Raw genomic sequence first — 72089 nt, 5'->3', positions numbered from 1 at the left:
CCGGGAATCCGGGGTGTAGCAGGCTCGCAGGACTCCGGAAGTCACCGCGTGACATTTCCCCGAAGGGACAGACACAGGAACGAAGTGAATCACATGCCGGCCAGTCTAAGAGTTCCGGAGCAGTAGTGCTGGGCTAGCAGGACTCCGGTAAACCGAGCTATAGCGGACTACCATGGATCGGTGGAAGCACTAGACTACATTTCTCCATAAGAGAGGCTACCAAGGATAGACAACTAGGTTGTCGGATCCCATACATAGCAATACATGTTACATGTACGCATAACATGCAAGTATGTGTTGTACAGCATGGCATCACAACATAACGCAAACTCATATAGATAAAGGCCCAAAAGAGCCACATAGCATTAATACAAAACAGAGGTCTCATGACCCATCATTCAGAGCATACAAGAAACGGAAGCATTACATGTCTGAGTACAGACAACTACAAAAGAAAAAGGTTGAGAAGCCTGACTATCTACAAGACCCTCCCAAGGGTACAAGATCATAGCTGAGGTAACAAGCTACTCGTCGAAGTCCAAGCGGTACTACTAGTGAGACAGATGTCTCACCTGCAAAAACATAAATAAAGAAAACGTGAGTACAAAGGTACTCAGCAAGACTTACGTCAGATCCTATCATACATGCATTTGTATCAAGAAGGTAATGTGGGGTTTAGTTGCAGCAAGCCAGCTTTGACTCAGTGGCTATCCTGTTCTACGACTACGAGAAACTTCTTGAGGTGAGATGGCGCACACGAGTCCACTAATCACCACACAATACACCACTATGGATTCATCCCCGTCTCCCTACGAGAAGGCCATCCATAGCACTCACACTTGTCTTGAGCATTTTAGGGTATCCACTTTAAGTTGTCTATGTACCACGTAAGCATCCAAGAAGTCCATAACCAAGGAAACGGCTATTCGAATAGATCATGATAACCCTGTAGGGGTGTACTTCTTCACACAAGCTCTCGCCAATTACTGCCATGTACACGTCATGTATCTCGGCAACCTTCAAGCAAAAGCCTGGCGAGGGAGTCGGCCACGACCTAACTAACCACACAAGACTCTAGTCCAGGTTTATCGCCTATTCGGGTTCCATCCGCAAGGAGATCCGGCCGGGGTTTCACTCACGGCCCCAAACGATGTGTGCAGGGTTCCCAAGCCCACCTCGCCGGATGGATCTACGCTTGGTACACCGTGCCACTTGTGCCTAGTCTGTCCCAAGCCCACCTGGCCGGGTGCCACTTGGTAGACTACTAACACTACCTACAAACACCAGAAACTATTTGCAACTCCTGGACAGAGATCAAGTTGGCTAATAAGTCGAGAGAGCTTGGAGCGCCCGAAGCCCAATGTGTGGTAGTAACTAGTCATTGGACAACTTACACAGAACTCAGTTCTTAAGGATGGTCCCAATGAGACAACCCACCATGTACTCCTACATGGCCTCTCACCGCTACCTTTACCAAATCGTGTTCACACGCTTAACTCTCAGCACCAGAACATATCGTACCACTCCAATTCATTCCCGATTAATCAGACCTGACACAACTCTAAGCAATAGAAAGCATGGCATGGTAGGAACACAACATGGCTCATTCAACTCCTACACATGCTAGTGGGTTTCAACTATTTACTGTGGCAATGACAGGTCATGCAGAGGAATGGGTTCAACTACCGCAGCATAAAGTAGCAGTTGAATCGTTGTTGTCCTAATGCAATAAAAGAGAGTAGGAGTGAGAGGGTAGGATTCTATCGGAATGAACAAGGGGGTTGCTTGCCTGGTAGATCAACAGGGGGCACTGCTCCTCAGACAGGTACTCTGGAGCACTCTCCGGAGCAGGACCTATCGAGAAGGAACGGTGTCGACAAATCAAAACACAATCATATGCAACAATATGATGCATGAACATGGCATGTAGATGTGATGTTGTTTGAGATAATGCAGCTAGCAATCATTTGGATGAAGTCCATTTGAACCAAGAATTCAAATGCAACTCCAAGTTAAGTCTTTATGAATGCCATTAATATGTTTTCACCTATACAGGTAGTATAAGTTGGTTTATCATGCATGAAAATGGTACTGATGGATAGATTGCATTTTTCTGATAATTTTTCATATATAAATTATTTCAATCTGAGCTACGGTTGAATTTCTATGAATTTTTGAAGTTTAGCTAATTTTCTGGATTTTCCTGATTTATTCTTAAACCAGAAAATGATATATTGCATCAGCATGACAGAGGCATGATGTCAGCGAGTCAACTGCGGCTGACCAGGTCAAACCTGACGTGTGGGGTCCACACGTCAGTGACTTAGTTAGTTAACAGGGTTTAATTAGTTGTTAAACTAATCCTAAACTAAAATTAGCAGGGCCGGGCCCCACATGTCATTGACCCATACGGGTCAAATCTGGTCAACTAGGGGGTCAAACCCAGTCAACCCGTCAGCGTTTAGCCGCCGGTGAGGCAGAACGCGGCGGAGGGACTCGGGATCGTCGTTTCGGCGACCATTTAGGCGGCGGAGACCACCTACGCGAAGCCCAGGCTCACGCGCATCTAGTGGAGGCGACGGGAGGATGCGGGGTGGCCGGAGTGGAGCTCGGGGTGGCGGCCGAAGCACAGCTCCAGGCGGGATGTGGCTGCGGGGCACGGCAGGGGCTACGGAGGGCAGTTTTGTTCTTTTGGGAGGCTCCTGAGCGCGATGGCATGCGCGGGCGCGAGCTGCGGTGGCTCTGGCCAGGACGGTGAGGATCCACAGCGACGCGACCGCTCGGGTCTGGTGGTTGGCATGGCTACGGCGCGTGAGTGAAAAAATGGAGAGGGGGAAACGACGGCGGGGTTCACAGCGGATCCGGTAGAGGCTTCCGCGAGCTCGGGGGAGGTCCAACGCGGGCGGAACAGCAACGGCTATCTCCGGCGGCCGGCGATGAAGATGACGGCGATGGAGGCGCTCCAGGGCCTCTCGAGGCGCGTGGCTCTACGAAGAGGTTGGAGGAGACGTGGCGGAGCTTGTGGATTCGACGGAGGGGCGAGGGGACGGCGGGGAGCGCGTCGGCGGTGAGCTGCGGCGACGGTAGAGCTTTGGCTGTCGCGGGAGAGAGCCAGAGAGAGGAGGGGAAGGAACGAGAGAGAGTGAGAGAGGTGCGGGGCGGCATGTGGCATCGCACGGGGCATCCAGGCGATGAGGGGGAGGCCAGGCAGGCAGGTGGCGGGGCGGCACGGCGGTGCGCGCGCGTCGGCCACACGCCCAGCCGACTGGTGCGAGGACAAAGACGACTGGCACTGTGCCAGTGGGCCGGCTGGGCTGCACAGTGCCAGGCTGCAGGTAGGCACAGGTAAGCGTTTTTCCTTTTTTGTTTTCTTTTCTATTTTCTGACATTTGTTTTGACTTAGTAATAATACTAAATCATTTTATTTTCTTCTGACAATTTTTGCAGGGACCTAAGGGGTTATTCCAAAGCCCCTCAGCAAAAATCAGAATTTTTGGACATATATAAAATATATAACATATATATATATATCCAATGCAAATAAGTATTGCATTAATTCCAACAGGCCAAAATAAATATCTATGAGCTCCTAATAATATTGGTTTGAATTTTACCTCTGACCAATATTTTCAGAGAGCAACATGAACATTTTCTTGGACCTTTTTGGAGCAATTTTTATATGGGTCATTTCCAGAAATGATTTCTGAGGCTTTCACGAATCCCTATTTCAAATTTAAATGAAATTTAAACATGATGCACACATGACTAGCTAGTCTAGGTCATACCATAACTAGGGATGTGGCAACTCGCGGAAAGAAAGTGGGGTACTCCAGTCGAAGACGATCTTCACGCTCCCAAGTAGCTTCTCTCTCAGAATGATGAGACCACTGAACCTTGAGAAACTTGATGTTATGACGTCGAGTGACACGCTCTGCTTGATCCAGAATGCAGATGGGGTACTCTTGATAAGTGAGGTTATCTTGGAGATCAAGCGTTTCGTGGTCCACTCCGCGGATGGGATCCGAGAAGCAACGCCTGAGTTGAGAGATGTGGAAGACATCATGTACTCGGGAAAGATGTGGGGGTAGTTCCAACTGGTAGGCAACCTCGCCTCATTTAGCGAGAATGCTAAAAGGACCAATGTAACGAGGAGCCAACTTGCCCTTGATACCGAAACAATGGGTACCCTTCAAAGGAGTAACCCGAAGGTAAGCCTTGTCGCCAAATTCATAAGCCACTTCCTTATGACGACGGTCATACTGGCTCTTTTGACGAGATTGGGCTATTTTCAAATTCTCATGAATGACGCGAACTTGTTCTTTTGCCTCCTAGATCATATGCGGTCCAAAGAATTGTCTTTCACCAGTTTCCGACCAGTTCAAAGGTGTTCGACATCTTCGTCCATACAGAATCTCAAAAGGAGCTTTCTTGAGGCTGGATTGGTAGCTATTGTTATAAGCAAACTCGGCGAAAGAAAGACACTTCTCCCAATCCATACCGAATGAGATAACGCAAGCTCTAAGCATGTCTTCAAGAATTTGGTTGACCCTTTCCACCTGACCACTTGATTGAGGGTGGAAAGCGGTACTGAAGGAAAGATGGGTGCCCATGGCAGTTTGGAAACTCTCCCAGAAATGAGAAGTGAAAAGACTACCACGGTCTTAATTGATCTCTAGTGGAACACCATGAAGTGACACTATTCGAGAAATATATAAGTCAGCGAGCTGACTAGCAGTGATACTCTCTCGAACAGGTAGGAAGTGAGCCACTTTGGAAAGACGATCAATGACTACGAAGATAGCATTATCCCCTCTCTTGGTCCTGGGAAAGCCGGTGATGAAGTACATACCAACTTTATCCCATTTCCACTCAGGAATAGCTAAAGGCTGAAGGGTGCCAGTAGGCCTTTGATGCTCTGCCTTAACGCGACGACAAACGTCACAGTTAGCAATGAACTGAGCGATTTCTCTCTTCATCCTAGTCCCCCAGAACCTCTGGCGTAGGTCCTGATACATCTTAGTACTACCGGGATGAATCGTGAGAGGAGATTCATGAGCCTCCTTAAGAATCAGTTGTCGTAGATGTTGGTTCTTGGGAACCACCAAGCGGTTCTCAAAGAAAACAACATCTCGATCATCCATAGAGAAACATCCAGCAACTCCCTTCTTAATGTTTCTCTTGATGCGGGAAATTCTCGTATCCTGCTTCTGAGCAGAGATGATCTGATCCGCAAGGGTAGGTTTCTCCACCAAGGTAGAAAGGAATCCGTGGGGAGCAATGTGAAGGTTAAGCTTACAGAATTCCTCATGAAGAAGTGGTTGGCCCTGCTGCAACATAAGATTGTTGCAATAGGACTTACGACTTAGCGCATCAGCCATGACATTGCCTTTGCCTGGGGTGTAGGTAATCCCTAAGTCGTAATCTGAGATCAACTCCAACCAACATCTTTGCCTAAGGTTCAAATCTAGTTGGGTGAAAATATACTTGAGACTCTGGTGATCGGTGTAAATCTCGCAACGTTTACCAAGAAGGTAATGTCGCCATGTCTTAAGTGCATAGACTACGGCTGCAAGGTCTAGATCATGTGTAGGATAATTATCCTCATGTGGATGCAACTGTCGAGATGCATAGGCAATCACATGACGATCCTGCATAAGGATGCAACCTAGTCCCAGTCGTGAGACATCACAATAGATAATAAAGTCCTTAGTGAAATCCTGTGGCACAAGTATGGGAGCAGAAGTCAGGAGTCTTTTCAGTTCCTGGAAACTGTACTCACACTGTGGGGACCACTCAAACTTTTTATCTTTCTTGAGAAGTTCCATGAGAGGTTTGGCCACTTTGGATAAGTTCTCAACGAAGCGGCGACAATAACTGGCTAGACCAAGGAAACTCCTAACTTGTTTAACTGTTTCAGGTGGAGTCCAATCAAGAATGGCCTGAACTCTCTCGGGATTGACAGCAATGCCCTTACCAGAGATCACGTGGCCTAGGTTGGTCACTTTTGGCAACCAAAATTAGCACTTGGAGAACTTGGCATAAAGGCGATGCTCTCTGAGTTTCTCTAACACAAGTCTAAGATGTTCGGCATGTTCTTCCTCGTTCTTCGAGTAAATAAGGATATCATCGAGGTAAACCACGACGAACTTATCTAAGTACTCCATGAAGATCGAGTTCATCAAGCGGGAGAATGTAGCTGGAGCATTGGATAGACCAAAGGACATGACGGTGTACTCGTACTGGCCATAATGAGTGACAAAAGCCATCTTAGGAATGTCCCCATTTCTGATCTTGATTTGGTGGTAGCCTAACCTCAAATCCATCTTTGAAAAGACTGAGGATCCAGCGAGCTGATCATACAAATCGTTGATCCTGGGGAGCAGATACTTGTTCTTTATCGTGACCAAATTAACGGGATGATAATCTACAACCATCCGGTCCGTACCATCCTTATTCTTGACGAAGAGAACGGGGCAAGCCCAAGGATAAGAACTAGTACGGATGAAACCCTTTTGCAAGGATTCATCGAGTTGTTTCTTAAGCTTAGCTAGTTCTAAGGGTGCCATCTTGTAAGGTCTCCTAGAGATTGGGGCGGTTCCTGGGATAAGATCTATGACAAACTCTACATCTCTGTCAGGTGGAATACCTGGCAGTTCCTCTGGAAAGACATCCGGAAAGTCACGGACTATCGGGATATCTTCAAGGTCTGGAAGAGGGCTGGCATTAAGAGAATAGAGTTGACGCTTTGCAACTCTGGTGGAGACAGTGACTATCTTGCCAGATGGGTGTGTAAGCTGAACAGACCTTGTGTAACAATCAATCTTGGCATAATGAGCTTTCATCCAGTCCATACCCAAGATGATGTTAATATATGTAGACTTGAGGGCTATAAGTGATGCAAGGAATACAAGTCTGTCAACAATGATTTCATTACCATGGCTTACACTAGAAGTTTTCCATATGGATCCAGGAGTTTGAATGACTAGTGGAGAGGGCATATCACAAAATGACATGTCGTGCAAGCGGGCATAACTTTTGGAAATGAAGGAGTGAGATGCTCCAGTATCGAATAGAACCAAAGCTGGATGACAGTTGACAAGGAGTGTACCAAGAACGACATCTGGATCATCATGAGCGTCTTTAGCTAAGACGTGATGCACACATCCATGTTCAGTGCGAGCTGACTTGGCACTGATCATCTTGGGTGATGGCTTACTACCACGGCCAACAGACTTCTCGGGATGGGGTGGAGCAACACGGGTCTGAGTGCAAATACGGGCAATGTGGCCTGGCTCTTCGCACTTGTAACAAATCTTGGAGGTAGGACATGGACCCACATTGGCAAGCGGTCCACCAATAGGCCTGGGTGGAGCATATGGCTAAACTGGGTGAGGTGCCACATAAGATGGTGTCGGTGTGTAGCCGGGTGGAAGAGCAGAGTTCGGAACCCAAATCCGGCGCTTCTGAGAACTAGAACTGGAGGAACAACCCAAATCACGGGTGTGCTTACGAGACTCCTAGTAAGTGAGCTGAGTTGTCTCCGTGTTAATGGCCTTGTTCACAAGAGCCTGGAATGTATTGCAATGGTGCAAGTGGAGATCACGTCGCAACTTGGGGTTGAAACCCTTCCAGAACCTAGCCTGCTTCTTGGCGTCCGTGGACACTTCTTCTGTAGCATAGCGGGCGAGGTTCTCAAACTCTCTACTGTAAGCATCAACAGCCATCTTACCCTGGGTGAAACTACAAAACTCTTCTCTCTTGCGGTTAATGAGAGCCTGAGGAATGTGATGCTCGCGAAAAGCCTCAGTGAAATCTCTCCAGGTGAGTATCTGGCCAGCTGGAAGCATAGCCTCATAGTTCTGCCACCAAATACTAGCAGGACCTTCCAGGTGATATGCAGCATAGGTGACCTTGTCACCTTCAGCTAAGTCCGCAAAACGCAGCTTGATAGTGATACTACGGAGCCAGTCATCGGCATCGAGTGGATCAACGGAATGATGGAAGATAGGTGGTTTCAGACCAATGAAATCATGGATGGTCGCTGACTCTTTGTACTTGAGTGCAGTGTTCTCCTCGATACGTGCTAACAAGCGGTTAGACTCATGCTTGTTCCTCTCCATCTCTAGCATGAACTCTGCCAACGAAGACTGGTCGGGAGGATCCTCATCCCTACCATCTACATGGTTCCGGCTACGAGCAACAGAACTTCGGTTAACTGACGACATCCTTAAGAACCAACCAAGGAAACAAGGATGGATTCAGCATCCTCATAGGGATGTAGAATATAGTACAAGGAAAGTACTATCTCTTGAACTCCTAGGACAATTCCGGCAGCATAACGGCAGTAAAATGCTCAAAATGAGACATTCTGCAAAAGACGGGGTAGCACCATACTCAACATCATCACTCAAGGTTCTGAGATATTACTAAACAGGCTACACCGGAGGTACTTGAACTGGAATATGACTCTGATCAACCAATCCTAAGAGACTACGGAGTAGTAACACATGAACCTGATAGACGGAAGAGAAAGCCTAGTTCCTTAACCCCATAGGAAAGATAGGATGACTCAGATCAGAAGACATGAGGTATAAGGAGTAAAAAGAGCCTTACGTTCCCTTCCACAATCAATTCCCCTACATAACTAAAGAATTTCTAGACTCAACTTCGACCAGGTTGGCTTGGTAATCCTACAGGCAGTCAGGCTCTGATACCAACAATGTCGGGACCCCGATTCTAAGTCACACCGATCTAGCATGTAACACCTCATATCACTTTGCGGCCTCATGCACGGTATTCCCACAGGTGTCGCCTTACCATGGCCCGGGACCATTTGCGCCTTTTGGCTCACGTATATGATAGTGTCGCTAGCATCCATATGACCGAGAACCCAGGCCGACATGACTAGTCGTGAACCCAAAGTGGCACTAACTTACGGGGACAGGCATACATGAAACAACATCGAGCATGTCGGTCAGCAGCGTGTGAATCCGGGCTGTAGCAACTGGGCTAATAGGACTCCAGGAATCCGGGCTGTAGCAGGCTAGCAGGACTCCAGAAGTCACCACGTGACATTTCCTCGAAGGGACAGACACAGGAACGAAGTGAATCACAAGCCGGCCAGTCTAAGTGTTCCGGAGCAGTAGTGTTGGGCTAGCAGGACTCTGGTAAACTGGGCTGTAGCGGACTACCATGGCTCGGTGGAAGCACTAGACTACATTTCCCCATAAGAGAGGCTACCAAGGATAGACAACTAGGTTGTCGGATCCCACACATAGTGTAACGCCCTCGATGCGGCTATATCTCCCACATGTCGAAGCACGACTTAGAGGCATAACCGCATTGAAAGCAATGTCGCAAGTGAGGTAATCTTCACACAACACATGTAGTACATAAGGGAAAGAGATACATAGTTGGCTTACAATCGCCACTTCACACAGTACATGAATAAAGCATTACATCATCCAGATACACACAAGGTCCGACTACGGAACCAAAATAAAAGAAGACTACCCCAAATGCTACACAGATCCCCGATTGTCCCAACTGGGCTCCACTACTGATCAACTGGAAACGGAACAACATGATGAACATGATCTTCAATGAGCTCCTCCTTAAGCTCGGTTGCGTCACCTGAACGGTATCATCGAGCACCTGCAAACTGGTTTGGGAAGTATCTGTGAGTCACGGGGACTCAGCAATCTCACACCCTCGCGATCAAGACTATTTAAGCTTATGGGTAGGGTAAAAGTATGAGGTGGAGCTGCAGCAAGCAACTAGCATATATGATGGCTAACATACGCAAATGAGAGCGAGAAGAGAAGGCAAAAGCACGGTCGAACAACTATGATCAAGAAGTGATGCTAGAACAACCTACGTCAAGCATAACTCCAACACTGTGTTCACTTCCCGGACTCCGCCGAGAAGAGACCATCACGGTTACACAGGCGGTTGATGCATTTTACTTAAATTAAGTGTCGAGTTTTCTACAACCGGACATTAACAAATTCCCATCTGCCCATAACCGCGGGCATGGCTTTCGAAAGTTCAAAACCCTGCAGGGGTGTCCCAACTTAGCCCATCACAATCTCTCACGGTCAACGAAGGATATTCCTTCTCCCAGGAAGACCCGATCAGGCTCGGAATCCCGGTTACAAGACATTTCAACAATGGTAAAACAAGACCAGCAAAGCCGCCCGAATGTGCCGACAAATCCCGATAGGAGCTGCACATATCTCGTTCTCAAGGCACACTCAGATGAGACTAGCTACAAGTAAAACCAACCCTCAAGTTTCCCCGAGGTGGCCCTGCAGGCAGCTCAGTTTGGACCAACACTCAGAGGAGCACTGGCCCGGGGGGTTAAATAAAGATGACCCTTGGGCAGGCCTACCCAAGGGAAAGAAAAGGCTAGGTGGCAAATGGTAAAACCAATGTTGGGCCTAAGGATGGCAATTTTATCCATGGACATGGATATCCATGGATATCCGACCCGAATGGATAGGGTTCGGATATGCTTTTGTGCCCATGGGCGGCACCCAAACCCGACCCGGTTGTTCGTGGGTAGGGCATGGATATAATCTTGTACCCATGGATATACCCAAACCCGACCCGATAGTGTGACTTAATGGGAAAAAAATTCCATCCCTGCCCCATGTTCACATGTCCCACAACAATTTTACACTTTTTTATCTAAACCATGCATAAGAAATCACACAATCCCCATCATAACTTTTATAAGTTGACAGTTAATCCCCTCTGTAACATACTCCAACATCCCTTCCCTTATTTTTATCTCCTTAAATGACTCGTCATTCTCATCAGTTAGAAAAATACTAAATGATCTTAGGTTGTTACTGGATGTTGATTTACCATAAGTGAAGCCTAGCCTGCCACGAGGTGAAGAATGGAAGAGTTTATGTTAATATTGTGTTATGTTTTATTTACATGTCCTGAGAGGACCCAATGGATATCCATTGGATTTGCACATGGACACATATTTTCACCCATGGATTTTTTCATGGGCGGGCAAAGACTGTCTTCATGGATATGGATATGGATTTGATATTGTTCAACCTGATCCAAACCCAACCCATTGCCATCCTTAGTTGGGCCTTGCTGGAGGAGTTTTATTCAAGGCGAACTGTCAAGGGGTTCCCATTATAACCCAACCGTGTAAGGAACACAAAATCTAGGAACATAACACCGATATGATGGAAACTAGGGCGGCAAGAGTGGAACAAAACACCAGGCATAAGGCCGAGCCTTCCACCCTTTACCAAGTATATAGATGCATTAATTAAATAAGAGATATTGTGATATCCCAACAAAAATATCCATGTTCCAACAAGGAACAAACTCCAATCTTCACCTGCAACTAACAACGCTATAAGAGGGGCTGAGCAAAGCGGTAACATAGCCAAACAACGGTTTGCTATGACAAGGTGGGTTAGAGGCTTGGCTTAACAATAAGGGAGGCATGATAAGAAAGTGGTAGGTATCGCAGCATAGGCATAGCAAAAGAGCGAGCAACTAGCAAGCAAAGATAGAAGTGATTTCGAGGGTATGGTCATCTTGCCTGCAAAGTTCTCCAAGAAGACGAAGGCTTGAACCTCATAAACGTACTCAACGGGTTCCTCGAACACGAACTCGTCTCCTGGCTCTACCCAAAGCAAAACACAATCAAAGGGAAAGCACAATCAACAACGTGCAATCCACAAACAACATGATGCGAAACATGGCATGATATGCGGGATGCGGTATGCGGTGCATATGCATGATTTGGAAAGGAATTATTGAACCTGGCATCATCTTGGAAATCCAAGAGTTCCACTGGAAATGTGAGTTGATTTCGGTCGAAATCGATATAAAGATCACCGGAATTGGATGCATGGTTTGCAAATGGCAAGCAAAACAAATATGGCACCGATCTGCGATTAACAGCACGTGGCCATCTAAATGCATCACGATAAATAAGCTACTGCACTCAAACATTGCAACAAAATACATGGCATGGATCCACTCAAGATGCTTGACAAAAGATGAACACTGAGCTACGGCTAATTCACTCAATAGCAGGCTCAAACAAGCATAGCCAAAGAGCAAAAGATATCAGGTTACAAACTTAGTGAAATTAGCAACATGTCAGGAATTAAAATCAGGAAGCAATGTTTAGAGCATGATAACTACATGCTACAGGAACATATCATGGCAAGGCAAGGCATGGCATGAAGCTACTCAAAGCATACAACAAAAGTCCCTTACTGACCATAAGCCAAAAGGGATCAGAAAATACAATTGCAACCACGTGAACATAGCAATTATCGTTAACAGATTCAGACTTAGTGAAAAACTGGAGCATGCAAAACAGATATCAAGTAGGCATGTTTACGAGCTCGATGCACTCTCCACAAGGCATTGCATGATAATCTAAGCATACACCCAACAAGTAGACATGGCATAGAAGCTAGACGTGGCAAGAACAACAACATAGCATGAACGGATCAACTACAGCAAGCTCGGCAAAATTTCTAAACATGTTAACAATCTGCCAGGAACATTTTATAGCAAAAGTAGAGCTCGATTGACTCAAGCTAGGGTGCTCCATAATTGCAAACAAATACATGGATGGATAGAGCACAACATTACCTACAAAACATCCTTACTGATCATGCTCAAAAGAGGGATGGATCTCTCGGTAGCAACATGAACACATGGCATAAAACAATAACAGGACAAGGACTTAGAATATTTTTAAGTCCCTGAAATCAGCAACATTAAGTAAGCTACTTTGCATGCTTGTGCTAGTCACCACATAGATCACAAAAATACATGGCATACACCCAAGTAAAGATGGCATGGCATACTTCAAAACACATGTAGAGCTCAAGATCATATCATGCACACATTAATCATGGCAAAGATGAAAAATGAGCAAATGCTGAAACAGATCTGAAACTATCATCACATAGCCCTCTTCCAATAGCATTTCAGGCATCAAGATGAGCTCAAATGAAAATGATACAATGAGATGAAATGAAGTAGTCGTCGAGACGAACATTTCGATATGCTACACGCACGAATCGGAGCAACGGTGATGAAGTTATGATGTGATGAATATGCTCAAAAAATACTGAAATCTAGGGGACTTAGCAGAATATCACATGAGCGTGGGTTCACTAAAAGACGCTCAGGGCAAGGTTTAGGCGGGCGCTCACCTAGCGGGCCTGGCCCAGGAAGCGGAGGAGGTAGGCTGGCCTTGGATCTGGGCCTGGCGGAGATGTCGGCCCACGAGGCACGATGGGTCGGGGCGCTAGGCGTCGTCGTCCTCGCGCACCAGGAAAAGAGCGCGGCGGCAGCTGAACTCCGGCTAGGTGGCTCGCTGGCGAGCAGGGCGGGTAGATCCGGGCGTGGCACCCCCGGATCCGGCGACAGCGAGAGGCGGCAGCTCGGGCCTCGGTTGGCGCATGCGGCTTGGCAGAGGCCGATCCGGTTAACGGCGCCGGTCGAGGTGGGACTTGGCGTCGAGGCAAAGGAGGTCCGGCAGGGTGATGCTCCAGCGAAGGTTGCAGGAGGCGGCGGAGGCCGGCAACGGAGGAGCGGCATGCAGCGGGGAAGACAGGCGGCGCGGAAGCCGAGACGAAGTCCGGCGAGGCCATGGCGGCGTCCTGCGATGCGCCGGCGAGGTGGCGGGAAGATCCGGCGATGCTCCGGTGATGCTCCGGCACGGGCGGAACCGGCAGACGAGCGGCGCGGCGGCTCGGGCAGATCGGGCCCAATGCAGCCCGCGGCGGGCTCGCGATGGGCTCCGGCGGGCCTGTGCGCGGTGGACGGCGCGGGGAGGGCAGATGACGGCCCCTGATTGGACTAAAGCGGTGGCGACGGTGATATGGCGGCCTATGATTGGCCGAGCGACGTGGCGGCGGCGGTGGACGCGTCCGGTGACGGGCGGACATGTCCGGCGGCGTGGAGGGAGTTGGATCTAGGGTTTTGTCCGCGAAAATTTCGGGGGAGGCCACATATTTATAGGTAGAGAGAGCTAGGAGTGTCCAAATGAGGTGCACTTTTTGGCCACACGATCGTGATCGAACGGCCCAGTTGATGGAGAGGTCTTAGGTGGGTTTTGGGTCACTTTGGAGGGGTGTTGGGCTGCAACACACACGAGGCCTTTTCGGTCCCTCGGTTAACCGTTGGAGTATCAAACGAAGTCCAAATGGCACGAAACTTGACCGGCGGTCTACTGGTAGTAAACCAAGGCCGCATGACAAGTCTCGGTCCAATCCGAAAACGTTTAAGACCCGCACAAGAAAAGAGGTAGAAAGGGACACTGGAGGACATAGGAGCGCCGGATTGCAAAACGGACAACGGGGAAAATGCTCGGATGCATGAGACGAACATGTATGCACATGATGACATGATATGCAATGCATGACATGCAAGCAATGACAAGGCAACAACAGCGAATAACTGGAAGACACCTGGCACAACGGTCACAGGGCGTTACAACACTCCACCACTACGAGAGGATCTCGTCCCAAGATCTAGAATGGCACCGGAGGAAAAATGGAAGAGAAAGAGGAGAGGTAAAACTAACTTGCTTCTTTGACAAATGAGTGAAACCACGAACCTTGAGAGGTTGAACAACTTGAAAGGAAGGATACAACGGAGATGAACAAAGTTGAAAACACTCCGTTAGAAAAAGAGGAACAAGGAAGAACAACTTCGAGCAGCACTCCGATTGAAAAGAAAAGGAATTGAATAAGAACTTGGTAAGATGAGAAGATACTTGATGAAATCACAACATACTGCCTCTGGAACTATTGAATGAATGGAACAAGGGGTAAGAAAGATCTCAGACAGCACTCCGGTTGAAAAGAGATGCAAGGCTTGATAAGGCAAAAAGAACTTGAGCAAAAGGGCACAACACTCCGGATAAATGGATAGGCATGAAAAGAACATGATCTTTGACAAAACGAGATGATGGGTTGAAAAGAGCAACATCACAATACCTCCGGAACAAAAGAATATAAGATAGATAATTGAAATAGGAGAATGGAGAAGAAAATGCCAACTTCTGCCACAAAAGAGCTTGAAAAGGCATCTTTAGGAGAAGGGTCGAACGGAGTTGTTGGAAAACCAACAACGAAAAGAGTAAGCTTGTTGTGGGCTTATGAAAAACATCTCAAAACTGGGATGAAATTCTGCCACTGATGGAAATGATAGATTGGATTGATATCCACAAGGAGACGAGAAACTATTTCACTAGGAGGCTAAAAGAACTTGAGTCATTTATAAGCACCATAATAGCAACAATCCTTAGGGGAAGCTTTAGGTGAAAATATTACCCAAGATAACTCAAATGAAGAGATTGATGGATTTAAAATATCTCATTCTTGATAACTTGTGAATCACGAAGCACGACGGGAAATTATCACGAATGACATAACACCACCTCAAAGATAAGATAGGACGAATTGGACTTCGTTATGCAAGATGAAGAATGCTTGAGCTCCTCTGAAAAGAATCTTGATGAACGCTTCGAGAAGGAATTAAATCCTTGATGAACCATCATGTAGAACCTCCATGAAGAACTCCGGTAATGAAAGAATGACCAAACGAAAGGAAAGAGGAGGTTGAAAACACAAGGTGAAGCCTTGCAGTGATTGGATGAAGCTTTGCAACGAGATACAGTGGGAACTTGGAACACCGGAAAAGAAAGATGAACAAAAGAAATCAAGAATTTAGATGAACCTCCAGAATAAGGAATTAATCACTTGGATGAAACAAAAATAAGAATTACGTTATGCGTATCCTTCACCAATTAAATTGATGACCCACATTGGATTTGGCATACTACTTATTCTCGTAGAAAAGAATTACAGAGAGATATAGCGCGGACTTGAGAAGGTCTTCAATGAACCACCGGTAGAATTTGAAAGAACAAAAGAATTGATATGACAACCAAGGAAGAGAGATCTTGAACGAACCACCGTAAGAATTGAAAACGAACAAAGTAAAGGGGTGAATCACCGGTAAGAATTAGCAAATGGATGAAGATACAAGAGAGAGTTTAGATACAAGAGAACGAAGAGATCGTGAACTAATTAGAGAATATTTGAATGATGCACCGGTAAGATTTGGAGAAAGAGAGTTGAAAGCTGAAAATGAATAATATTTGAAAAGGTGGCCTTCGGAGGAAAGAAATGGAAAAAAACAACTCATGAAATGCTCTGGATGGTTGAAAAGAATTCTCACAATCGAAAAACAATTATGGGAGTATGGCATTTAAGCTAGAACCACGAATCTCTGAGAGAATGGATAAGATATGGAGGTAAAACTCTTCTTCGGTCTTCAAGTGTTGAGAATGACGACGAGAAACACCACCAAGAATTATTGACGCACTCCAGAATGAAGAATGGAAAGGTTGAGCCAACGATGAAAAGAATTTGAAAGATCTTGGAGAAATACATATGACTGATGATGAATCATTCTTACGTGAAACTTCGAAAAGAAATTTGAGGATAGCTCCGGGAAAATTAGAAGAGTCGGGTAAGATCCTAGAAAAAGACCTGTGGGTTAGGGCCCACTCAAAAGAAAGCATCGGTGAACGATTTAAAAGAGAGATAGCGCCGGTAGAATTAAAAGGCTTGAATGAGAGAACATCCTCGAAAGATCTTGAACGAATGCAGAGTGAAAACACGAATTTTCGAGATATCTTGAGCACTCCGAAACAATTGAATAGCAAGCGGGGAATGATTATGAGGTGCACCAGCATAAGAAAAGCATTGGCAAAAAGAAAAGACTATGCTCAATACCAAAGCTTGAATTGAATCCACCGGAGAAGGAAAGAGAACGAAGAATGATAAACTAGAAGCTCCGTTAGAATCTTCCTGAGAATCACCGGATAAGGACATTGACGAAAAGCATGAAGAAAACTTCACATCCATAAGATGGATACTCGAATAAGAAATCTGAGTCCTCGAAGAAAACAAGGGTGGGAGGGCAGGAAAACAAAGACAATTTGGGACGAATGAAACAAACACCGTTGGGAATACTTTGAGTTGATCTTGCGGATGTTGAAAAATGATCAGATCCACTTGAAGAGAAGCACAGCGGTTGAAAAGGATTGACATGACAATCTCGATGATCATGAAGGATTGGTAATCACATAGGAGTATGAGAACACCGCTTAGGAAAGGTATGGAATCCACACTTGACTTCGAAGCAACTTGAATACCACAATTCAAAACAAAACAAAGGATTGGCTTGCAAAATAAGCCTGAACAAACATATGATAGAGATTTCGTCCGAAGTTTTCATGGTGGGGCCTACACGGGCTCGATCGTACAGCACCATCATGTACAAGGAAGTGCACATGATAGACGAAGCGTCCCTGAGTTAGCATAGCCAAGGACTCTTTAAGACACAACGAGATCACTGTAAAACCAACCGTGGATAGGCGGACCACTAGATGTTGAACCCCAATTTCATATCATACATTTGTCGGAAAGATATCCTAAGAGCTACTTGAATTCCCACTTACAAACTCCCGAAACTTTCTGGTTATGCAATCAGGTGTTGGGGATACAGGGGAAGCATAATATCTCACCCAAATCTAGCAAATCCTACATCCAGCTGTATCCATCCTTCAACACATAACCAGGAAAACTTCGGAAATCATTTACCTCAACCTTAGAAAAGCATCTGTTATACGAGTTATGGCAATACTCCCGAACTCCCGCCCTAGTACGGGGTGGCATCAAGGTTATCTCACCAACAACTGCATAAAAGAGATTTTCGATGTCGGCAAAACTCAGGTATTCCGGAACTGCAACGATAAAATTGTGACGACAACACCTCGGAGCTCAACTCCTCGGGACACTGCCACAACCCCTAAATGTCAGGAGGCACCAAGAACAATGTTCTCGTCACAAAACCATCGGAACGATTCCAAGATACCCGCGTGATCCTAAAAAAAGTAGTGAAATTTAAGAAGAGAAGAGTCAAAACTCTACGTCAGGATGCCTCACCAGAGCGACGAAGGGACTGAGGAGTAAAAAGAATCCTACTCTCCGATATATATAATTCCTAAATGACTCAAAACATTTTTCTTGACTCAAAAATGCCAGTGATTCGATCAAGCAGGGGGCTCCTAAGGTCGGGGAAGGCTCTGATTACCAACTTGTAACGCCCTCGATGAGGCTATATCTCCCACGTGTCGAAGCACGACTTAGAGGCATAACCGCATTGAGAACAATGTCGCAAGTGAGGTAATCTTCACACAACCCATGTAGTACATAAGGGAAAGAGATACATAGTTGGCTTACAATCGCCACTTCACACAGTACATGAATAAAGCATTACATCATCCAGATACACACAAGCTCCGACTACGGAACCAAAATAAAAGAAGACTACCCCAAATGTTACACAGATCCCCGATCGTCCCAACTGGGCTCCACTACTGATCAACTGGAAACGGAACAACGTGATGAACACGATCTTCAACGAGCTCCTCCTTGAGCTCGGTTGCGTCACCTGAACACTACCTACAAACACCAGAAACTATTTGCAACTCCTGGACAGAGATCAAGTTGGCTAATAAGTCGAGAGAGCTTGGAGCGCCCGGAGCCCAATGTGTGCTAGTAACTAGTCATTGGACAACTTACACAGAACTCAGTTCTTAAGGACGGTCCCAATGAGACAACCCACCATGTACTCCTACATGGCCTCTCACCGCTACCTTTACCAAATCGTGTTCACACGCTTAACTCTCAGCACCAGAACATATCGTACCACTCCAATTCATTCCCGATGAATTAGACCTGACACAACTCTAAGCAATAGCAAGCATGGCATGGTAGGAACACAACATGGCTCAATCAACTCCTACACATGCTAGTGGGTTTCAACTATTTACTGTGGCAACTACAGGTCATGCAGAGGACTGGGTTCAACTACCGCAGCATAAAGTAGCAGTTGAATCGTTGTTGTCCTAATGCAATAAAAGAGAGCAGGAGCGAGAGGGTAGGATTGTATCGGAATGAACAAGGGGGTTTGCTTGCCTGGTAGAGCAACAGGGGGCACTGCTCCTCAGACAGGTACTCTGGAGCACTCTCCGGAGCAGGACCTATCGAGAAGGAACGGTGTCGACAAATCAAAACACAATCATATGCAACAATATGATGCATGAAAATGGAATGTAGATGTGATGTTGTTTGAGCTAATGCAGCTATCATTCAGTTGGATGAAGTCCATTTGAACCAAGAATTCAAATGCAACTCCAAGTTGAGTCTTTATGAATGCCATTAATATTTTTTCACCTATACAGCAAGTATAAGTTGGTGTATCATGCATAAAAATGGTACAGATGGATAGATTGCATTTTTCTGATAATTTTTCATATATAAATTATTCCAATCTGAGTTACGGTTGAATTTCTATGAATTTTTGAAGTTTAGCTAATTTTCTGGATTTTCCTGATTTATTCTTAAACTAGAAAATGATATATTGCGTCAGCATGACAGAGGCATGACGTCAGCGAGTCAACCGTGGCTGACCAGGTCAAACCTGATGTGTGGGGTCCACACGTCAGCGACCTAGTTAGTTAACAAGGTTTAATTAGTTGTTAAACTAATCCTAAACTAAAATTAGCAGGGCCGAGCCCCACATGTCATTGACCCATACGAGTCAAATCTGGTCAACTGGGGGGTCAAACCTAATCAACCCGCCGGCGTTTAGCCACCGGCAAGGTAGAACGCGGAGGAGGGGCTCGGGATCGTCATTCCGGCGACCATTTAGGCGGTGGAGACCACCTACGCGAAGCCCAGGCTCGCGCGCATCCAGTGGAGGCGACGGGAGGACGCGGGGTGGCCGAAGCTCGCCGGAGTGGAGCTCGGGGCGGCGGCCGAAGCACGGCTCCAGGCGGGATGTGGCTGCAGGGCACGGTAGGGGCTGCGGAGGGCGGTTTTGGTCTTCTAGGAGGCTCCTGAGCGCGATGGCATGCGCGGGCGCGAGCTGCGGTGGCTCTGGCCACGACGGTGAGGATCCACGGCGGCGCGACCACTCGGGTCCGATGGTTGGCACGGCTACGGCGCGCGAGTGACAAAATGGAGAGGGGGAAACGACGGCGGGGCTCACAGCGGATCCGGCAAAGGCTTCAGCGACCTCGGGGGAGGTCCAACGCGGGCGGAATGGCGACGGCGATCTCCGGCGGCCGGAAATGAAGATGACATCGATGGAGGCGCTCCAGGGCCTCCTGAGGCGCGTGGCTCGACGAAGAGGTAGGAGGAGACGTGGCGGAGCTTGTGGATTCGACGGAGGGGCGAGGGTACGGCGGGGAGCGCGTCGCAGGTGAGCTGCGGCGACGGCAGCGCTTCGGCTGCCGCGGGAGAGAGCGAGAGAGAGGAGGGGAAGGAACGAGAGAGAGTGAGAGAGGTGCGGGGCGGCGCGTGGCGTCGCGCGGGGCATCCAGGCGATGAGGGGGAGGCCAGGCAGGCAGTTGGCGTGGCGGCACGGTGGTGCGCGCGCGTCGGCCACACGCCCGGCCGACTGGCGCGAGGACAAAGACCACTGGCACTGTGCCAGTGGGCCGGCTGGGCTGCACAGTGCCAGGCTGCAGGTAGGCACAGGTAAGTGTTTTTCCTTTTTTGTTTTCTTTTCTATTTTCTGACATTTGTTTTGACTTAGTAATAATACTAAATCATTTTATTTTCTTCTGGCAATTTTTGCAAGGACCTAAGGGGTTATTCCAAAGCCCCTCAGCAAAAATCAGAATTTTTGGACATATATAAAATATATAACATATATATATATATATCCAATGCAAATAAGTATTGCATTAATTCCAAAAGGCCAAAATAAATATCTATGAGCTCCTAATAATATTGGTTTGAATTTTACCTCTGACCAATATTTTCAAAGAGCAACGTGAACATTTTCTTGGACCTTTTTGGAGCAATTTTTATCTGGGTCATTTCCAGAAATGATTTCTGAGGCTTTCACAAATCCCCATTTCAAATTTAAATGAAATTTAAACATGATGCACACATGACTAATTAGTCTAGGTCATACCAGAACTAGGGATGTGACACAGGGGCGAAAGCACTCGCACAATATATCAATGCGGGATCAGGCAGCGTAGAGCGAGGCAGAGCCGCCCACGGCAGAACAGCAGCAGGCGGGTTACGGCAAAAGTGGCAACAAGCAATGCCGATTCATGGCGTCCTCGGTGACTCAAGGCCGCAATGGTACGGTGGCTCTCCTCCGGAGCGAGACGGCGACAGAGGCGTGAGGCACTGGACGGCTCCGGGCCAGCCACAGCAGACGGTGGCTCGGAGCTGTACAAAGGCGCGGCGGTTTATGGGCAATGCAGAGGTAGCTCGACGCCCGTCGGCAGAGCGACGCGCTAGTGGCCCGACGGCGGAGGCGAGCCAGCGACGGTGGCTCGGAGCGCTGTGGCGGCTTGCGAAGGCAGAGACCACCGGAGACAGCCAGGTAGTCGAGGCACAGTTGGCAAGGCTCCGGTTCATGCGAGGTAAATTTTCTGACCCTAGTATGTAGTCCTTGGTGATTCTGTTGATGAACAAGAGCATGAACTGGCTGGTGGTTGCATCCGAGGCCACTTGTGTTGACTGTTCCTGAGTTTAGCCGTGTCTGCATGCATCATGTGCGTCCTCTGACTCATGGGCTGTGATGAGTAGTTTCCTGACTTGTGGTTCGAGTCTTTGGCAGACGGGAAGGCGAGTCGAGTCCGTGACCTCATCCTCTTCCCATTGTTGACTGCTTTTGTGACCCATATCTGGCGGCGTTTTATGGCGAGGACGGCAAATCCGGGTAGTGGCCATGGTTGCCTTTACCAATCGACACCCATGACTCCCTCCGGGTTGCTAACAGTGCACGATCACTAGGCCAGGGTCAAGCCATCGGTTCATTATACTTCAAATCGGTTTCACCGTAGATCGATCAAACCAACGACTTTTATTTTCCTTCCATAGATACACGCGGGTTGAATCCCTTGCGACTTAACAGCCAACACAGATTAGGTCAACAACTGTAGGGATCGCCCATGGAGACCCAATAATATTTCCTTGATCTCAACCGATGAGATTAGAGTTGATGCAAATCCTTCTGTATGCTCATCCGGCAAATTGTAAGCTTCTCGATCCCTGGGAGAAATCCCTCCAAGAATTCAACACCACCGTGCGTTAGTGCCCCACGGTGGGCGCCAACTGCCGTGGAATTGTCACGGTAGATGTCCTAGTGTGAGGACTTAGTCGTGAGGCCAACGCATCTATGTGGTAGCTTGAGAGGGGTTGAGCGGAATCGAGAGACGCAACACGCAAGACAAAGATTTAGACAGCTTCGGGCCCCGAGAAACATCATCTGGTAACAACCATGCATGTTGTTTGTGGCTAGGTCTTATTATCATCACGCGGGAGTCACCGTAAACCGGCTCTCCCAGTTATTTCTAGCCCTAAGATTATTTTCTCCTCCCTCTTGGGGTGCCCTACCCCTCCTTATATATGTTGAAGGGGCGGGTTACATGTAGAGTTCAACTCGAATTAATACTTAAACTATTCTGACTTCTCTTCATGGGCTTCATAACGTCTCGGGCTTCATAACTCCAGGCGACTTTATCTGCCGAGTTATGACTGTCAACCAGTTATCACTGTCTGTCGAGTTATGACTGTCAACCAGTTATCACTGTCTGCCAGTTTATGATGGTCTGCCGGTTTATGATGGTCTGCCGGTTTATGATGGTCTGCCGGTTTATGATGGTCTGCCGGCTTATGATCTGAATTATCCCCTGTCGGGTTATCATGTGACTTAACTCCTGCCGGGTTATCATCTAACTTAACTCCTGCCGGGTTATCATCTGACTTAACTCCTGTCGGGTTATCATCTGACTTAACTCCTGTCGGGTTATCATCTGACTTAACTCCTGTCGGATTATCATCTGACTTAACTCATGCCGGTTTACCAAGTCTCAGTCAGGTTATAACTCCAGCCGGGTCATACCGTGGGGTATATCCCCGACATGAACTATACTGTAAAAGTGTTTGGACTTGTTGCCATAGTGTGGGGCGCAATAAAGCCCCTGGTTGATTACGGCATACCAAGGTGTACGGGTGCAAATTAAAATAGCGAAAAGAAAAAATAAAGAAGAAGCTAGTGCCACATATGTTGGGCCGCAAACTGTTTCCATTATAATTTTAATTAATATGTCAGAGCGTACTTGAACAAAAGGTTCGAGAAGCAACAGTGGCTATTTAACATGCCAAGACCAAGGGGGGTTGTGTATGGGTCCTGAAAACAGGTAGAGTGATCGCCAAGAAGGACATCTAGAGATTCACCTGCACGTCTGTGCTACTTGCCACCTTGGTGTGTCCGTCCTTCGAAAGGACCGATTATGAGGCCAGTGCGAGGGGCCTGCAGAAAGGAACCCTGAAGAGGAAAAAAGAAAAAGTGAAAGTATGTGTGTCCAGGGGAGGTCGAGCCTTATTATGGGTCACAAGATAGTTATGCCTCCGTCTATGCCCATGGTATTTTGAGTGCATAGTTATGTACGCGTGGTACGAATGCCACTTCTTGGTTGGGACTGGGACGGAGGCCGAATTGCTAGTTGAGCTCTTGACGAGCTGGGCTATCCTGCTCGTGAGTAGTCCAGACTCGTTTGACAGTGTCCGGCAGCTCGGCCGACGAATTAAGGTTCTGCTTAAGGAGGCCACTCTATACTTCTGCTGCTAATGCAGCGGTGTGCTCCTCGGTACGGAGGGGGTGTTCCGTGTTTCCATTGACTGTTATGACGCCGCGTGGACCGGGCACCTTGAGCTTAAGATAAGCATAGTGTGGCACCGCATTGAAGCGTGCAAATGCGGTTCGTCCGAGCAGTGCATGATAGCCGCTGTGAAAGGGGATGATATCGAAGATCAGCTCTTCGCTTTGGAAGTTGTCCGGAGATCCGAAGACAACCTCTAGTGTGATTGAGCCCGTACAACGGGCCTCTACACCTGGTATGACTCCTTTAAAGGTCGTCTTTGTGGGCTTAATTCTTGATGGATTAATGCCCATTTTGCGCGCCGTATCCTGATAGAGCAGGTTCAGGCTGCTACCACTGTCCGTGAGGACTCGCGTGAGGTGAAATCCATCAATGATTGGGTCGAGGACTAGTGCGGCTGAACCGCCATGATGGATACTGGTTGGATGGTCCCTGCGATCAAAAGTGATCGGGCAGGAAGACCATGGGTTGAACTTTGGGGCGATTGGCTCCATCGCGTAGACGTCCCTGAGCGCGCGCTTGCATTCCCTCCTAGGGATGTGGGTAGCGTACATCATGTTTACCAATTTAATTTAGGGGGAAACTTCTTCTTTCCCCCTGTGTTCGATGGCTGGGGCTCCTTGTCATCGTCCTCGCTTTGCGACCCCTTCTCCTTGTTCTCGGCATTTAACTTGCCGGCCTATTTGAAAACCCAACAGTCTCTGTTGGTGTGATTGGCTGGTTTGTCAGGAGTGTCGTGTATCTGGCATGGGTGATCGAGTATGTGGTCCAAGCTGGATGGGCCCAAATTGTTCCTTTTGAATGGCTTCTTCCACTGGCTGGACTTGGAGCCGCTGAATCCGGTGTTGACCGCTGTATCGTCGGTATATTCACCATTGTTTCGACGCTTTTGTCTATTGCGTCGGGGCTTGCTGTTGCTATTTTTGGCTTCCGCAGTGCCAGGTTTGCTTGCACTGTTATTGCTACGGGCTAGCGAGCTATCTTCGCCCATGCAAAAGCGGGTCATAAGTGCCGTAAGGGCTGCCATGGACTTCGGCTTCTCTTGGCCGAGGTGTCGGGAGAGCCATTCGTCCCGGATGCTATGTTTAAAGGCCGCCAAGGCTTCGGCATCCGGATAGTCGACGATCTGGTTCTTTTTAGTTAAGAACCTAGTCCAGAGTTTCCTAACTGACTCTCCGGGCTATTGAATTATGTGACTTAAGTCATCAGCATCCAGAGGTCAAACATATGTACCTTGGAAGTTGTCAAGGAAGGCCTCTTCGAAGTCCTCCCAGCTGCCGATGGAGTTTCCAGGCAGACAGTTCAACCAGTGCCGGGCTGGTCCTTTGAGTTTTAGTGGGAAGTATTTGATAGCATGGAGATCATCACCGTGGGCCATATGAATGTGAAGAAGAAAGTCCTCGATCCATACCGCGGGGTCTGTTGTCCCATCGTATGATTCAATGTTTACGGGTTTAAACCCTTCTGGGAATTCATGCTCCATTACTTCATCAGTGAAGCAAAGTGGGTGAGCGGCGCCTCTATATCGGGCCATGTCGCGACGTAGCTCGGATGGAGTCCATGTGTGGTTCTCGGCCTGGGCGTGAGTATGACTATTGCATCCGGCTAGATAGCCGTTATCGCGTGTCGGGGCACGTCCCCGTGATCCATAGATCGATCTGTTCTGACCTGCTCTACTGTCCAAGTCCTGTAGTAGGTCATATGTGTGTCCCCGAGTTGTTTTATCTCTACCTTTACGGTGAGGCAGGGTAGGCTGGTGTTCGGCTTGAGTTGCCGCTTTATCCCGACCACGTGCTGGTCGGTCAGCCGCATTGCGCGATGATGGTACGGGCTCCAACGCCTCGTCATCGAACTGAGGTAGCAATTTTTGCTTCGGGTAACTTTTGGCTGGGCACTTGAGGTCGTATTCCTCGGCTGCCAGGACATCAGTCCATCTATCATTGAGCAGATCTTGATCAGCTTGAAGCTACTGATGTTTCTTTTCCAGGCTCCTTGCAGTGGCTATTAGCTGGCGCTTGAAGCGCTCCTACTCGAGAGGTTCCTCAGGCACGATAAAATCCTCGGTGCTGAGGCTCGCCTCATCCTTGGAGAGCGGAAGATAATTACTGTCCTCCGAGTCTTCGTGCATGGCCTGTTCATCAGGGCTAACTTGCCCGTCTTCCCGTTCATCTTGTTCGGAAGTTGCCTCAACGGGGTCTTCATTGTCTTCGGCACCATTCGGAGTGTTATCTTCTCCTGCACCGGTGTTGCTGTCTTTACTGCGGCGTGACTTAGAGCGGCGCCGCTGATGCTGGCACTTTGGTTGTATCTCGGGAGGTTTATCCTCAACTGGATCTTCCTTGTCATCGCCGCTATTCTCTTTTGGTGCATCCACCATGTATATGTCATACGAGGAAGTGGTCATCCAGCGTCCGGTAAATGGCGGGTTTTGGGACTCTTCTTCTCCGGCATCGTCGTCCATATCGTCGATGTCGTCGGAGCCGTAATCGAGCATGTCAGTTAAGTCTTCAACAGTGGCTATTAAGTGGGCGGGGGTGGGAAGCGAAATTCTCCGTCATCAGCATCTAGTTTGAACCGGATATAATTCGGTTGTGAGTCCCCCGCTAAGGAGAGTGTTTTTAATGAGTTTAGCACGCCGCCTAAAGGCGAGTGCCGGAAGATGTCCGCGGAGCTGAACTCAACAATCGATGTCCGATCAAGCTCATCGTGCGCAGACGCACATGCTTCGGAACCTGTAGCCAGAAATGTGCCCGAGGTTCTAGTAACACAGATCTCACTTGAGGTTGGGTCTGTGTGCGGCTCCAACGCCGCTGAGTCTGCGGCCTCCATGGCGTGGTTGAGCCTCCCGTCATCAGATGGCGTGATCTGCTCCAGATCTAGAGTCGGAGCAGTTGCAGGTCCTATCTCCTGGGTGTGGTTTGATGACAGATTTAAGTCATGTTCATCGTGGTGACAGGGAGCGGCTATCTCCACGGTCTCGAATCTGTCGAAGATCAAGTCTTCGCGGATGTCCGCGACATAGTTCAAGCTTCCAAATCTGACTTGATGGCCAGGGGCGTAGCTATCGATCTGCTCTAGATGGCCAAGCGAGTTGGCCCGCAGTATGAAGCCGCCGAACACGAATATCTATCCGAGGAGGAAGGTTTCTCCCTGGACAATGTTGTTGTGGATCATTTGACGGGGCCATCGAACTTCTTGACGACGACAAAGTGGAACTCTCAATGAAAGCACCAATGTCAGTGTCAAACCGACGGATCTCGGGTAGGGGATCCTGAACTGTGCGTCTGAGGTTGATGGTGACAAGAGACAGGGAACACAATGTTTACCCAAGTTCGGGCCCTCTAGATGGAGGTAAAACCCTACGTCCTGCTAGATTAATATTGATGAGTATGGGGGTTACAAGAGTTGATCTACCATGAGATCATAATTGAAGGAAATATGCCCTAGAGGCAATAATAAAGTTATTATTTATTTCCTTATTTCATGATAAATGTTTATTATTCATGCTAGAATTGTATTAACCGGAAACATGATACATGTGTGAATATATAGACAAACAGAGTGTCACTAGTATGCCTCTACTTGAGTAGCTTGTTGATCAAAGATGGTTATGTTTCCTAGCCATAGACATGTGTTGTCATTTGATTAATGGGATCACATCATTAGGAGAATGATGTGATTGACTTGACCCATTCCGTTAGCTTAGCACTTGATCATTTAGTATGTTGCTGTTGCTTTCTTCATGACTTATACATGTTCCTATGACTATGAGATTATGCAACTCCAGTTTACCGGAGGAACACTTTGTGTGCTACCAAGCATCACAAAGTAACTGGGTGATTATAAAGGTGCTCTACAGGTGTCTCTGAAGGTACATGTTGGGTTGGCGTATTTCGAGATTAGGATTTGTCACGCCGATCGTCGGAGAGTTATCTCTGGGCCCTCTCGGTAATGCACATCACTTAAACCTTGCAAGCATTGCAACTAATGAGTTAGTTGCGGGATGATGTTTTACGAAACGAGTAAAGAGACTTGCCGGTAACGAGATTAAACTAGGTATTGAGATACCGACGATCGAATCTCGGGCAAGTAACATACCGATGACAAAGGGAACAATGTATGTTGTTATGCGGTCTGACCGATAAAGATCTCCGTAGAATATGTGGGAGCCAATATGAGCATCCAGGTTCCGCTATTGGTTATTGACCGGAGACGTGTCTCGGTCATGTCTACATAGTTCTCGAACCCGTAGGGTCCGCACGCTTAAAGTTTCGATGACAGTTATATTATGAGTTTATGAGTTTTGATGTACCGGAGGAGTTCGGAGTCCCGTATGAGATCTGGTACATGATGAGGAGTCTCGAAATGCTCGAGACATAAAGATCGATATATTGGACGACTATATTCGGACATCGGAAAGGTTCCGAGTGATTCAGATATTTTTCGGAGTACCGGAGAGTTACGGGAATACGTATTGGGCCTTATTGGGCCATACGGGAAAGAAGGAAAAGGGCCTCAAGGGTGGCCGCACCCCTCCCCTTGGTCTGGTCCGAATTGGACTAGGGAAGGGGGGCGCCCCCTTCCTTCCTTCTCCTTTTCCCTTCCTCTTTTCCTATTTCCATATGGGAGGTGGAATCCTACTAGGACTAGGGAGTCCTAGTAGGACTCCACACTTGGCGCGCCCCCTCCTAGGGCCGGCCTCCTCCTCCCTTGCTCCTTTATATACGGGGGCAGGGGGCACCCTAAAGACACAACAATTGATCATTGATCTCTTAGCCGTGTGCGGTGCCCCCCTTCACCATAGTCCACCTCGATAATACTGTAGCGGTGCTTAGGCGAAGCCCTGCGTCGGTAGAACATCAACATCGTCACCACGCCGTCGTGCTGACGAAACTCTCCCTCAACACTCGGCTGGATCGGAGTTTGAGGGACGTCATCGGGCTGAATGTGTGCAAGAACTCGGAGGTGTCGTAGTTTCGGTGCTTGATCGGTCGGGCCGTGAAGACATACGACTACATCAACCGCGTTGTCATAACGCTTCCGCTATCGGTCTACAAGGGTACGTGGACAACACTCTCCTTTCTCGTTGCTATGCATCACCATGATCTTGCGTGTACATAGGAATTTTTTTGAAATTACTACGTTCCCCAACAGTGGCATCCGAGCCAGGTTTTATGCGTTGATGTTATGTGCACGAGTAGAACACAAGTGAGTTGTGGGTGATATAAGTCATACTCCTTACCAGCATGTCATACTTTGGTTCGGCGGTATTGTTGGATGAAGCGGCCCGGACCGACATTACGCGTACGCTTACGCGAGACTGGTTCTACCGACGTGCTTTGCACACAGGTGGCTGGCGGGTGTCAGTTTCTCCAACTTTAGTTGAACCAAGTGTGGCTATGCCCGGTCCTTGCAAAGGTTAAAACAGCACCAACTTGACAAACTATCGTTGTGGTTTTTGATGCGTAGGTAAGAACGGTTCTTGCTAAGCCCGTAGCAGCCATGTAAAACTTGCAACAACAAAGTAGAGGATGTCTAACTTGTTTTTGCAGGGCATGTTGTGATGTGATATGGTCAAGACATGATGCTATATTTTATTGTATGAGATGATCATGTTTTGTAACCGAGTTATCGGCAACTGGCAGGAGCCATATGGTTGTCGCTTTATTGTATGCAATGCAATCGCCCTGTAATGCTTCACTTTATCACTAAGCGGTAGCGATGGTCATAGAAGCATAAGATTGGCGAGACGACAACGATGCTATGATGGAGATCAAGGTGTCGCACCGGTGACGATGGTGATCATGACGGTGCTTCGAAGATGGAGATCACAAGCACAAGATGATGATGGCCATATCATATCACTTATATTGATTGCATGTGATGTTTATCTTTTATGCATCTTATCTTGCTTTGATTGACGGTAGCATTATAAGATGATCCCTCACTAAATTATCAAAGTATAAGTGTTCTCCCTGAGTATGCACCGTTGCGAAAGTTCTTCGTGCTGAGACGCCACGTGATGATCGGGTGTGATAGGCTCTACGTTCAAATACAACGGGTGCAAAACAGTTGCACACGTGGAATACTCAGGTTAAACTTGACGAGCCTAGCATATAACAGATATGGCCTCGGAACACTGAGACCGAAAGGTCGAGCGTGAATCATATAGTAGATATGATCAACATAGTGATGTTCACCATTGAAACTACTCCATCTCACGTGATGATCGGACATGGTTTAGTTGATATGGATCATGTGATCACTTAGAGGATTAGAGGGATGTCTATCTAAGTGGGAGTTCTTAAGTAATATGATTAAATTGAACTTAAATTTAACATGAACTTAGTCCTGATAGTATTTTGCAAATTATGTTGTAGATCAATAGCTCGCGTTGTTGCTTCCCTGTGTTTATTTTGATATGTTCCTAGAGAAAACTAAGTTGAAAGATGTTAGTAGCAATGATGCAGATTGGATCCGTGATATGAGGTTTATCCTCATTGCTGCACAGAAGAATTATGTCCTTGATGCACCGCTAGGTGACTGACCTATTGCAGGAGCAGATGCACACGTTATGAACGTTTGGCTAGCTCAATATGATGACTACTTGATAGTTTAGTGCACCATGCTTAACGGCTTAGAATCGGGATTTCAAAGACGTTTTGAACGTCATGGAGCATATGAGATGTTCCAGGAGTTGAAGTTAATATTTCAAGAAAATACCCGAGCTGAGAGATATGAAATCTTCAACAAGTTCTGTAGCTAAAAGATGGAGGAGAATAGCTCAAGCAATGAGCATGTGCTCAGACTGTCTGGGTACTACAATCACTTGAATCAAGTGGGAGTTAATCTTCCAGATAAGATAGTGATTGATAGAATTCTCTAGTCACCATCACCAAGTTAGTAGAACTTCGTGATGAACTATAATATGCAAGGGATAACAGAAACAATTCCCAAGCTCTTCGTGATGCTGAAATCGACGAAGGTAGAAATCAAGAAAAACATAAAATGTTGATGGTTGACAAAACCACTAGTTTCAAGAAAAGGGCAAAGGGAAGAAGGGGAACTTCAAGAAGAACGGCAAGCAAGTTGTTGCTCAAGTGAACAAGCCCAAGTCTGGTCCTAAGCCTGAGACTAGGTGCTTCTACTGCAAAGGGACTGGTAACTGGAAGCAGAACTGCCCCAAGTATTTGGCGGATAAGAAGGATGGCAAAGTGAACAAAGGTATATTGGATATACATGTTATTGATGTGTACTTTACTAGTGTTTATAACAACCCCTCAGTATTTGACACTGGTTTAGTTGCTAAGAGTAGTAACTTAAAACAGGAGTTGCAGAATAAACAGAGACTAGTTAAGGGTGAAGTGACGATGTGTGTTGGAAGTAGTTCCAAAATTGATATGATCATCATTGCACACTCCCTATACTTTCGAGATTAGTGTTGAACCTAAATAAGTGTTATTTGGTGTTTGCGCTGAGCATGAATATGATTTGATCATGTTTATTGCAATACGGTTATTCATTTAAATTAGAGAATAATTGTTGTTTTGTTTACAAAAACCTTCTATGGTCATACACACCAACGAAAATGGTTTGTTGGATCTCGATTGTAGTGATACACATATTCATAATATTGAAGCCAAAAGATGTAAAAGTTAATAATGATAGTGCAACTTATTTGTGGCACTGCCGTTTAAGTCATATTGGTGTAAAGCGCATGAAGAAACTCCATGCTGATGGGATTTTGGAATCACTTGATGCTTGTGAACCATGCCTCTTGGGCAAGATGACTAAGACTCTGTTCTCCAGAACAATGGAGCGAGCAATTGACTTATTGGAAATAATACATACTGATGTATGCGATCCGATGAGTGTTGAGGCTCGTGGCGGGTATCATTATTTTCTGACCTTCACAGATGATTTGAGCAGATATGGGTATATCTTCTTGATGAAACATAAGTCTGAAACATTTGAAAAGTTCAAAGAATTTCAGAGTGAAGTGGAAAATCATCGTGACAAGAAAATAAGGTTTCTACGATATGATCGTAGAAGTAAAATATTTGAGTTACGAGTTTGGTCTTCAATTAAAACAATGTGGAATAGTTTCACAAACTCATGCCACCTGGAACACCACAGCATAATGGTGTGTCCGAACGTCATAACCGTACTTTATTGGATATAGTGCAATATATGATGTTTCTTACCGATTTACCACTATCGTTTTGGGGTTATACATTAGAGACAGCTGCATTCACGTTAAATAGGGCACCATTTAAATCCGTTGAGACGACACCGTATGAACTATGGTTTGGCAAGAAACCTAAGCTGTCGTTTCTTAAAATTTGGGGCTGCGATGCTTATGTGAAAAAGTTTCATCCTGATAAGCTCAAACCAAAATCAGAGAAATGTGTCTTCATAGGATACCCAAAAGTTATTGTTGGGTACACCTTCTATCACAAATCCAAAGGCAAGATTTTCGTTGCTAAGAGTGGATCCTTTCTAGAGAAGGAGTTTCTCTCGAAAGAAGTGAGTGGGAGGAAAGTAGAACTTGATGAGGTAACTGTACCTACTCCCTTATTGGAAAGTAGTTCATCACAGAAATCTATTTTTGTGACTCCTACACCAATTAGTGAGGAAGCTAATGATGATGATCATGTAACTTCGGATCAAGTTACTACCGAACCTCGTAGGTCAACCAGAATGAAATCCGCACCAGAGTGGTACGGTAATCCTATTCTGGAGGTCATGTTACTTGACCATGACGAACCTACGAACTATGAGGAAGCGATGATGAGCCCGGATTCCGCAAAATGGCTTGAGGCCATGAAATCTTAGATGAGATCCATGTATGAGAACAAAGTATGGACTTTGATTGACTTTTCCATTGATCAGCGAGCCATTGAGATTAAATGGATCTTCAAGAGGAAGACGGACGCTGATAGTAGTATTACTATCTACAAAGCTAGAATTGTCGCAAAAAGGTTTTCGACAAGTTCAAGGTGTTGACTACGATGAGAGTTTCTCACTCGTATCTATGCTTAAGTCTGTCTGAATCATGTTAGCAATTGCCGCATTTTATGAAATCTGGCAAATGGATAAACAAAACTGCATTCCTTAATGGATTTATTAAAGAAGAGTTGTATATGATGCAACCAGGAGGTTTTGTCAATCCTAAAGGTACTAACAAAATATGCAAGCTCCAGCGATCCATCTATGGACTGGTCCAAGCATCTCGGAGTTGGAATATACGCTTTGATAAGTTGATCAAAGCATATAGTTTTATACAGACTTGCGGTGAAGCCTGTATTTACAACAAAGTGAGTGGGAGCACTACAGCATTTCTGATAAGTATATATGAATGACATATTGTTCATCGGAGATAATGTAGAATTATTCTGCAAAGCATAAAGGAATGTTTGAAAGGAGTTTTTCAAAGAAAGACCTCAGTGAAGCTGCTTACATATTGAGCATCAAGATCTATAGAGATAGATCAAGACGCTTGATAAGTTTTTCAATGAATACATACCTTGACAAGATTTTGAAGTAGTTCAAAATGGAACAGTCAAAGAAGGAGTTCTTGCCTTTGTTACAAGGTGTGAAGTTGAGTAAGAGTCAAAACTCGACCACGGCAGAAGATAGAGAGAGAATGAAAGTCATTCCCTATGCCTCAGCCATAGGTTCTATAAAGTATGCCATGCTGTGTACCAGACCTATTGTATACCCTGCCCTGTGTTTGGCAAGGGAGTACAATAGTGATCTAGGAGTAGATCACTGGACATTGGTCAAAATTATCCTTAGTGGAATAAGGATATGTTTCTCGATTATGGAGGTGACAAAAGGTTTGTCGTAAAGGGTTACGTCGATGCAAGTTTTGACACTGATCCAGATGGCTCAAAGTCTCAATCTGGATACATATTGAAAGTGGGAGCAATTAGCTAGAGTAGCTCCATGCAGAGCATTGTTGACATAGAAATTTGCAAAATACGTACGGATCTGAATGTGGCAGACCCGTTGACTAAGCTTCCCTCACAAGCAAAACATGATCACACCTTAGTACTCTTTGGGTATTAGTCACATAGCGATGTGAACTAGATTATTGACTCTAGTAAACCCTTTGGGTGTTGGTCACATGACGATGTGAACTATGGGTGTTAATCACATGGTAATGTGAACTATTGATGTTAAATCACATGGCGATGTGAACTAGATTATTGACTCTAGTGCAAGTGGGAGATTGAAGGAAATATGCCCTAGAGGCAATAATAAAGTTATTATTTATTTCCCTATTTCATGATAAATGTTTATTATTCATGCTAGAATTGTATTAACCGAAAATATGATACATGTGTGAATATATAGACAAACAGAGTGTCACTAGTATGCCTCTACGTGAGTAGCTCGTTGATCAAAGATGGTTATGTTTCCTAGCCATAGACATGTGTTGTCATTTGATTAACGGGATCACATCATTAGGAGAATGATGTGATTGACTTGACCCATTCCGTTAGCTTAGCACTTGATCATTTAGTATGTTGCTATTGCTTTCTTCATGACTTATACATGTTCCTATGACTATGAGATTATGCAACTCCCGTTTACCGGAGGAACAGTTTGTGTGCTACCAAACGTCACAACGTAACTGGGTGATTATAAAGGTGCTCTACAGGTGTCTCCGAAGGTACATGTTGGGTTGGCGTATTTCGAGATTAGGATTTGTCACGCCGATTGTCGGAGAGGTATCTCTGGGCCCTCTCGGTAATGCACATCACTTAAGCCTTGCAAGCATTGTAACTAATGAGTTAGTTGCGGGATGATGTATTACGGAACGAGTAAAGAGACTTGCCGGTAATGAGATTGAACTAGGTATTGATATACCGACGATCAAATCTCGGGCAAGTAACATATCGATGACAAAGGGAATGACGTATGTTGTTATGCGGTCTCACCGATAAAGATCTCCGTAGAATATGTGGGAGCCAATATGAGCATCCAGGTTCCGCTATTGGTTATTGATCGGAGACGTGTCTCGGTCATGTCTACATAGTTCTCGAACCCGTAGGGTCCGCACGCTTAAAGTTTCGATGACAGTTATATTATGAGTTTATGAGTTTTGATGTACCGAAGGAGTTCGGAGTCCCGTATGAGATCGGGGACATGACCAGGAGTCTTGAAATGGTCAAGACGTAAAGATCGATATATTGGACGACTATATTCGGACATCGGAAAGGTTCCGAGTGATTCGGATATTTTTCGGAGTACCGGAGAGTTACGGGAATACGTATTGGGCCTTATTGGGCCATACGGGAAAGAAGGAAAAGGGCCTCAAGGGTGGCCGCACCCCTCCCCTTGGTCTGGTCCGAATTGGACTAGGGAAGGGGGGCGCCCCCTTCCTTCCTTCTCCTTTTCCCTTCCTCTTTTCCTATTTCCATATGGGAGGTGGAATCCTACTAGGACTAGGGAGTCCTAGTAGGACTCCACACTTGGCGCGCCCCCTCCTAGGGCCGGCCTCCTCCTCCATTGATCCTTTATATACGGGGGCAGGGGGCACCCCAAAGACACAACAATTTATCATTGATCTCTTAGCCGTGTGCGGTGCCCCCCTCCACCATAGTCCACCTCGATAATACTGTAGCGGTGCTTAGGCGAAGCCCTGCGTCGGTAGAACATCAACATCGTCACCACGCCGTCGTGCTGATGAAACTCTCCCTCAACACTCGGCTGGATCAGGGTTCGAGGGACGTCATCGGGATGAACGTGTGCAAGAACTCGGAGGTGTCGTAGTTTCGGTGCTCGATCGGTCGGGCCGTGAAGACATACGACTACATCAACCGCGTTGTCATAACGCTTCCGCTATCGGTCTATGAGGGTACATGGAAAACACTCTCCTCTCTCGTTGCTATGCATCACCATGATCCTGCGTGTGCGTAGGAAATTTTTTGAAATTACTACGTTCCCCAACAATAATGGCTAAAACCCTAGAAGTCTAGCCTATCTGATTCTGATTATCCTTCTCCCTATGAACTGAACCCTCCAGTTTTTATAGACACTGGAGGTAACTAGGGTTGTACAAAGTCGGTTACATAGAAAGGAAATAGTACATCCGGCCGCCTAGCTTGCCATCCACGCCAAGGAGAGTCCCTTCCGGACACGGGTGAAAGTCTTCGGTCTTGTATCTTTGTTGCCCATCAGTGCGGCCCATGTCCAACAGGCCGGATGCCCGAGGACCCCTTTGTACAGGACTCCCTCAGCCACCTCTACCAAATCTTGTAGATGATAATGAACTCCATGGAACAGAGCTAGAAACTGTGGTGTGTTTGTGGAGCCTCCATCAACCAAATAGTACTTGCCAGAGGTACATGGAAGTCCGATTGAATAGCAGATTTCAATACTCCAACATCTGAGGCAAGACCCCTCCCAACCAGCTGACACATAAACAAAGTTGAGATCGAAGTCACAGGCGACCATTACATTTTGGGAGAGGCCCCCCTTTCCATTCCTGTATGGAGCAGCCTCATCGGATGTTATGGTCATGGGAACATGAGTCCCATCTATTGCCCCTAGGTAGTTCTACATTGAACAAGCTATGGATACTATATGTGTTATACTAGGGAGGAGATAAATTCCTAAAGTACATAGCAAGGGATGGCGTGTACCTCAAAGAAAGGCCAAAACTGGGGATTTGTTGATATTTTCCAATGAGTGTCTTGTTGGGGAACGTATTAATTTCAAAAATTCTCCTACACACACGCAAGATCATGGTGATGCATAGCAACGAGAGAGGAGAGTATCGTCCATGTACCCTCATAGACCGTAAGCGGAAGCATTATGAGAACGCGGATGATGTAGTCGTATGTCTTCATGATCCGACCGATCCAAGTACCGAACATACGGCACCTCCGAGTTCAGCACACGTTCAGCTCGATGACGTCCCACGAACTCCGATCCAGCAGAGCTTCACAGGTGAGTTCCGTCAGGATGACGATGTGGTGACGGTGATGATGTTGCTACCGACGCAGGGCTTCGCCTAAGCATCGCTATGATATGATCGAGGTGGATTATGGTGGAGGGGGGCACCGCACACGGCTTGGAACAATCAACTTGTGTGTCCTAGGGTGCCCCCTGCCCCCGTATATAAAGGAGTAAGGGGGGAGGCCGGTGCTACCTCTTGAGCACTTGTGTTGGTTTTCCCTTGAAGAGGAAAGGGTGGTGCAGCAAAGTAGCGTAAGTATTTCTCTCAGTTTTGAGAACCAAGGTATCAATCCAGTAGGAGGCTATGCACGAGTCCCTCGTACCTGCACAAAACAAATAACACCTCGCAACCAACGCGATAAGGGGTTGTCAATCCCTTCACGGTCACTTACGAGAGTGAGATCTGATAGATATGATAAAATAATATTTTTGGTATTTTTGTGATAAATATGCAAAGTAAAATAAAAGCAAAGGAAATAACTAAGTATTGGAAGATTAATATGATGAAGATAGACCCGGGGGCCATAGGTTTCACTAGTAGCTTCTCTTAAGAGCATAAGTATTTTACGGTGGGTGAACGAATTACTGTTGAGCAATTGACAGAATTGAGCATAGTTATGAGAATATCTAGGTATGATCATGTATATAGGCATCACGTCTGAGACAAGTAGACCGACTCCTGCCTGCATCTACTACTATTACTCCACTCATCGACCGCTATCCAGCATGCATCTAGAGTATTAAGTTCATGAAAACAGAGTAACGCCTTAACCAAGATGACATGATGTAGAGGGATAAATTCATGTAATATGATAAAAACCCCATCTTGTTATCCTCGATGGCAACAATACAATACGTGCCTTGCAGCCCCTACTGTCATTGGGAAAGGACACCGCAAGATTGAACCCAAAGCTAAGCACTTCTCCCATTGCAAGAAAGATCAATCTAGTAGGCCAAACCAAACTGATAATTTGAAGAGACTTGCAAAGATAACCAATCATACATAAAAGAATTAAGAGAAGATTCAAATATTGTTCATAGATAATCTTGATCATAAACCCACAATTCATCGGTCTCAACAAACACATCGCAAAAAGAAGATTACATCCAATAGATCTCCACAAGAGAGGGGGAGAACATTGTATTGAGATCCAAAAAGAGAGAAGAAGCCATCTAGCTAATAACTATGGACCCGAAGGTCTGAGGTAAACTACTCACACTTCATCGGAGAGGCTATGGTGTTGATGTAGAAGCCCTCTGTGATGGATGCCCCCTCCGGCGGAGATCCGGAACAGGCCCCAAGATGGGATCTCGTGGATATAGAAAGTTACGGCGGTGGAATTAGGGTTTTGGCTCCGTATCTGATTGTTTGGGGGTATGTAGGTATATATAGGAGGAAGGAGTATGTCGGTGGAGCAACAGGGGGCCCACGAGGGTGGAGGGCGCGCCTGGGGGGGTAGGCGTGCCCCCCTACCTCGTGGCCTCCTCCTTTATTTCTTGACGTAGGGTCCAAGTCTCCTGGATCATGTTCGGTGAGAAAATCACGTTCCCAAAGGTTTCATTCCGTTTGGACTCCGTTTGATATTCCTTTTCTTCGAAACCCTAAAATAGGCAAAAAAACAGCAATTCTGGGTTGGGCCTCCGGTTAATAGGTTAGTCCCAAAAAAATATAAAAGTGGATAATAAAGCCCAACAATGTCCAAAACAGTAGATAATATAGCATGGAGCAATCAAAAATTATAGATACGTTGGAGACGTATCAAGCATCCCCAAGCTTAATTCCTGCTCGTCCTCGAGTAGGTAAATGATAAAAACAGAATTTTTGATGTGGAATGCTACTTGGCATAATTTTAATGTAATTCTTCTTAATTGTGGTATGAATATTCAGATCCAAAAGATTCAAGATAAAAATTCATATTGACATAAAAATAGTAATACTTCAAGCATACTAACTAAGCAATTATGTCTTCTCAAAATAACATGGCCAAAGAAACTTCATCCCTACAAAATCATATAGTTTAGTCATGCTCCATTTTCGTCACACAAGAATGCTCTCATCATGCACAACCCCGATGACAAGCCAAGCAATTGTTTCATACTTTAGTAATCTCAAACCTATAAACTTTCACGCAATATATGAGTGCGAGCCATGGACATAGCACTATGGATGGAATAGAATATGATGATGGGGGTTATGTGGAGAAGACAAAAAAGGAGAAAGTCTCACATCAACGAGGATAATCAATGGGCTATGGAGATGCCCATCGATTGATGTTAATCCAAGTAGTAGGGATTGCCATGCAACGGATGCACTAGAGCTATAAATGTATGAAAGCTCAACAAAAGAAACTAAGTGGGTGTGCATCCAACTTGCTTGCTCACGAAGACCTAGGGCACTTGAGGAGGCCCATTGTTGGAATATACAAGCCAAGTTCTATAATGAAAAATTCCCACTACTATATGGAAGTGACAAAACAAAAGACTCTCTATCATGAAGATTATGGTGCTACTCTGAAGCACAAGTGTGGCAAAGGATAGTAGCATTGTCCCTTCTCTCTTTCTCTCTCTTTTTTTGGCCTTCTCTTCTTTTTTATGGAATTTCTCTTTTTTTAATTCCTCACTTGGGACAATGCTCTAGAAAATGATGATCATCACACTTCTATTTATTTACAACTCAATGATTACAACTCGATGCTAGAACAAAAGATGACTCTATATGAATGCCTCCGGCGGTGTACCGGGATATGCAATGAACCAAGAGTGACATGTATGAAAGAATTATGAATGGTGGCTTTGCCACAAATACTATGTCAACTACATGATCATGCTAAGCAATATGACAATGATGAATGTGTCATGATAAACGGAATGGTGGAAAGTTGCATGGCAATATATCTCAGAATGGCTATGGAAATGCCATAATAGGTAGGTATGGTGGCTGTTTTGAGGAAGATATAAGGAGGTTTATGTGTGAAAGAGCGTATCATATCACGGGGTTTGGATGCACCGGCGAAGTTTGCACCAACTCTCAATGTGAGAAAGGGCAATGCACAGTACCGAAGAGGCTGGCAATGATGGAAGGGTGAGAGTGCGTATAATCCATGGACTCAACATTAGTCATAAAGAACTCACATACTTATTGCAAAAATCTACAAGTCATCAAAAACCAAGCACTACGCGCATGCTCCTAGGGGGATAGATTGGTAGGAAAAGACCATCGCTCGTCTCCGACCGCCACTCATAAGGAGGACAATCAAAGAACACCTCATGTTTCAAATTTGTTACATAACGTTTACCATACGTGCATGCTACGGGACTTGCAAACTTCAACACAAGCATTTATCAAATTCACAACTACTCAACTAGCACGACTTTGATATTATTACCTCCATATCTCAAAACAATCATCAAGCATCAAACTTCTCTTAGTATTCAAAACACTCATAAGAAAAAATTTACTAATCTTGAATACCTAGCATATTAGGATTATTTAAGCAAATTACAATGCTATTTAAGACACTCAAAATAATCTAAGTGAATCATGAGAGATCAATAGTTTCTATAAAACAAATCCACCACCGTGCTCTAAAAGATATAAGTGAAGTACTAGAGCAAAACTATATAACTCAAAAGATATAAGTGAAGCACATAGAGTATTCTAACAAATTCCAAATCATGTATGGCTCTCTCAAAAGGTGTGTACAGCAAGGATGATTGTGGTAAACTAAAAAGCAAAGACTCAAATCATACAAGACGCTCCAAGCAAAACATATATCATGTGGTGAATAAAAATATAGCTCCAAGTAAAGTTACCGATGGAAGCAGACGAAAGAGGGGATGCCTTCCGGGGCATCCCCAAGCTTTGGCTTTTAGGTGTCCTTAGATTATCTTGGGGGTGCCATGGGAATCCCCAAGCTTAGGCTCTTGCCACTCTTTGTTCCATAATCCATCAAATCTTTACCCAAAACTTGAAAACTTCACAACACAAAACTTAAAGTAGAAAATCTCGTGAGCTCCGTTAGCGAAAGAAAACAAAAGACCACTTCAAGGTACTGTAATGAACTCATTCTCTATTTATATTGGTGTTAAAAATACTGTATTCCAACTTCTCTATGGTTTATAAACTATTTTACTAGCCATAGATTCATCAAAATAAGCAAACAACACACGAAAAACAGAATCTGTCAAAAACAGAACAGTCTATAGTAATCTGTAGCTAGCGCAAGATCTGGAACCCCAAAAATTCTAAAATAAATTTATGGACGTGAGTAATTTATCTATTAATCATCTGAAAAATTAATTAACTAAATAGCACTTTCCAAATAAAAATGGCAGCAGTTCTCGTGAGCGCTAAAGTTTCTGTTTTTTACAGCAAGATATCAAGACTTTCCCCAAGTCTTCCGAACGGTTCTACTTGGCACAAACACTAATTAAACACAAACAACACAACCAAAACAGAGGCTAGGTAAATTATTTATTACTAAACAGGATCAAAAAATCAAGGAATAAAAATAAAATTGGGTTGCCTCCCAACAAGCGCTATCGTTTAACGCCCCTAGCTAGGCATAAAAAGCAAGGATAGATCTAGGTATTGCCATCTTTGGTAGGCAATCCATAAGTGGCTCTCATAATATATTCATAAGGTAATTTAATTTTCTTTCTAGGAAAGTGTTCCATGCCTTTCCTTAATGGAAATTGGAATCTAATATTTCCTTCCTTCATATCAATAATTGCATCAATCGTTCTTAGGAAAGGTCTATCAAGGATAATAGGACATGAAGGATTGCAATCTATGTCAAGAACAATAAAATCTATGGGCAAATAATTCCTATTTGCGACAATAAGAACATCATTGATTCTTCCCATTGTTTTCTTAATAGTGGAACCCACAAGGTGCAAGTTTAGAGAGCAATCATCAAAATCACGGAAACCTAACAAATCACACAAAGTCTTTGGAATCATGGAAACACTAGCACCCAATCACATAAAGCATAGAACTCATGATCTTTAATCTTAATTTTAATAGTTGGTTCCCAATAATCATAAAGTTTTCTAGGGATAGAAACTTCCAACTCAAGTTTTTCTTCATAACATTGCATCAAGGCATCAACGATATGTTTAGTAAACGCTTTATTTTGACTATAAGCATGAGGAGAATTTAGCACGGATTGAAACAAGGAAATACAATCAATCAAAGAGCAATTTTCATAATTAAATTCCTTGAAATCTAAAATAGTGGGTTTAGCAACATCTAGGGTTTTAATTTCTTTAGTCCCACTTTCATCAAATTTAGCATCAAGATCTAAAAACTCCGAATTTTTGGAACGCCTTCTAGGTAAAGGTGGATCGTATTCAGTCCCATCATTATCAAGATTCATATTGCAAAACAAAGATTTAATAGGGGACACATCTATAACTTTTAGATCTTCATCTTTATTTTCATAGGAACTAGAAGAACACGCTCTTATAAAGGCATCTTTCTTAGCACGCATCCTAGCGGTTCTTTCTTTGCACTCATCAATGGAAATTCTCATGGCTTTGAGAGACTCATTGATATCATGCTTAGGAGGAATAGATATAAGCTTTAAAGAATCAACATCAAGAGAAATTTTATCAACGTTCCTAGCCAAATCATCAACTTTAAGCAATTTCTCTTCAATCAAAGCATTGAAATTCTTTTGCGAAGTAATAAATTCTTTAATATTAGATTCAAAATCAGAGGGCATCTTATTATAATTTCCATAAGAATTGTTGTAGGAATTACCATAATTATTAGAGGGATTACTAGGATAAGGCCTAGGATTAAAATTTCCTCTATACGCGTTGTTACCAAAATTGTTCATACCAACAAAATTCACATCCATAGATTCATTATTATTCTCAATCAAAGTAGACAAGGGCATATCATTAGGATCAGAAGAAACACTCTTAGTAGCAAATAATTTCATAAGTTCATCCATCTTTCCACTCAAGACATTAATTTCTTCTATCGCATGCACCTTTTTATTAGTAGATCTTTCAATATGCCATTGAGAATAATTAACCATAATATTATCTAGGAGTTTAGTAGCTTCTCCTAAAGTGATTTCCATAAAAGTGCCTCCCGTGGCTGAATCTAAAATATTTCTAGAAGCAAAATTCAATCCGGCATAAAAAAATTGTATAATCATCCACAAATTCAAACCATGAGTAAGGCAATTGCGTATCATTAATTTCATCCTCTCCCAAGCTTGTGCAACATGTTCATGATCAAGTTGCTTAAAATTCATAATATCGTTTCTAAGGGAGATGATCTTAGCAGGAGGAAAATACTTAGAGATAAAAGCATCTTTGCACTTGTTCCAAGAATCAATACTATTTTTAGGCAAAGACGAAAACCAAGCTTTAGCACGATCTCTAAGCGAAAAAGGAAATAGCTTCAACTTAACAATATCGTTGTCCACATCTTTCTTCTTTTGCATATCACACAAATCAACAAAGCTATTTAGATGGGTAGCGGCATCTTCACTAGGAAGGCCGGAAAACGGATCTTTCATGACAAGATTCAGCAAAGCGACATTAATTTCACAAGATTCAGCATCGGTAAGAGGAGCAATCGGAGTGCTAATAAAATCATTGTTGTTGGTATTGGTAAAGTCACACAATTTAGTGTTATCTTGAGCCATCGTGACAAGCAAGCAATCCAACACACAAGCAAACAAAAAGCAAGCGGGCAAAAAGAGGCAAATAGAGAAAGAGAGGGAAGATAGAGAGAGAGAACGAATAAAACGGCAAGGGTGAAGTGGGGGGGAGAAAAATGAGAGGCAAATGGCAAATAATGTAATGCGGGAGATAAGGGTTGTGATGGGTACTTGGTATGTTGACTTTTGCGTAGACTCCCCGGCAACGGCGCCAGAAATCCTTCTTGCTACCTCTTGAGCACTTGCGTTGGTTTTCCCTTGAATTGGAAAGGGTGGTGAAGCAAAGTAGTGTAAGTATTTCCCTCAGTTTTGAGAACCAAGGTATCAATCCAGTAGGAGGCTACGCGCGAGTCCCTCGTACCTGCACAAAACAAATAACTCCTCGCAACCAACGCGATAAGGGGTTGCCAATCCCTTCACGGTCACTTACGAGAGTGAGATCTGATAGATATGATAAAATAATTTGTTTGGTATTTTTGTGATAAAGATGCAAAGTAAAATAAAATCAAAGGAAATAACTAAGTATTGGAAGATTAATATGATGAAGATAGACCCGGGGGCCATAGGTTTCACTAGTGGCTTCTCTCAAGAGCATAAGTATTTTACGGTGGGTGAACGAATTATTGTTGAGCAATTGACAGAATTGAGCATAGTTATGAGAATATCTAGGTATGATCATGTATATAGGCATCACGTCTGAGACAAGTAGACCGACTCCTTCCTGCATCTACTACTATTACTCCACTGATCGACCGCTATCCAGCATGCATCTAGAGTATTGAGTTCATGAAAACAGAGTAACGCCTTAACCAAGATGACATGATGTAGAGGGATAAATTCATGCAATATGATAAAAAAACCATCTTGTTATCCTCGATGGAAACAATACAATACGTGCCTTGCAGCCCCTACTGTCACTGGGAAAGGACGCCGCAAGATTGAACCCAAAGCTAAGCACTTCTCCCATTGCAAGAAAGATCAATCTAGTAGGCCAAACCAAACTGATAATTCGAAGAGACTTGCAAAGATAACCAATCATACATAAAAGAATTCAGAGAAGATTCAAATATTGTTCATAGATAATCTTGATCATAAACCCACAATTCATCGGTCTCAACAAACACACCGCAAAAAGAAGATTACATCAAATAGATCTCCACTAGAGAGGGGGAGAACATTGTATTGAGATCCAAAAAGAGAGAAGAAGCCATCTAGCTAATAACTATGGACCCGAAGGTCTGAGGTAAACTACTCACACTTCATCGGAGAGGCTATGGTGTTGATGTAGAAACCCTCCGTGGTGGATGCCCTCTCCGGCGGAGCTCCGGAACAGGCCCCAAGATGGGATCTCGTGGATACAGAAAGTTACGGCGGTGGAATTAGGGTTTTGGATCTGTATCTGATCGTTTGGGGGTACGTAGGTATATATAGGAGGAAGGAGTACGTCGGTGGAGCAACAGGGGGCCCACGAGGGGGGAGGGCGCGCCTCCTACCTCGTGGCCTCCTCCTTTATTTCTTGATGTAGGGTCCAAGTCTCCTGGATCATGTTCAGTGAGAAAATCACGTTCCCGAAGGTTTCATTCCGTTTGGACTCCGTTTGATATTCCTTTTCTTCAAAACCCTAAAATAGGCAAAAAAACAACAATTCTGGGCTGGGCCTCCGGTTAATAGGTTAGTCCCAAAAATAATATAAAAGTGGATAATAAAGCCTAATAATGTCCAAAACAGTAGATAATATAGCATGGAGCAATCAAAAATTATAGATACGTTGGAGACGTATCAACCATCCGGCCCTTGCAGGGCGCGCCAGGAGGAGTCCTCCTCCTAGTAGGAGTAGGACTCCCCTTTCCTACTCCTACTAGGAGGGGGAAAGGAAGGAGGAGAGGGAGAAGGAAAGGGGGCGCCGCCCCCCTTCCGTAGTCCAATTCGGACCAGAGGGGGAGGGGGCATGTGGCCTGCCCTAGCCGGACCTCTCTCTCTCTCTCTCCACTAAGGCCCATGTGGCCCATTACTTCTCCGGGGGGTCCGATAACCCTCCGGCACTCCGGTTTTCTCCAAAATCACCTGGAACACTTTCGGTATCCGAATACAGTCGTCCAATATATCAATCTTTATGTCTCGACCATTTCAAGACTCCTCGTCATGTCTGTGATCACATCCGGGACTCCGAACTACCTTCGGTACATCAAATCACATAAACTCATAATATCGATCGTCACCGAACATTAAGCGTATGGACCCTACGGGTTCGAGAACTATGTAGACATGACCGAGACACTTCTCCGGTCAATAACCAATAGCAGAACCTGGATGCTCATATTGGATCCTACATATTCTACGAAGATCTTTACCGGTCAAACCGCATAACAACATACGTTGTTCCCTTTGTCATTGGTATGTTACTTGCCCGAGATTCGATCGTCGGTATCTCAATACCTAGCTCAATCTCATTACCGGAAAGTCTCTTTACTCGTTCCGTAATGCATTATCTCGCAACTAACTCTTTAGTTGTATTGCTTGCAAGGCTTATAGTGATGTGCATTGCCGAGAGGGCCCAGAGATACCTCTCTGGCAATCGGAGTGACAAATCCTAATCTCGATCTATGCCAACTCAACAAGTACCATCGGAGACACCTGTAGAGCACCTTTATAATCACCCAGTTACGTTGTGACGTTTGGTAGCACACAAAGTGTTCCTCCAGTAATCAGGACTTGCATAATCTCATAATCATAGGAACATGTATAATTCATGAAGAAAGTAATAGAAGTAAACTAAAATGATCTAGTGCTAAGCTAACGGAATGGGTCAAGTCAATCACATCATTCTCCTAATGATGTGATCCCGTTTATCAAATGACAACTCATGTCTATGGTTAGGAAACATAACCATCTTTGACCAATGAGCTAGTCAAGTAGAGGCATACTAGTGACACTCTGTTTGTCTATGTATTCACACATGTATTATGTTTCCGGTTAATACAATTCTAGCATGAATAATAAACATTTATCATGCAATAAGGAAATAAATAATAACTTTATTATTGCCTCTAGGGCATATTTCTTTCAGTCTCCCACTTGCACTAGAGTCAATAATCTAGATTACACAGTAATGATTCTAACACCCATGGAGCCTTGGTGTTGATCATGTTTTGCTCGTGAGAGAGGCTTAGTCAACGGGTCTGCAACATTCAGATCTGTATGTATCTTGCAAATCTCTATGTCTCCCACCCGGACTTGATCGCGGATGGAATTGAAGCGTCTCTTGATGTGTTTGGTTCTCTTGTGAAATTTGGATTCCTTTGCTATGGCAATTGCACCAGTATTGTCACAAAAGATTTTCATTGGACCCAATGCACTAGGTATGACACCTAGATCAGATATGAACTCCTTCATCTAGACTCCTTCATTTTCTGCTTCCGAAGCAGCTATGTACTCCGCTTCACACATAGATCCTGCCACGAAGCTTTGTTTAGAACTGCTCCAACTGACAGCTCCACCGTTCAATATAGACACGTATCCGGGTTGCAATTTAGAGTCGTCCGGATCAGTGTCAAAGCTTGCATCGACATAACCATTTACGATGAGCTCTTTGTAACCTCCATAAACGAGAAACATATCCTTAGTCCTTTTCGGGTATTTCAGGATGTTCCTGACTGCTGTCCAGTGATCCACTCCTGGATTACTTTGGTACCTCCCTGCTATACTAATAGCAAGGCACACATCAGGTCTGGTACACAGCATTGCATACATGATAGAGCCTATGGATGAATCATAGGGAACACTTTTCATTTTCTCTCTATCTTCTGCAGTGGTCGGGCATTAGGTCTTACTCAACTTCACACCTTGTAACACAGGCAAGAACCCTTTCTTAGCTTGATCCATTTTGAACTTCTTCAAAGCTTTATCAAGGTATGTGCTTTGTGAAAGTCCAATTAAGCGTCTTGATCTATCTCTATAGATCTTGATGCCCAATATATAAGAAGCTTCACCGAGGTCTTTCATTGAAAAACTCTTATTCAATTATCCTTTTATGCTATCCAGAATTCTATATCATTTCCAATCAACAATATGTCATCCACATATAACATTAGAAATGCTACAGAGCTCCCACTCACTTTCTTGTAAATACATGCTTCTCCAAAAGTCTGCATAAAACCATATGCTTTGATCACACTATCAAAATGTTTATTCCAACTCTGAGAGGTTTGCACCAGTCCATAAATGGATCGCTGGTGCTTGTACACTTTGTTAGCACCCTTTGGATTGATAAAACCTTCAGGTTGCATCATATACAACTCTTCTTCCAGAAATCCATTCAGGAATGCAGTCTTCACATCCATTTGCCAAATTTCATAATCATAAAATGCGGCAATTGCTAACATGATTCGGACGGACTTAACATCGCTACGGGTGAGAAGGTCTCACCGTAGTCAACTCCTTGAACTTGTCAAAAACCTTTCGCAACAAGTCGAGCTTTGTAGACAGTAACGTTACCGTCAGCATCAGTCTTCTTCTTGAAGATCCATTTATTCTCGATGGCTTGCCGATCATCGGCAAGTCAACCAAAGTCCACACTTTGTTCTCATACATGGATCCCATCTCAGATTTCATGGCCTCAAGCCATTTTTCGGAATCTGGGCTCATTATCTCTCCCTCATAGTTCGTAGGTTCGTCATGGTCAAGTAACATGACCTCCAGAACGGGATTACCATACCACTCTGGTGCGGATCTTACTCTGGTTGACCTACGAGGTTCGGTAGTAACTTGATCAGAAGTTTCATGATCATCATCATTGGCTTCCTCACTAATTGGTGTGGGTGCCACAGGAACCGGTTTCTGTGATGGACTACTTTCCAATAAGGGAGCAGGTATAGTTACCTCATCAAGTTCTACTTTCCTCCCACTCACTTCTTTCGAGAGAAACTCCCTCTATAGAAAGGATCCATTCTTAGCAACAAATGCCTTGCCTTCGGATCTGTGATAGAAGGTGTACCCAACAGTCTCCTTTGGGTATCTTGTGAAGACACATTTCTCCAATTTAGGTTCGAGCTTATCAGGTTGAAGCTTTTTCACATAAGCATCGTAGCCCCAAACTTTAAGAAATGACAACTTTGGTTTCTTGCCAAACCATAATTCATAAGGCGTCGTCTCAACGGATTTAGATGGTGCCCTATTTAACGTGAATGCAGCTGTCTCTAAAGCATAACCCCAAAATGATAGTGGTAAATCAGTAAGAGACGTCATAGATCACACCATATCTAGTAAAGTACGATTACGATGTTCGGACACACCATTACGTTGTGGTGTTCCGGGTGGCGTGAGTTGCGGAACTATTCTGCATTGTTTCAAATGAAGACCAAACTCGTAACTCAAATATTCTCCTCCACGATCAGACCGTAGAAACTTTATTTTCTTGTTACGATGATTTTCCACTTCACTCCTAAATTCTTTGAACTTTTCAAATGTTTCAGACTTATGTTTCATCAAGTAGATATACCCATATCTGCTCAAATCATCTGTGAAGGTGAGAAAATAACGATACCCGCCGCGAGCCTCAACATTCATCGGACCACATACATCAGTATGTATGATTTCCAACAAATCTGTTGCTCGCTCCATAGTTCCGGAGAATGGCGTTTTAGTCATCTTGCCCATGAGGCATGGTTCGCAAGTACCAAGTGATTCATAATCAAGTGATTCCAAAAGTCCATCAAAATGGAGTTTCTTCATGCGCTTTACACCAATATGCCCTAAATGGCAGTGCCACAAATAAGTTGTACTATCATTATCAAGTCTGCATCTTTTGGCTTCAACATTATGAATATGTGTATCACTACCATTGAGATTCATTAAAAATAGGCCACTCTTCAAGGGTGCATGACCATAAAAGATATTACTCATATAAATAGAACCACCATTATTCTTTGATTTAAATGAATAGCCGCCTCGCATCAAACAAGATCTAGATATAATGTTCATGCTCAACGCTGGCACCAAATAACAATTACTCAGGTCTAAAACTAATCCCGAAGGTAGATGTAGAGGTAGCGTGCCGACGGCGATCACAATGACTTTGGAACCATTTCCCATGCGCATCGTCACCTCATCCTTAGCCAATCTTCGCTTAATCCGTAGTCCCTGTTTCGAGTTGAAAATATTAGCAATAGAACCAGTATCAAATACCCAGGTGCTACTGCGAGCTTTAGTAAGGTACACATCAATAACATGTATATCACATATACCTTTGTTCACCTTGCCATCTTTCTTATCCGCCAAATACTTGGGGCAGTTCCGCTTCTAGTGACCAATCCTTTGCAGTAGAAGCACTCAGTCTCAGGCTTAGCTCCAGACTGGGTTTCTTCTCTTGAGCAGCAACTTGTTTGCCGTTCTTCTTGAAGTTCCATTTCTTCTTCTGAAAGCACAAGTGCTCCCTAGGTGGTTTTGATAATTGATGACAACATATCTCTTGTTGGACTAACATTTCTATCTAGCATGTTTCAGATAAGTTCAACAATGTAGTGGCATGGACTAAAGGTTGTGGGAACTCCTTCAAGATGCTAAGGACAAAGGATTGGCCAAAGCTTCAAGCTCAAGACTCTTCATTTTATATTTTAGTGATACAAGATCACATTGAGTCTTTAGGAAAAGCCAATACTATCAAGGAGGGATGAGGTGTTGCTTAATGAGCCTCTTGCTTCATGTGCTTAGTGATATGCTCCAAAACCCTCAACTACTTTCTCACTTTCACATAACCCTAAGCCAAACTCGGTCCTACCGATTCTTCATATCCGGCGCCACCGAGTTTCACTTGTCATAAGCCACTGCCAAACCCTAATCAGTTCGGTCTCACCGATGGGATCTCGGTCTCACCGAGATGGGCTTGCAAACTCTCTGTTACCCATTGCAATATTCTCGGTTCCACCGAGATATGCAATCGGTCCCACCGAGTTTGCTTGACCAAATCTCAGTTTCACTTATTACCCAAATCGGTCCCACCGAGTTTGAGTAATCGGTCAAAACGAGTTTTGGATTTACCCTAACCCTAGCACATCGGTCTCACCGAGTTGATCCAGTCGGTCCCACCGAAATCTCTAACGGTCACTAGGTTTACATTTTCGGTCCGACCGAGTTTATTAATTTGGTCCCACCGAGATTGGAAAACTGTGTGTAATGGTTGGATTTTGTGTGGAGGCTATATATACCCCTCCACCTCCTTCTCATTCAGCGAGAGAGCCATCAGAACACACACACCATTCCAACTCATATGTTCTGAGAGAGAACCACCTACTCATGTGTTGAGACCAAGACATTCCATTCCTACCATATGAATCTTGATCTCTAGCCTTCCCAAGTTGCTTTCCACTCAAACCCTCTTTCCACCAAATCCAAATCCCATGAGAGAGAGTTGAGTGTTGGGGAGACTATCATTTGAAGCACAAGAACAAGGAGTTCATTACCTACACACCATTTGTTACTTCTTGGAGAGTGGTGTCTCCTAGATTGGCTAGGTGTCACTTGGGAGCCTCCGACAAGATTGTGGAGTTGAACCAAGGAGTTTGTAAGGGCAAGGAGATCGCCTACTTCGTGAAGATCTACCGCTAGTGAGGCAAGTCCTGTGTGGGCGATGGCCATGGTGGGATAGACAAGGTTGCTTCTTCGTGGACCCTTTGTGGGTGGTTGCTTCTTCGTGGACCCTTCGTGGGTGGAGCCCTATGTGGACTCGCGCAACCATTACCCTTGGGTGGAGCCCTGTGTGGACTCACGCAACCGTTACCCTTCGTGGGTTGAAGTCTCCATCAACGTGGATGTAGGATAGCACCACCTATCCGAACCACGGGAAAAACATCCGTGTCTCCAATTGCGTTTGAATTCTCCAAACCCTTCCCTTTACATTCTTGCAAGTTGCATGCTTTACTTTCCGCTGCCTATATACTCTTTGCATGCTTGCTTGATATGTATTGTGTGTGTTGAAATTGTGCCTAAACTCCACTTAAACCTAAAAAGCTTAAAAATTGCAACTTTAGGATGAAGTGTCTAATCACGCCCCTCTAGACACATCTACTTCTTGATCCTACATCTTCCCTTTACCCTTTTTCTTGAAACTGGTGGTCTTGTTGACCATCAACACTTGATGCTCCTTCTTGATTTCTACCTCCGCAGCCTTTAGCATTGCGAAGAGCTCGGGAATTGCCTTATCCATCCCTTGCATGTTATAGTTCATCACGAAGCTCTTGTAGCTTGGTGGTAGTGATTGAAGAATTTTGTCAATGACACTATCATCCGGAAGATTAACTCCCAGTTGAATCAAGTGATTGTTATACCCAGACATTTTGAGTATATGTTCACCGACAGAACTATTCTCCTCCATCTTGCAGTTGTAGAACTTATTGGAGACCTCATATCTCTCAATCCGGGCATTTGCTTGAAATATTAACTTCAACTCCTGGAACATCTCATATGCTCCATGACGTTCAAAACGTTGTTGAAGTCCCGGTTCTAAGCCGTAAAGCATGGCACACTGAACTATCAAGTAGTCATCAGCTTTGCTTTGCCAGACGTTCATAACATCTGGTTCAGCTCCTGCAGCAGGTTTGGCACCTAGCGGTGCTTCCAGGATGTAATTCTTCTATGCAGCAATGAGGATAATCCTAAAGTTACGGACCCAGTCCGTGTAATTGCTACCATCATCTTTCAACTTTGCTTTCTCAAGGAACGCATTAAAATTCAATGGAACAACAGCACGAGCCATCTATCTACAACAACATAGACAAGCAAAATACTATCAGGTACTACGTTCATGATAAATTAAAGTTCAATTAATCATATTTAAGATCCCACTTAGATAGACATCCCTCTAATCATCTAAGTGATCACGTGATCCAAATCAACTAAACCATGACCGATCATCACGTGAAATGGAGTAGTTTTCAATGGTGAACATCACTATGTTGATCATATCTACTATATGATTCACGCTCGACCTTTCGGTCTCAGTGTTTCGAGGCCATATCTGCATATGCTAGGCTCATCAAGTTTAACCCGAGTATTTCTGCGTGTGCAAAACTAGCTTGCACCCGTTGCATGTGAATGTAGAGCTTATCACACCCGATCATCACGTGGTGTCTCGGCGCGACGAACTTTGGCAATGGTGCATACTCAGGGAGAACACTTGTACCTTGAAATTTAGTGAGAGATCATCTTATAATGCTACCGTCAATCAAGCAGAATAAGATGCATAAAGGATAAACATCACATGCAATCAATATAAGTGATATGGTATGGCCATCATCATCTTGTGCCTTTGATCTCCATCTCCAAAGCACCGTCATGATCACCATCGTCACCGGCGCGACACCTTGATCTCCATCGTAGCATTGTTGTCGTCTCGCCAAATATTGCTTCTACGACTATTGCTACTGTTTAGTGATAAAGTAAAGCAATTACAGGGCGATTGCATTGCATACAATAAAGCGACAACCATATGGCTCCTGCCAGTTGCTGATAACTCTGTTGCAAAACATGATCATCTCATACAATAAAATATAGCATCATGCCTTGACCATATCACATCACAACATGCCCTGCAAAAACAAGTTAGACGTCCTCTACCTTGTTGTTGCAAGTTTTACGTGGCTGCTACGGGCTGAGCAAGAACCGTTCTTACCTACGCATCAAAACCACAACGATATTTCATCAAGTTAGTGTTGTTTTAACCTTCAACAAGGACCGGGTGTAGTCACACTCGGTTCAACTAAAGTTGGAGAAACTGACACCCGCGAGCCACCTGTGTGCAAAGCACGTCGGTAGAACCAGTCTCGCGTAAGCGTACGCGTAATGTCGGTCCAGGCCGCTTCATCCAACAATACCGCCGAACCAAAGTATGACATGTTGGTAAGCAGTATGACTTGTATCGCCGACAACTCACTTGTGTTCTACTCGTGCATATAACATCAACGCATAAACCTAGCTCGGATGCCACTGTTGGGGAACGTAGTAATTTCAAAAATTCTCCTACGCACACGCAAGATCATGGTGATGTATAGCAACGAGAGAGGAGAGTATCGTCCACGTACCCTCGTAGACCGTAAGCGGAAGCGTTATGAGAACGTGGTTGATGTAGTCGTACGTCTTCACGATCCGACTGATCCAAGTACCGAACGTACGGCACCTCCGAGTTCAGCACACATTTAGCTCGATGACATCCCACGAACTCCGATCCAATAGAGCTTCACATGAGAGTTCCGTCAGCACGACGGCATGATGATGGTGATGATGTTGCTATCGACGCAGGGCTTCGCCTAAGCACCACTACAATATGATCGAGGTGGATTATGGTGGAGGGGGCACCGCACACAGCTTGGAACAATCCACTTGTGTGTCCTAGGGTGCCCCCTGCCCCCGTATATAAAGGAGTAAGGGGGAAGGCCGGCCGGCCCTTGCAGGGCGCGCCAGGAGGAGGAGTCCTCCTCCTAGTAGGAGTAGGACTCCCCTTTCCTACTCCTACTAGGAGGGGGAAAGGAAGGAAGAGAGGGAGAAGGAAAGGGGGGGCGCCGCCCCCCCTTCCCTAGTCCAATTCGAACCAGAGGGGGAGGGGGCGTGCCACCTGCCCTGCCGGCCCTCTCTCTCTCCACTAAGGCCCATGTGGCCCATTACTTCTCCCGGGGGGTTCCGATAACCCTCCCGCACTCTGGTTTTCTCCGAAATCACCCGGAACACTTTCGGTATCCGAATATAGTCGTCCAATATATCAATCTTTATGTCTCGACCATTTCGAGACTCCTCGTCATGTCCGTGATCACATCCGGGACTCCAAACTACCTTTGGTACATCAAATCACATAAACTCATAATACCGATTGTCACCGAACATTAAGCATGTGGACCCTATGGGTTTGAGAACTATGTAGACATGACCGAGACACTTCTCCGGTCAATAACCAATAGCAGAACCTGGATGCTCATATTGGCTCCTACATATTCTACGAAGATCTTTATCGGTCAAACCGCATAACAACATACATTGTTCCCTTTGTCATTGGTATGTTACTTGCCCGAGATTCGATCGTCGGTATCTCAATACCTAGCTCAATCTTGTTACCGCAAGTCTCTTTACTCGTTCCGTAATGCATCATCCCGCAACTAACTCATTAGTTGTATTGCTTGCAAGGCTTATAGTGATGTGCATTACCGAGAGGGCCCAGAGATACCTCTCCGACAATCGGAGTGACAAATCATAATCTCTATCTATGCCAACTCAACAAGTACCATCGGAGACACCTGTAGAGCACCTTTATAATCACCCAGTTACATTGTGACGTTTGGTAGCACACAAAGTGTTTGTCCGGTAATCGGGAGTTGCATAATCTCATAGTCATAGGAACATGTATAAGTCATGAAGAAAGCCATAGCAGTAAACAAAAACGATCAAGTGCTAAGCTAACGGAATGGGTCAAGTAAATCACATCATTGTCCTAATGATGTGATCCCATTTATCAAATGACAACTCATGTATATGGTTAGGAAACATAACCACTTTGACCAACGAGCTAGTCAAGTAGAGGCATACTAGTGATACTCTGTTTCTCTATGTATTCACACGTGTATTATGTTTCTGGTTAATACAATTCTAGCATGAATAATAAACATTTATCATGAAATAAGGAAATAAATAATAACTTTATTATTGCCTCTAGGGCATATTTCCTTCATATCTAGTGAACTATGCTTGATAAGGTCAAATGCCAATGATGTCATAGCCTTGAAGCATCCATTGATATGTCTATGCACCGTTTCCGGACTATGCTGAAACCTATCAGTCAATGTACGATAACTCGCATTCCTGGAAAGCATGTACATAAACATCCCTGGTTGCTCTTCAACGCCGACTCCTTTTGAATTTCGTAAAAGATTTTTGGATCTAAGATGGCCGCATAGAAGTTGGAAGATGTGGGATTCCATCCTAAGAATATCATGGCACCATTGAGGGTGGCCATCCAATATTTCTCGGATATACTTAGCTCCGTTAAGAATGGATGTGTTCATTGGATTCTTTTCTCTCCTATAAGATATACAATATAATGTCGGGAAGACAAGAAACATCATCTCCTCCTCCTCCGAATCAGTACATGACTCATATCCATCATCATGGTTACTCGTATCCATTATCTAGCGAGAAGAGATTACAAAATAAATACCGCAACTCTCCTTCGAAGTAAACACAGTAGTATATGTAATCTATGTTATGACAGTGGAAATAAAAGGAGCACTAGCACATCAAGATAACGAGATTAGTGTAACATGAAAAGGTACTACCATACTTTTATTGGTTGATGTAACATTTGAGTATAGATGCATATAGACAAGCCACAAGCCCATATGCAAAACAATGAATAAGAAATCAGTGACACACACACAAGCTGGACTGAATGCTTTTGAGTTAATTAAGTACCTTCAGTTCTGAGCTTTAAATGTCAAAAGAGCTTCACAGAATCTTGAATCCTCCAAATCACTCTAATAGTTCTGCATTGCACAAAGGCAGCAATGAGCCAATGACATCAGTAGCATATGAACAGAAGTTGAACATCTTATGTCTACACTAACAAACTAGAAACAGTAGTACCAAGTGCCTCCAATAAGCATTTCAAATGTATTGGATAGGCACACTTGTCAGCCTTTGGAACTTTTGAAGATCAAACTCTCCCAAATAATAGGGGGATATGCCAGTCGTCCTGATTCCACTTAATGCAAATGACCGAAGATCTAACGAATGAGCTGTAGTCTACAGATGTGAAACTCAAAGACTTGAAACTATATAGCGTCGAAGGGGTGGAGGGACATAGGAGCTTTTGCATGGCATGGATGACCAGGAAAGGACGGGCAGAGGAGGGGCAGAAGAGGAGGAGGGAAGATACCTTGACGGAGCAGAGGAGGCCGCTGGAGGAGTAGCGAGTGGCTGTCGTGGTTAGGTAACAACTGTTGGTAAATAACGTCGTCACCGTCACCGTCGCAGTCAGGAACGACTTGTAGTTACCGTCGCGCCTAACCCCCGACATGGTCAATGTGGTCGGCACCTCACCACATCGCCGTCGCGAACGTCGACGCTTCACGCCCTCGAGGACACCAGCATCGGTGCCTCTTGGCTGCGTAGCCTCGATCTAGGTCTAGAGCGAGAGGAGAGGTGGGGAAAAACGACGAGCAGTGGTCTGTATCAGAAACCGGTCTATTACGGGTGTAAACCAGAAAACTAGTGTAAATTGCACAGCCCAAAAACGACATGCCAAGCACCTGTTCGAGGCCCGTCCGCATTTTTCTCACAGGGGTACATTTTACAAGTGTTTTGGGCCCAAAAGCGAGGAACCAAGCGGGGCCTAATAGACATTGCCTATTTAGTCTGTAAAACAATGCAGCAAACAAACTTGTTGTGTAAGCAGAATTCAATAAATAGCAGGTGCCACAAGGGGATGTCCCATGGTGTATGCTCTTTTCGGATGATGTGGTGCTAGTCTACGATAGTCGGACGAGGGTTAATAAAAAGTTAGAGATGTGGAGTCAGACTTTGGAATTAAAAGGTTTTAGGCTTAGTAGAACTAAAATCGAGTGCATGAGGTGTTGTTCCAGTTCTACTAGGCACGAGGAAGAAGTTAGCCTTGATAGGCAGGTCAGGTGTCACCTCAGAAGGACACCTTTTGATATTTGGGATCAATGCTGAAGAAGGATGGCGATATGGATTAAGATGTGAGCCATCGAATTAAAGCTGGATGAATGAAGTGACGCAAAGCTTCTGGCATCTCAGTGACAAGAGAGTGCCACAAAACCTAAGAGGCAGGTTCTGTAGGACAACTATTCGACCTATGATGTTGTATGAGTTGAATTTTTGCCAACTAAAAGCCAACATGTCCAATAGCAAAGATGCTCATGTAAAGATGGATATGTGGCCATGCAAAAAAGGATCGGGACAGAAATGATGATATACATGATAGAGTTGGGGTAGCACTGGTTGAAGAGAAGCTTGCCCAACATTGTCTAAAAGATGGTTTGGGCATATGCAACGAAGGCCTCCAAAAGTGCCAGCGCATATTGGATAGTTAAAGCATGCTAATAAACGTCAAGAGAGGTTGGCGAAGACCAAACTTGACATGGGAGGAGCATGTAAAGAGAGATCTGAAGGGTTGGAATATCACCAAAGAACTAGCCGTGGACAAGGGTGTGTGGAAGTTGGCTATCCACATGCCAGACCATGACTTGGTTGAGATATAATAGGTTTCAATTCTAGCCTACCACAGCTTGTTGTAGGACTTTTTAAGCAATGCATATGAGAAAAGTCACAATGGTCTGATGTTAACATTACATCTACATACATTCTTTAATCACATATGACACTTCTATATAGTGAAAACTCACAATAGTACAACGAAAAGGTTACACACACATTAACTTGATAAAAGTAACAACAGATGGGCTAGTTATGTTGGCAACATACAGTCCCTTATACACAGAGAAATGGAAATAATGATCAATAAGTTACTGCTGGTCACCTGTCTAGTTCAAGAAAATCATACTGAAGTTCAGAGATACACTCAAACTGAAAGAATGAACTTGCCTCGTCTTTATCATCATGGAAGCTACCTCCAGCAGAAGCCTGGATTGATGATCGATATTGTAAGCTCTAGCATAAGCCATATTCTCTAATACATCAGCACTGTCCAATCCAAACCTAGAATCCAGTAGTCACTTGTTTAATAACCAAATTCATGTTAAAACCAACCTAAAATCCAGTATTCACTTGCTTAGTAATCAAATTCATGTTAAAACCAACCTAGAATCTAGTATTCACTTGCTTATTAATAAAATTCAAGCTAAGAGCCAAAGTAACTAGTGTAACCAAAGGTGTCACCTGTCTGCTATCTGGAGGAGCCTCTGAGGTCTGAATGTCCCCTCTGCGTCAATGTAGAGAGCCTTTCGTTCACCACCACCTTGGTCCAATAGAAGCTGAAATATATCATGTTTAACATATGCGAGATTAACAACAAGATTCGGGTGTCAATGCAAAAAAACACACCAATAAATGAAGTCTCACCTGACATGTAACACACAGAGTGTGACACAACTAACTCTTTCCTGAGCGGAACTCACCATATAACTCTGTGATAGATCATGTTTCTATCCCCCTGTTGAAGGTAGGTTAGATCCGATACTCAATGGATCACAAGTCATTTATTAAATTATGCAGAGAGGGAAAATCATAAAGCTGATAGCACATTACCATCCAAGATCTTATCAAGCTCCCTTGATCCAGTTGTAACTTGAATGATCTCTAGCCTCTGTGCATGTAGTTGGCTCGCACTTGTAAATCCCAGCGGAACAAGCTTGGATGCTGCAAACATTTGTAGATAGTAAATATTTTACAGTGTGCTATAAAATTTCCATGCAAAAGACAATTCTGGTCTCATGATTACTTGCCTGCCTCAATTATCTTGTCAACTTTGGCCTCACCGATTCCTTTGATTTGCAAAAGATCTCTCCTTGGAGTGTAAGCCACATATTCTACTATGTAAAGACCGACATCTTTGAGCCTTTTCACATCTAATGTAGCTATTCCAGATGCCTTGGCAAGAAAATATCAGTGTTAATGAAAACATTTGTTGACAAGAAATGGGCACTACTTAACCATTAATTACAGCTTGTCACATGGCAATAAAGATATGAGGATCAAAAGCACCTAAACCACTAAACCAGCTCACAACAGCCTTGACATACGCCACTTTGACAAACACATGATAAAAAACTATTTCTACTACTAGAGTTTTCTGAAGAAATTATAGAATTAAGCCATGCATTCAATTTGGTGGCTGGTTGCTAAAATTTCCAGTTAGCAAGATATGGCATGCATGCAGATAACAAGTTGCTCATTTCTTCACATTGTTCATGTTGAAATATAACAATCCAGGCGCATATGAAATATTGTAGTCTTTGGTACATTCACGTATGCAACAAGACAATAATAATAATAATTCATAAAAGCAATTTAGCAAAGAAGACAGTGGATGCTGACATGTCGCTACATTTTCCAAGCGATTTTAGAAGCAAGAACCCTTAAATTAGAGCTTAACGCGTAGAAGTAGTATTGTATTAAATATTGAATCCGCCACCTCAACTTTTGATGAATAAATAAGTTTAACCAAGAATACGCAAGTCATCTTAATTGCAAGTTGAGCGGATATCCCCTTCAAAAAATGAACGCCATTAAGGGGCGAATCCGTAGGAAGAAGTCAAGAAGGTGGGCTTTTGTGATCAAGAACCTGCAGAAACACCCTCAAATCCAAGTGGCAACACCAATTTTGAATATCAATTCGCCTGCAAGGGGAACGGAAACTCCAAGAAATGCGCGCCATTTGGGGTGGGGGACGGGGGAGAATCGAATCAAGAATTTCCAGCAAGAATCTAAATCCACACCGCAAGAAGCCAACAGCGACCCCAAATCGAGACATACTCGCAGCAATCGTCCTATACGCGGAGCGGAAACCCTGAGAAAGCCTCGAGTTTGAGGAAAACATTTGGGGACCAAGATTGGGACAGAGTTTTGATAGAGCACCTGGAGCTGCTCGATGGTGAAGGGACCGTGCTCCCCCTCCTCCTGCTCCACCGTTGCCGTCTTCTGCTGCGCCGTCGTTGCCGCCATGGGCAACACACTAGTAGAGGAGAGAGACGGTCGGTTGGGAGGGAAATGTGAAGGGCGCCAAGGCGGAGAGGAAGAGGCTTTCGTTTATTGGATCTTCTTCAGGCCTGTGAACGGGCCACTACTTACTCTTTTCTTTTTTGAGCAACAGGCCACTACTTACTTGCTGAGGCCTAGTGGACCAGAACTAGCTTGGGCCTGGCTAGGCTAAAGTGTTGGAGGCCCGGAAAAGCCACTACAGTCCGTCCTCCCCAAGAAAAGAAAACTCCGTCCCAAGAAGAAACTCGCCGCCGTCTCCTCTCCTCTCTACTAGTACTTGGTTCCCAAGAAGAAACACCACCAAGCACCCACCCCGTGTAGTAGAAATAGAATCAAGTGCTTCGAATTCCGATCCGCATCCGCCGACGCGATGTTTCTCACGAGGTAATCGATTTCTTCCTCTCCAAGCTCAGCTCAGGATTTTGTTATCGATTCCTTGGATCTGTCGCCGACGGCGGGATTGCTGATTCTCATGGGGTTTCTCGGCGTGTGTGTGTGCAGGACGGAGTACGACCGTGGGGTCAACACCTTCTCCCCGGAGGGGCGGCTGTTCCAGGTCGAGTACGCCATTGAGGCCATCAAGGTGAGATTCATTGTGGGGGTGGGGGAGGCCAGATTCGTGGGGTTTTGGGCCTGAGGTTGGGCATTTAGGATGAGACTGCGGATCTCCGGATTACGTGCTGAGATTGATGTGCCCCTCGCTACATTCTTATGATGCTGATCCTTCTGTTATGGATTGCAGTTGGGCTCCACTGCAATCGGCTTGATGACTAAGGATGGTGTTGTACTGGCTGTTGAGAAACGTGTCACCTCACCGCTGCTGGTAATTTTGCATATCCACTTATTAATTTATATTATTGTTCCTGTGAAATACTACCATATCCTTCAGCTGTATGCTTGATGACTGTTGATGATCTCTTAATGGGCAAAATGTCCACATTCTTAGATAGGTCCATTAGGGTTTTCACTATTATCTTTTTTGTTCTATGTTTCAACTGTCAAGATGTTGATATTGTTCTTCAGGGTATATCCAATTTCTTAGTGCTTTAACAGGGTAGGTTCTGTTGTTGTTTAACCTAATTTATGCATTCTGCCAAATATTGACAAATTGATTCATGTCTACTTACCAGACTGGAAAAATAATGTACTACTGGACAACTTAGAAATATGTCGGTTTGTTTTCTCAACACATAACTATCACTTCTTTTATCTTCATAACTCATCGTCAAGGATCACTGGACATGTGATGATTGGTTGAATCTTGTGCACATGTTTTGTCCCCATTTGTCAGACAAGTATTTTTCTGTTTCTTGTTTGGATGATATGCACAAGTACTTGACGCCCATTTTTTTTACCCATAGCTTGTTTGTGTTAATTAATAAGGATCTACATGAAACTTATATGTAGCGGTAAAAGATAACTGCCTGATGCTGACTGTATTTGATGTTACTTAGTTGTCTTTTATTCCTTGAGGTTCCATCATCCTTCAACTTTTAGTTCCTATGTTAGGTTGTACCATGCCCAAACTGTTGAACACTTCAAGTTTTCTTTGCTATGATTATACAGGAACCAAGCAGTGTGGAGAAAATCATGGAAATTGATGAGCATGTCGGCTGTGCCATGAGTGGCCTTATTGCTGACGCCAGAACACTGGTTGAGCATGCTCGTGTTGAGACTCAGGCAAGCTATTTGGTTATTATTACATACATGCAAGTTCTGCCCTCTATTGGTTAACTTCACTTCATATGGTCTCAAACAGAATCATAGGTTCTCATATGGGGAGCCAATGACAGTAGAATCTACCACACAAGCTATCTGTGACTTGGCTTTGCGCTTTGGTGAAGGTGATGAAGAATCAATGGTGAGTCTCATTCTCTTTTTTCTACTAATGCAATGACAAAAGGTCTTGCACACGTGCAGAAGATGGGAAACAGGATCATTTTTCTGTTGTTGCATCTTCTTTTTCTAAAGGAAACAATGCTGTATATCACACTTTGATGGCTGCATACTTCCTATGGTAACAAAGTATAACTACGGAGGAAACTGAACATCTTTGTTGGAAATTTTTGTAGTGTAGTTAACATAATAGACATTTTTTAGATGACTGCCAAAATTTATGAAAAGTTTGTGGATCTAGACCAAACCAGCACGTGTTTAGTTTGGCTTTTGCTGATTATTATCTTCTAGACTTGAGTTACTTTGTTAACCTGTACTTGCAAAGACTCATGAACTAGTCAAAGCAATTTTGTTAATCTTGACTAATTACTTTGCTGTATTTACCCGCTCACATTTTTCTGTATTTTACACACGTACCAATATCATAGAGTAAGGTTCTGATGTACTTGTTTATTTATGCAGTCACGGCCGTTTGGAGTCTCTCTCCTTATTGCTGGTCATGATGAACATGGACCCAGCTTGTAAGTATCGATCCCTTTAACTCAGATCATTGGGTTGTCAGTAACTCTTATTGATAATAAACTTTTAGAACCACTTTGTAAGTATCGATCCCTTTAACTCAGTTCATTGGGTTGTCAGTAACTCTTATTGAATAATAAACTTTTAGAACCAGTTTGTAAGTATCGATCCCTTTAACTCAGTTTATTGGGTTGTCAGTAACTCTTATTGAATAATAAACTTTTAGAACCAGCTTGTAAGTATCAATCTCTCTACCTTTTATACAAATTGAAAAACAGGTGTGGTAGCATGCCGCGTGGTTGTCAGTAACTCTTATTAAATATAAATTTGATTATCTTTATCATAGCAGCTAGAAGTTCGGAAAGCAGAGCAACTAGCTATAACAGAAACGATGCTTTTCTTTGTTTAATATATATTGCCTTTTTCTAGATTGTCACGTCAATTGCCATCCCTGACCCCTCACCCTCAGTGCTGCCAAAATGATACCTTTTGTTTCCAGTTACATGAATTATAACCGGCATTAGTTCCTGTACACCTACATTTTATGGAGACTATCTGAGAAAAGGAATTCACCAATAGTTGTTCTAGTGGCCGTTTCCATCATCCCCTGTTCGCTCAATCTTAGTTGATATGATGAAGATAATCAAATTTTACTGCCAAGGTTTCTAGTTTAGTTGCTTTACTTTCAAAATTCCAACTGCTGTGTAAGTTGACATGATATTCAATTATAATCAAGGAGAGTTGATATTTGAAAACTGGCATATCAAAGAGTGTTATCCAATGCTTCGGGGTTTTATATGTTATATTTTCTATCCTTATACATTCATGTATTATTTCTCCCCAGATGAGCAACTATATCCCTGCTTGATGATAAGTCATAAGAATCATGTCTTCCATCTTAACTGAGGTTGTTACCACTTGATTAGATGATGCACTTGAAACAGCTCTTTCCTTTGTGTGGTATTTCTATCTGTCTATGTTGTGAAGCGAGCATCATGTAATTACTTGTGTGATGATCAGTTTACAAAGCCAAGTGAACTTTACTAGTATCTCATCGATCAATTATTGTCTTACAGGTATTACACAGACCCATCGGGGACCTTTTGGCAGTGCAAGGCCAAGGCCATTGGGTCGGGCTCTGAAGGAGCTGATAGCTCATTACAAGAGCAGTACAACAAGGTATCATAACTATCTAAACAGGGGATAGACCATAAGTTAGGTGCAAGCATGCAGACAACTTTAGTTCCAGCACTAACAACATGAAAAATTCCCATATCGTTTGGAGAAAAATCTGCTGCATGGGTCATAGACATAAATTGCATAGCAAGTCTGGATCAAAAATCTGAGCTAACAGTCTTAGCTATGACATCAAAGCCATCAAAGCCATTTATGTGGTGTTTACGGACATGCACCAGTTGAACTGCTACAGCTTAGAAGTCTTGAATTTTGCTGTCTACACAGTACGCAGACCTACATATAAAATTTGGTGCCGTGTTGTAGCCATGCTTTCAGTAGTTGCCGGAATTCATGCATGCAGAATTGTGCTTGAAAAGAATTGACATGTTGATGCAGGAACTGACCATCGCTGAGGCAGAGACCATAGCCCTTTCTATCCTGAAGCAGGTTATGGAAGAAAAGGTAGGGCATCTCGACCCTTTCCATATTCGTCACTCGTAGGTTCAATAAATACCGTGTCACAGATGCCTAATAATATGTAATCTCTTTTGAAACAGGTGACCCCGAACAATGTTGACATTGCGAAGGTCTCCCCTAGCTACCACCTCTACACCCCTTCTGAGGTTGAAGCGGTCATCTCGAGGTTGTGAAGGATTGCCACTTTGTGAGACAGCTCTTGTATTCCCATGAACCCTAAGGCACAATGAACTATGAACTCTGTTGTGGGTTTGGGTTGTCTGCCTACTGTTGAAGGGATATTAGTGCCTGCTTGGGCGTTGCATCTGATTCTCATCTCCCAGTCCAGTCATTTGTTTGTAGCACTAAGACGTTGTGTCACCAAAAAGAATTAGTACACATAATTTTCAGCATCTAGCAAGTGCGTAGGTATCACTGGCTGCATTTGTGTGCATTTGGTTTGTAAACATCTCTACTGTTAAGGGGAGTTGGTGTTTGTACTAGTGGCGTGTTTGGTTGCTTGCATTAAGCTCTGCCAGGCCTGTGCGGGAAGAAATTGGCCTGTTTGGTTGGTTGGGTCGGATCCAAAAGCTGGTTGCTCGCATTAGCTAGGCACGCGTGGGAAGAAATTGACCCGTTTGGTTGGTTGGGTCGGATCCAAAAGCTGGCCCACACAAAGCTTAAAGCACCTCTTGCTTGGCTTTGAGGTAACGGCTGAATTGGCCTTTTATGCAACCTGAATGCACACATGATTGCAAGTACAGAGCTCACGCATGGAGAGAAAGAAGGAAAGAGGTCTGGTTTGGAAAACTGAAGATTGAAAAGATTTTGCGTAATCAACTATTCTGCCAAAACAGAGCTAATATGAAAAGTCTACTAGTATTGGGCCTAGGCTAATGCTTTTACAAAAAAAATAAAAAAAGCCGCTTATGTGCCAAGGAAACAGCACGTCAGGAGTCCTACTTCAATTTGCCAAAGACCAGGCATACCCTTATATATGTGGGTATATGGCCGATTGAAAAACCCAATCGATTCTTTCACAACCTTACGTTACTTTTTCTCCTACGCTCTTTTCTTTTCAGCACCTAACTCGTAGCTTCTGCCTAGCCCTAGCAAACCTAAAGTTTGGCTCATCTTTGCCGTTTTGCATTGAAAAACGGTCGGTTTACCTCCACGAAAGCGAGGAATCAGATCTCAACCCCAACAACATCATCGCCATCACACTTGAGGATCTGCTTGTGGATGAACAGTAGAAACTTGAATAGGAGCTTGAGGAAGAGAGGGGGAAAAGCTGAAGCAGAAGTTGGCGGGCTTCCAAAGGACAAGAAACAACGTCATCCAGAAGGTAGCTACACCAAGTCATCCTGCTGGGGTAAGTAAAACTGCTTGTATAGAAGAGATTGCACATCTAATTGATGCGTCTGTAGCTAGTAAATACGACAAACAAATGACAGACATGGCACGCACGATTACTGAATCTGTAGCTAGCAAATTTGATGAGTTCAGAGAGCAAGAACGTTATGAGAAACAGCCGGTGCGTCCAAAAAATAGTAGGTTCACTAATGTACCTAACCCTATGCACACACCCGTTGCAGTACCCAATGTTGTGCAGCCCCACATCCCGTTAAGCAATGACCAAAGTGGCCAAAATTACATTGGCAATTCGGCCAATAATTTTGTACCTACTGCTGCTACTCCTGCTTTGACTTCGGTTCCACAAAATTTCAGCAGCAATAACCGAAGTGTTGGCTTTAATTCCAACCTGCAGCAACTCTACTATCAAACAATAGCATATAGCACACCACCCTTGCCACCTATTGGTACCGGGGTTCCTTATGGGCTGGTGCCAGATGCGTGTTTTAATGGTTCTTCGCAGCAAATGTATCATGCTCAAACTTCTTTGTCAGAGTTACCGCTACGTACTTATCGTGCATCTATGCTACAAGCTAGTTCTCCGCAACCTACTGAAAATTTTAAGGATCAACTTGCTAATATACTTAGAGAATTTGGCTTGGAACCTAAGGGTAGAGCACATGCATATCAAAAACCCTACCATGAATATTCCGACACAACACCTTATCCTCGTGGGTTTAGAATTCCAGATTTTGTTAAGTTCACATGAGAAGATGGTAGATCAACCTTTGAGCATTTAGGACAATTTTTAGCACAATGCAGTGAAGTTGGTACATCAGATATTTTCAGAGTGAAATTATTTCCTTTGTCTTTATCTGGTACTACATTTACTTGGTTTACACCGCTTGCTCCTAACTCTATTGCAACATGGGCTCAATTGGAGCAGAAATTTCATGAGTACTTTTATGGTGGTGAAACTGAACTTAGACTTTCAGATTTGACAGTGGTTAAGAAAAAACACGATGAATCCGTTTATGATTATATTAAAAGATTTAGAGATGTCAAAAACCGATGCTTCAGTTTGACCATAGCCGAAAAAGATTTAGCTGATCTTGCCTTTTCGGGTTTGCTTGCTCATATTAGAGATAAATTGGAAGGGCAAGAATTTTCAGATGTTAACCAAGTTTTGCAAAAGGCTTGGGCCCAGGAAAACCGTGCTAAAGAAGTTAAACCATACAACTAGTCTAGAGATAATAAGAATAAAGACAAGGAAAAACCTACAGTTAATGTTGTAGAGCATGATAGTGATTCGGCTAGTGAAGATGATGATATATGTATGGCCGAATGGGTTCGAGCACCTAAGTCAAAACCTTTTGCATGTGCCCTGAAACCCACACCAGCTAAAAGAGAGGAAATCAAATATACTTTTGATGTTAGTAAGTGTGACAAGATTTTTGGCATGTTGTTGCAAGGGAAGTTAATTAGAATAAAAGAAGGGCATGTGATTCCATCTCAAGAAGAACTGGGTAGAAGAGCTTATTGTAAATAGCATAACTCTTTTTCTCATGCTACTAACGATTGTAATGTGTTTCGTCAACAGGTGCAATCGGCCATTAATGACGGATGATTGGTATTTACAGAAGGTACTAAGATGAAGCTCGATAGTGATCCTTTTCCTATCAATGTGGTTGAGTTTGAGAATAAGAAAATGCTTATTCAGTCGGATCAAACCGAATCCGCAAGAGAAAAAATGTTGGTGATGATAGTGCTCCTCCAAGGATGATCAAACCAAAGAAACCAGAAGTAGGAGTGTGGAAAGTGGAAGAAGGAGACAAGCTCCAAGGCCAAAGCCGACAGTTAACATGTTGTTGGAGAAATACACCTCATGCAAGGCCACCAATGTATTTAACCGGCTTGGAGGTAATAAACGTCCTAGATCTCCTTCTGGACCTGCCAGTCATGAGCAATGGCAAAGAAATTCATATGACCATCAGCCTTATTTCGCAATGGAGCCAACATATTGGGGCTGTGCACCTCCTATGTATCTACAAATTCCTCCATGGGGTTTTAATCCTTGGGCGCCATATCCTATAGGGCTAGCATGTTATTTTCAACCAGGATGGATCCCGCCTAGGCCTATGTTCAGACCAAACATGCATGAGAAAAGGGCTCGATTTAATCATGAAGCAAGATCACGTGATGCTATTATGGTTCGAGGTAAAGATGGTTCATGCAAAGGGGCTGAAGATAGCTCATCCAGCAAAAGATTAGCGCATAGCAGATTGCCTAGACACAATGCGGATGGCAAGGTTCACATAGGTGGCAAGAAATTTGCATGGGTACTGGTCAGATCTAAGGGTGACGTAAAAAATCCAGTTGAACATGATGAATGTAGGTCTGGTTGTGCTATTACGAACCAACCTGGGTTGGGTGTTGCTCATAATGTTGATAATGGTAAGCTCAAATCAGCTGCAGGTGTTGCCCCTGATCCAGAAACAATCATGATTGGAGGTTTCAGATTTGGTTCAGTTCAAAAAAAGAGTTGCAGGTTCAGAAAAGATTAGTAATGATGCATTGCAGCAACAGGGGCCTGATACATCGCAGCAAGAGGAAATTCCAGTAGAAGGAAGCAACTCACATGATGATTTGGGGCCCAATATGCAGAAAGATGGGACCGCTAGCACAACTGATCAATACAAAATTCTTTCGACCAAAGACAGAATGTTTGCTCCCCAAGCAGCAGCACATCAGTACAGACCGATGAACTCGGGGGGCAGCAGAATTAGGTCAGTGGCACCAGGAACTAAACCGAAGCTTCGATGGTGCCCAACAGGGCTCACACATACTCAGAAAAGAAGGGTGCAGCGGCTGCGGGCATTGGAAATTAGAGAGGAGTTAGCTAAAAAGAAGCGCGGCAAGTGGTTCAATCAAGATAAACCAATGGTGCCTTCGAATATGACTTGGAAAGAGAAGCGCATCGCAAGGGAGGAAGGCAACACTGCTGATAACATGGTCATGGATGGAAACTCTGGGGATAAAGAGGATATGCCTGCAGATATGGACATTAATATGGTATTTGAGCTGCCCGCAGAATTTCGTGCGCCTAAGGTTGAAGAGGCTGAAGTTGCAGAGCTTGTTCTTGGCCCAAAAAGTGTTACATTTGAGAAACCAGAGAAGCATGGACAACACCTAAAGCCTTTGTTTATCAAGGGTCACATTGATGGTAAGCCTATTGGTCGCATGCTTGTTGATGGCGGTGCCGGTGTTAATATCATGCCTTTTTCGGTTTTTTCTAAATTGGGCCGAAAAGAGGAAGAACTAATGAAAACCAATATGGGACTTAGTGGGTTCTCAGGAGACTTGTCTGAAGCTAAGGGTGTTATTTCTATGGAGCTCACGATTGGGAGAAAAACATTGCCGACTGCTTTCTTCATTGTTGATGTCAAAGGCCGATATAATATTCTTTTGGGGCGCGATTGGATTCATGCGAATTGTTGCATCCCTTCTACTCTACATCAATGTTTGATTCAGTGGGTTGATGATGATGTTGAAGTGGTTGATGTGGATAATTCTACCTGCATTTCTTTGGCTGAGGCTCTGGTTGATTGGCAACATGGTGAGATGCGATGCTTGACGGGTAGAGATTTATCAGATTATGATTATATTAGTATTGGCAGAGATGGTTTTGTTCATGTACATGCACAGCCGGCTAGTGTAGCTCGGCTTAATGACTTATCCTTTTGAACAATTAATAAGGAAGATAGTGTTAAATGGATGCAAAGGCGTGTTGAGGAGTACCGTTCAAGAAAGAATGATATGCATGAATCTATTGAGGATTTCGATGACACGGAAAGCTTGGACAAGGATTCTCATGGGCGGACCCACTTGAGGAAGTTGATATTGGTGATGGAAGTGTCCCTAGACCTACATTTATTAATGCTAATATGGGGGCCGATCATAGAGGAAAGGTATGTGCATTACTTAGGGAATTTGTTGATTGCTTTGCTTGGAATTATACTGAGATGCGCGGTTTGAGTAGGGACTTAGTTGAACACAGGTTGCCTATTAAATCTGGTTTTAGGCCACATAAACAACCCCTTAGGCGATTCAATCCTAGGATATATGACCACATCAAAGATGAAATTGATCGGTTGTTAAAAGCTCGGTTTATTTGGCCGTGTAGATATGCGGAATGGATTTCTAATATTGTTCCTATTGAAAAGAAAAATACTGATAAGATTAGAGTATGTATTGATTTTAGGTATTTGAATAAGGCTACCCCTAAAGATGAATATCCTATGCCTATAGCCGACATGTTGATTAACGATGCTTCTGGACATAAAGTAATCAGTTTTTTTATATGGTAATGCTAGTTATAATCAGATATTTATGGCCGAAGAAGATATGCTTACGACTGCTTTTCGATGCCCTAGTTTTGTTGGTTTATTTGAGTGGACTATTATGACTTTTGGATTGAAGAATGCTGGAGCTACATACCAGCGTGCTATGAATCTGTTTTTTCATGATCTTCTAGGCATCGTATTAGAAATATATATTGATGATGTAGTTGTTAAATTGGATGGGTTTGATCATCATTTAGCCGATTTGCGATTAGCTTTTGAAACAATGCGTCGGTATGGGCTGAAAATGAATCCACTCAAATGTGCTTTCGGTGTATCGGCTGGTAAGTTCTTAGGTTTATAATTCATGAGCATGGCATAGAGATTGATCCTAAGAAGGTAGAGGCAATCAGAAAATTGGAGGAGCCCACATGTAAAAGGGATGTGCATAAATTGTTAGGAAAAATTAATTACTTGAGATGATTCATATCTAACCTTGCGGTAAAAATTGAATCGTTTGTTCCTTTACTTTGGTTAAAACATGAAGCCGAATTCACTTGGGGGGGGGGGCAGAATAGCAAGAGGCTTTTAATAATATAAAACGATATTTGTCAAGTCCTCCGGTGCTTCGAGCACCCAAGTCTGGTGTGCCGTTCAGGTTATACATTGCCGCACAAGACAAGGTGATCGGCGTAGTTTTAGCACAAGAGAATGGCGGGAAGGAGTACATCATTGCATACTTGAGCCGCCGCTTGCTTGACGCTGAGAGTCGGTACATGTTTATTGATAAAGTATGTTTATCTTTATATTATGCATGTACAAAATTTCGGCTTACTTTATAGTACTTGTGTAGTAGCTTGCCAAGCCGACGTGATTAAATGTATGATGCAACAGCCGATTCTTAGTGGTAGGATTGGAAAATGGGCTTATGCACTAATAGAATATGACTTGGCATATGAATCGTTGCATGCTATGAAAGGTCAAGTCATCGCTGATTTTATTGTTGATCATAGGATTAAGGATGGAGAAGATATTAATTATGTTAGTGTGTGCCCGTGGAAGTTTTATTTTGATGGATCGGTTTGTAGGGAGGGACAAGGCATCAGTAATGTTTTAATGTCACCAAAAAATGTCGTTTATGAAACATCAGTCTGTTTGGAATATCCTTGTACAAATAACCGAGCTGAATATGAAGCTTTGTTGTTTGGTTTACAAAATTTAGTAGTTATGGGTGTAAATGATATAGAGGCTTTTGGAGATCCACTTCTGGTAGTCCGGCAAATTGGTGGTGAATTTAAATGTTTTGATGGATTATTAAACAACTATTTGGACCGATGTTTAGATATAATTAAGTCTCTGAATACTTTCACTATCAGTCATATACCCAGGGAAGAGAATTCTAGAGCTAATTACTTAGCGCAGCAAGCACCCGGATACCAAATCAGTAGGGGAAAGTTTTTCATATTAGAGAAACTGATGCTAGATGCTGTTAATAGTAATGCTGATCTGTTGGCTATTAATTTGTTAAAGGATGCAGCAAGTCCTTGTTCAATCCAGAAGCAAATAGTACATGGCAAAGAAGATTCGGTGCAGTTGTCACAAATAACCAAATCAACAGCTAATTTAGAACCAGGCAATTGAAGAACTCCTCTGATTAATCATCTAAAGGATCCTGGGAGACAAGAGATAGAAAAATTCGGTGACAAGCTTTAAAATATACTTTGCTAGATAGTGAGTTGTACCGCCGAACAATAGGTGGATTACTTTTAAAGTGCTTAGGTCCTGATCACTCTAGAGTAACTATGGATGAAGTACATGAAGGGCTATGCGGAACACATCAGTCAGCTCATAAGATGCAATGGTTATTGAAAAGAGCAGGTTTTTATTGGCCGACGATGTTAGCGGACTGCTTTCGCTATTATAAAGGGTGTGAAGAATGCCAGAAATTTGGAAATGCTCAATTGGCACCTGCAGCTATGATGCATCCCATTATTAAGCCATGGTCATTTAGAGGACGGGGTTTAGATTTTATTGGTCAAATACATCCTGCTTCAACTAAAGGTCATCGCTTCGTCCTAGTAGCTACAAATTATTTTACCAAATGGACTAAAGCGATTCCTTTAAGAAGTATGACCCATAAAGAAGTGATTAATTTTGTTTTGGAGCATATTATTCGCAGATTCGGTATTCCTCAAACTTTGACTACAGATC

General features: G+C 44.0%; 1 protein-coding gene and 1 pseudogene across 1 annotated transcript; one reads left to right on the top strand and one right to left on the bottom strand.

Moving 5' to 3' along the window:
* Positions 1-57962: 57962 nt before the first annotated feature.
* Positions 57963-60102, bottom strand: LOC125554745 (DNA repair protein RAD51 homolog B-like; annotated as a pseudogene).
* A 236-nt stretch (positions 60103-60338) lies between these two features.
* LOC125551607 (proteasome subunit alpha type-5) lies at positions 60339-64688 on the top strand. Its single transcript, XM_048714873.2, has 9 exons — positions 60339-60522; positions 60640-60721; positions 60881-60961; positions 61705-61818; positions 61898-61999; positions 62497-62555; positions 63630-63732; positions 64126-64191; positions 64287-64688. Exons 1-9 carry the CDS (start codon positions 60509-60511, stop codon positions 64377-64379), a joined length of 714 nt encoding a protein of 237 aa, XP_048570830.1. The 5' UTR covers positions 60339-60508; the 3' UTR covers positions 64380-64688.
* The last annotated feature ends 7401 nt before the right edge of the window (positions 64689-72089 follow it).

Source organism: Triticum urartu, chromosome 4A (assembly GCF_056163025.1).
Source record: "Triticum urartu cultivar PI428250 chromosome 4A, HENAU_Tu73, whole genome shotgun sequence".
In the NCBI taxonomy this organism is placed as follows: domain Eukaryota; kingdom Viridiplantae; phylum Streptophyta; class Magnoliopsida; order Poales; family Poaceae; genus Triticum; species Triticum urartu.
The sequence above is the reverse complement of the archived record's forward strand: the minus strand, read 5'-3'. Positions and strand labels throughout refer to the sequence as shown.

Bases quoted from the DNA above. Each gene is read 5' to 3' on its own strand.
- LOC125551607 (XM_048714873.2), top strand. The intron at 60,962-61,704 runs GTAATTTTGCAT...ATGATTATACAG, and splicing joins GTGTCACCTCACCGCTGCTG to GAACCAAGCAGTGTGGAGAA. The intron at 62,556-63,629 runs GTAAGTATCGAT...ATTGTCTTACAG, and splicing joins GATGAACATGGACCCAGCTT to GTATTACACAGACCCATCGG.